At 37.8% G+C, this 72,089-nt stretch overlaps 1 protein-coding gene across 1 annotated transcript; it reads left to right on the top strand.

Moving 5' to 3' along the window:
- Positions 1–2,517: 2,517 nt before the first annotated feature.
- LOC145112712 (putative mitochondrial protein AtMg00860) lies at positions 2,518–55,762 on the top strand. Its single transcript, XM_079048847.1, has 2 exons — positions 2,518–2,934; positions 55,652–55,762. Exons 1-2 carry the CDS (start codon positions 2,518–2,520, stop codon positions 55,760–55,762), a joined length of 528 nt encoding a protein of 175 aa, XP_078904973.1.
- The last annotated feature ends 16,327 nt before the right edge of the window (positions 55,763–72,089 follow it).

Raw genomic sequence — 72,089 nt, forward strand, 5'->3', positions numbered from 1 at the left:
GATCATTATCTTGATGTATTTTCCAAAAGTTATGTACTCTACTTTATCAATAATAAAACAAACATGTGTTTCACCTATGGATGTTGTTATCTGCTATGTCTTGTCTATTCATTTTTATTTGGTAAAACAAGATTTCAATTATATGTACAAAATAACGCTCGATAATCACTATACCTGGCATATCTAAACGTGATGTTTCATTACAATAGTATCCGCATCATAACCCTTATTAAAAACTTATCGAATTCCACTTGTTGTAGTAAAATGCCGCCCCAGAGATACATCCGACGCAAGAACAACGAGATAGCACCACCACCGCCACCGCCTCCACCAAAAATGGATTCGACCGCATTCCAAGCGGTCGTTTCAGCTGCAGTCACTGCGACTCTGGCACACATCAACAACAATGGTGCAAATGGAGGCGGAAGAGGGAATGGAACGGCCAGTTCTAACCACGGGGTTAATCAAGGGCCTCAATGAGTATGCACATACACGGACTTTACAAACGGAAAGCCAAGACCGTTCAACGGAAGCGGAGGAGTTATAGCCCTAACTTGATGGTTCGAAAAATCGGAGTCGGTCTTCGAGATTTGTGGCGGCCTGGAAGAAACGAATATAAAATTTGCAATCTGTACTTTCGCTAATAGAGCCCTAACATGGTGGAATGGCCACGTCAAGGCTCTAACACTCCTTGTGGCGAAATCAATGGCTTGGGAAGACCTCAAAACGATGATGCTTGAAGAATACTGCCCTAGAGGTGAAGTGCAGATACTCAAACATGATTTATGGAATCTCACTGTAAAGGACTCCATCATTGAAGCCTACCTCGCCAGATTCAGCGATATGGCGATCATGTGTCCCGGAATGATCACTTTTGAAAGTAAGAAGGTCGAGCGCTTCATTTGGGGACTAACTCCCCCGATTCAAGGGAATGTGATTGCCGCAAACCCAACAACGTTCGACAGTGCCAAGCGTCTTTCAAAAAAGCTATATGACCATGGGGTACAAAAGGGGATGATGACTTCTGACACAGAACCGAAGAAGGGGAATGATAACAAGAAAATCACGGGAAACAAGAGGAAAGGGCAAGAAACTCTGGAATCCTCCAAAAAGCAACAAATAGTGGCAGTTCACGCTGCTACTACTCCTGCCACATCAACTTCCACAAAGCAATATGTCGGTAATCTGCCAAAGTGCGACAAAAGCCCCTTCCACCACCACAGAGCCTGCAGGGAGATGCAATGCATAACCTGAAACAAGAAAGGCCACACTGCCCAATATTGCAAGACACCAGCACAATAGGACACCCGACCCACAAACATTAGGGTGAGCGAAGCATGTTATGGGTGTGGAGAAGTGGGCCACTACAAAAGAAGTTGTCCAAAGGCCAACAAAAAAAACATCGGAGGAACAGGGAGAGTCCTAACAATAGGACATGAAGAGGCAGGAAAGGATCCCGTAGTAGTCACTGGTACGTTCCTCCTCAACAACATTTATGCATGCATTTTATTTGATAGTGGGGAAGAAATAAGATTTGTGAGTCATAGGTTTAAGCACCTACTCAACCAAAATCCTCAGGTATTAAAGGAAACATTTACCATTGAAATGGCTAACGGAAAAACAGAAACAACAAACGACGTATTCATAGGGTGCACACTAACTTTAAATAAACACTCCTTTCGAATTGACTTAATGCCGGTTACGATTAGGAGTTTTGATGTGATCATCGGCATGGATTGGTTAAGCCCCCACCGTGCTGATATTATGTGCTACGAGAAGGTCGTTCGCCTTCACCTACCCGACAATGAAACCCTGGTAATATATGGCAACAAACCCGATACGAACCTTCGTCTCATCTTATGTATCAAGGCACATAAGTGTTTGCACAAGAAGAACTACGCCTTCTTGGCTAATGTGGTTGATAAAAAGAAAGAAGAAAAGAACATTAAAGATATCCCGGAGGTGTGAGATTTTCCCGACGTGTTTCCCGAGGACCATCCGGGAATACCTCCCGAACGACAAGTCAAATTTTGGATCGACTTGATACCCGGAGCCATGCCAATCGCGAAGTCGCCATATAGATTAGCTCCTGTGGAGATGCAACAGCTTTCCAGCCAATTGAGTGAATTATCGTTTCATATGTACATCGATTACCGCGTTCTCAACAAGCTCACCGTCAAGAATCAATACCCTCTTCCCCGGATCGATGATCTTTATGACTAGCTACAAAGAGAAAGTTACTTCTCAAAGATAGATTTAAGGTCCGGGTATCACCAGCTACGAGTCCGAGAAGAAGACATCCCTAAGACTGCATTCCCAACCCGCTATGGACACTACGGATTCGTAGTGATACCCTTCGGTCTAACAAATGCACCTGCAACATTTATAGACCTGATGAACCAAGTCTGCCGACCCTACCTCGACAACTTCGTGATTGTTTTTATCGATGATATACTCGTCTATTCACGAAGTAAAGAAGAACACAACCAACATCTGCGGCAGGTTTTGGAAACATTAATGGAAGAGAAGTTGTACGCAAAGTTCTCCAAATGCGATTTTTTTATTCGAAGGGTGGGTTTTCTGGGCCATGTGGTCAGTAAGGAGGGAATACATGCGGACCCTTCCAAAATCAAAGCAATTGAAGGTTGGGCAACACCAAGAACCCCAACGGAGATCAGACGATTCTTAGGCCTCATTGGTTACTACAGGAGGTTCATACAGAATTTCTCTAAGATCGTGAAGCCGCTCACCGCTTTAACCCAAAAGGGTGTACCCTTTATCCGGGAGAGGAAACAAGAAGCTGCTTTCCAAACCATGAAACAAGCTCTACGCAGCGCCCCTGTCTTGACTCTCCCAGAAGGGACAGAAGATTTTGTGGTGTATTGTGACGCTTCCAATCAGGGGTTAGGCTGTGTACTTTTGCAGCGCGAGAAGGTTATAGTCTATGCGTCAAGGCAAATAAAGACCCACGAAGTGAACTACACCACTCATGATCTTGAGTTGGGAGCTGTGGTCGTTGGTCTAAAAATTTGGAGGCACTATCTCTACAAGACGAAATGCACAATTTTCATAGACTACCAAAGCTTCCAACATATCTTGAACCAGAAAGAGCTAAACATGAGGCATCGACGTTGGGTTGAGCTGCTGAATGAATATGAATGTGAAATCCGTTACCATCCGGGCAAAGCCAATGTGGTGGCTGATTCCCTGAGCCGGAAAGAGTGCTCGGGTTACCGAGTAAGAACGCTAACAATGACCATCCATTCCTGTGACATCCCCAAATTTCTCGGCCAGAAAAGACCGATTTAGTTTATGCTTTTAAAATAAAATCAGAGTAATCTTCCAAAAGGTGTTGCGGAATTTGTTCCCAAAACAAAATATAATAAAAATTTATCAGACTATTTCTTAAAGAAATGTATTTTCATTATATAACAAAACCTCGGGATGTCATGTTCCGATATAGACCAAAAACATAAACAGTACATCATAAGCCTTAGAACAGTTATTTACAACTACTGGCCTATAATCCAAAAATTCCACTTCATCATCCAAACTATGCTATGGGTCCACTACTTGTAATATAAAAAGCTGAGTGGGTCAGGCTTGGGAGCCTGGTGAGCATATATGGTTTTCAACCCACAAATAATAAATTTATTAATTTCATTAACCAACAATAAATTTATTAATTTCATCAACCAACAATAACCCTGATTAACCGATCCTGTTATCCTCACTTTACATCCGTAAACACCTACCGCAAGGGATCTAGCCTAAGGATCATCATCGGGATGGACACGACTGATAAGGGGATTCCTCAGCCATATATGTCCTTAAGGCAACCATTAGGGGGATGGAGTACACCAATGAACATATAGTTCACCAACACCTACATGTTGCGAACCTGCTAGCGTTCCATTGGACTGTCTAGAAAGGTCCGTGGTCGTCATCTATACTCCGCTAGATGACTACAACAACAACAACAACAACAACATCGAGGCCTCTCATCATTTTAACACACATCAACTATTTCATATGCCCATGTTTTACCTAACATATTTGTAGATAAAAATACATATACAGTTTTAAAACTTGTATAAAACATCTATTCAACACCCATCTCAAATAAACAAACAATATAATTACACATAACACATATTTTATTGAAAATACTTCATATCTATGTGTAAGATGAGAATGACTACACGCTCACTTGAGATAACGATAATCGGGCAGCACTTCGTTTCTTAAAACGATCGTTTCCGATGAAACCGGGAGCTTTAATGAAAACCGGGCCTTGCGAGGGTTGAGGTTCAAACCGAAAAGATAAATTTCTCGGGGTCTTCGGACACTTCGGGACATTCTCGGGTGTTAGGTATGATGCCGGGGTTCGGGGGATGTAAAATAGCTTGAAAGAAGGTTTAAAGTGAAAAAGTGTGCAAAAATCCAACCAAAACCGGGAGGGTTCGCACCTCCCTTTATATAGGGTGCGAAGGCCTCAGACCGATGAGAAGAGGGAGGACACGCGGCTCGCATGCAAGGCCGAGACACGCATCAGCAGCGAAGGCGAGCCACGTGTCAGATGCGCAGGCGAGGTGGCCCGCTCCGGAGATTCAACGCACCAGGAGTCGGAAACGGGGCATGCTTGTGAGGGTGGTATGTGGCTGATTCCGAGCCATGCATGCGAAATTTCTCGGATTTTGTGCCCCAAACTTCAAAAATTCATAACTTTCGCATACGAGCTCCGTTTTTGACATTCTTTATATGCACGCGTAGGCGAGATTATACTCTACAACTTTTGTTTAGACTTCGTTGGCTAATTTTGAATTTATTTTTAATACTATTATTTTTAACAGACCGGGACAGAAAAATCCGTTAAAAATTCATAACTTCTTCATCCGACGTCCGTTTTCGTCTGTCTTTTCACGTTGTACTAGTATTGATGAGACCCTCGATTCTCGTTTAGGTTGTGTCGGCTAAAAATCACTCGATCTAAAATTCGAGTTTTTAGTTGTCTACTGCTAAGCTGAAATTTAGAAAAATCATAACTTTCTCATACGAAGTCAGATTTGGGCATTCTTTTTATGCACGCTCTCGGTTTAAAGAACACTACGAATTTCGTTTAGATCGCTAAGGCTTAAAATCACTTTATCATAAATTCACTTTTTACGTTACACAACGACATGTCGGTTCTGTCGCGAAACTTCGACAGGTCATAACTCCCTTTGTTATAACTCGGATTTCGGTATTCTTTATATCTCTAGAATCCTTATTTCAACCACTACAACTTTATTCGTAGATATCACGTTTGTCTAATATTTATTTTTGTCGCTAATTTTTATCCCTAATTCATTAAATTATAATAATTAAGCATAAAACACATAATAATCAATAATACATCTTATTATTTCGAAACAAGTTACAAAGGTTGGCCTAGACTATTACATCATCATTAGTTCCTAGCCTAGAAACACGAACATTACAATTTGTGACAACCCAGAATTTCTATTATGTACAACCATTTACTTCATTAGAAGTCAGAACAGTTTCTGCTAACTTTCAAGCTTTTTGGAGTAAGTTTGAGTGTTTAGAAGTTAGTACTTCAGGAGATAACAGGAGAGAGGATGCCCTAGGGTTTATTGTGCAACAATAATGTTCCAAAACTCCAAGAGTTTGGAGTTTACGGCCTAAACAAAGGTGTTTACGGCCGTAAACCCTAAAAGGGGGTATAAATATGACACTTAGTCATTATTTACCACTTTTCACATTTTCAAGATCCAAAACCCATTTCTCTCTCAAGTATCATCCGACTTTTCCTCAAGAACTTCAACTTTGTAAGTGTTTCTAGCCCTAAAAAGTTGATATCTTACTTAATCTAGTGATCTTACATGATTCCATCCGTGAAATCATTCCAAAAGTGTAGATCTTCAAGTTTCACCAAGAACACCAAGAACACACACTAGTGTTCTTGGACTTTTAGCACCTTTTCAAGCTTCTACCTAGTAAGTACTCTTACCCTAGTGTATTATAAGACTTGTTACACTTCTAATCATCATGAGAACACCCAAGAAACACAAGATCAAAGGTGTTTATGGTCCAAGATGTTCTTGGACCGTAAACCCTAACAAAGGGGCCAAAGTGGCCCTAGTCCCTTACCAAGCCTTGGAAACTAGCCTAGACCCCTTCCTTGATGTGCTTAGTACTTGAAAACATCAAAAGACCATAAACCATTTGGGTTTACGGCCATAAACCCAAGGAGAAGTGGTCCAAGGAACGTAAACTCCCTAAAGGAGTGAAATGGTGCCCTAATCTCTTCCTAATGCTTAAACATGAAGTAGGAATGTTTCTTATGATCTTTATGGCTTCAAAACACAAAATGGTCAAAGTACCATGAGTTTACGACCGTAAACCCATGGGTTTACGACCGTAAACTCGATAAGAGTTGGTCACAAAACCTTAAACTCCAAAGGAGTTTACCCTTGAACCCTAAACTCAATTACAAGGTCCTACCACCCTTAGATGCAATCCTTAGGACTTATAGCACTTAAATCAAGTGTTTTACATGTCTTAGGATGTCTTAAATTTGGTTAATTAGTTGTTTTATGACTAATTGGACACATATATGTGTTATTATATGTTAACTAGGATCATTGTGTGTGTACAAGTCTTCACTTCACACTTAGCATCCTACGTCATCCGTTCATCCAAACCACTCACTACAGGTGAGTTCATACCCCCTTAATCAATCTTTTAAATGATTTTAAATGCTTTCATGGGGGGGGGAATACAAGTAGAAAACAGGAAGTTATAGAATCAATCATATGTGATTTATAACTGTGTTTTCAAACAACCGATTTCACATACTTCAAAATGTGATAAATACAATGCTTTTAAGTTATTTTTACTTTGTTATCAACAAATTACTTTTGAATTATTTCATAAACTGACATCATGTCATTATTATTTATTGTTCAAAACTCTTAAATGTTTTACAAAAGCTCTTTCAATTTACTGTTAAAAACCATATCTATACACTTATGTTTCATGTATATATGTATTGATATGAGAGATTTCATTCTTTCTTCAGTTCCAACACTCTTAAGTAGCAAGGGTGTATAAACCTACTTGGACATTCAATTTACATTCCAGTAAACTATTATAGGTATAGTTTAGGGGATACAAATTACTATTCCTATTACAAGGATTTACACAAGAGTCAGTTCATTCATGAGTCTATACTACTATATGAAGAGATACTATTACATGTTATCCAAAGAGAAATACTATATCTATACAGAGAGAAATACTATATATATACTATACGGGACTGGCCATCCTACACCTGGCTGCTAGCTATAGCGGGACCTATTCATCAACGGATGTTCTCGGTTGTACTGTTCGGCGAGTTTCCACGCCATGATTATCCTAAGGAAAAAGGATACGATTTCAATGATTATATAATTTTCCCTATTACTTTTATTTTGTGACACATTCACATAAACGATGAGGTAGACTATATATTTATAATAATAGTTGCACATGGGAAAAACCTTCATTGATACAGAAATGCAAACCTTCAAAGCATTCGGGTCTTGGTAGAAGACTACTTTTTTTACTAGTAGGAAATATGGGATTTTCTAGGGCTTTCACACTTATACTAAATGTTTCATTAAACATTTACAAGTCTTTCATAACAGCTTTTCAAATCAATGACACTAAAATACTTATGAATTCACCAGCTTTATGCTGATCTACGCTTTCAAAATAACTTGTATTCTCAGGTCACCAGTAGACAGGTACGATGACCAGGTTTTGAGAAGACGGAGCACAGACAAGACTCGTCTTTTATTTTGATTACATATTTTGGTGTCTTATTACTATAAAAGAACACTCATGTATTAAAACTTTACTTTTAATGCAATGGATGATGTTGTTGCTTGTTTACTACTTTGCACTGTTATGATACTTTACATGACGTCCTCCACCCCTGAACGTTTCCGCCGTTCTTGGTTTTAGGGTGTGGCAGATTGGTATCAGAGCTTTGTTTATAGTGAATTGAGTATATCAACCCATAAAAGATATACTAACTATAAATACAATGGGATTAAAATACTCTGACCAAGAGTTTATACTTTTAAATAATAAAATATTTAATTAACTATACATGCCTGCATTCATACTAAAATCAGTGTCACAACGACAAAAACAAAAGTATTACGATTGTTGAATATCACAGGTAAGCTCGGGGATGTATGGTCAGTCCTGGGAGTGGCATAGCCTGATCAACTATGCTGGTCCGAGGAGTGATTAACATATGCCTAAGAATGGTTGTGATATGGCAACAAGTCTAAAAACTTACCAACATTACCACAATGAAATACCATAGGGGTATTTGGTGTTACTATAATTACTTATCTGAGAACTAAAAGGTCTTTATCAGTAGGTCAATAGTTGCTGAGTGGATACACTAAGGTTATATGCACCTAGGACGTCATAGACTTAGAATCTGTGAATCTTTGCTTTACTTCTTGTTCCTTGTTTGGTTGTGGGCTTAGAGTTAGGGTCACTTATTCGAAGGTCTATCCTGTCCTGAGTACATATAACTGGTATGCACTAAAAAAGTATTGAAGTAACTGATAAAGATCATCTTATAATTATCTTAGTTAGTACGTCTATTAATTTCTTCTTATATCCCTTTTCTCGCATAGATATCATGGCTGGATTCCATCCCCACGGCGACCCGTACTACCCTAACCACGGCAATGCTGGATGTCTCGGAGAAGAGCCAGAGAATGATCACCCAATTCCTTTGGATGATCACGAAGCTGAAGGCTTTTCTGATAGTTATGACTCAGAACCAGAAGTCAACAATCTACCCCCACCTGCTCATGACCCAAACCCTCACCCAACATTTCAAGGACCCACACCTCTGTGGGCCACAAACTTGAATAGATGGAGTCAGGAACAGAGTCAACCCATCCCCTATAATGGAGACAAAAGCTTCTACAACCTCACTGAGGGAGGTTCAGCTGACAGGATCCTACCCATCATGGTTCGTAGGATTTCCCGTAACACCGAACAGGGTCGAGCCGCTATCGACCAAGTCATGGTGATTGACGCCAACTCTGGCGTTAACACAGTCCGTATTCGCCAATTAGAGTCTGCGCATGAAAGGACTCTGGTCCACAATGCAGCTCTACAGAGAGAACTTGCTGGAACCCAAGCTGAAGTCAGGGAAATTCGAGCTCAGCAAGTAAGATCTGACAGGCGTGTGAGGGACATAGAACGCCTTCTGTCAGAATCAAGAACTCACTCTAGTAGTTCTCGTCGCTGATAGAATCTCATCGACTTCTCTTTTGGATATAACCTAGTTATGTAAAACTCTGGTCCAATTTCCTATCTTTGTAAATCTTAGACCTGTTACGTCTTGATTAGGTCGTAGTCCTGTCAAAATTTTCCTATCTTGGTTGATGTAAGGCCTTCTACTAGGCCATTTTTCCCGAACTTGTTACATCTGTAATTCCAGTAATATCGACAGGTACCTAATCTCATGGGTATTATTATCCGAATGCTATCATCTGTTAGTTCTAGATCTACATTCAATCGTGCTGTTGGGCTATGAAGAGTTAGTCCATGAGTCATTTTCATCAACTTTCCTATTAAATTCTTATCAATATCTTCATCTTTCTAAACTTATAGTTAAAAGATGCCTCCTCGCAGAAATCCGAGACGTAACAATAATAACGAAACACCGATACCACCACCTCCTCAGTTTGACGCTGCTATGTTCCAAGCAGCTGTCACGGCGGCCGTAGCGGCTGCCATGTCACACATCAATACTCATATCCCTAGTGGATCGGGAATAGGTGCACCTCCTTCCAACCATGGCGAGAGTCATGGGTACCCCCGGGAATGCACCTACAAGGATTTTACAAATGCCAAACCCAGAAATTTCAATGGAACTGGAGGGGTTATGATCTTAAGGCACTGGATAGAAAAGACAGAAGTAGTCTTTGAAATCTGCGCCTGCCTAGAGAACAATAAGGTCAAGTTTGCTACTTGTACCTTTTCTGACAGGGCTTTAACTTGGTGGAATGGCCACGTTAAGTCACTGACCCTAATAGTGGCAAATTCGATAAGCTGGGAGAACTTAAAGGCCATGCTGATGAGAGAGTACTGTCCACGAGGGGAAATTCAAAAACTCGAGCAGGAACTATGGGGTCTTGTAATGGTTGGTTCTGACATATCAACCTATACTAATAGATTCTGTGATCTGGCAATTCTTTGCCCTGATATGGTTGCTCTAGAGAGCAAGAAAATAGAGAGATATATTTGGGGACTGTCGCCCCAGATCCAGTCAAGTGTGTTAGCATCAAGGCCTGTTACTTTTGACAGCGCTAAAGAGTTGGCACAATCTCTTATAGATCACGAAAACTACCAGAACCCAACAATTTCTACACCCGAGCAACAAAAGGGAAACAACAACAACAACAAGAAAAAGGGGTCTAACAAGAGGAAAAGCGGGACTTCGCAAGAATCCTCAAAGAGACAACAACTAGTTACAATCAATGCTGCCACGGTAACTCCTGTTGTCCTTGCTAATCCCTTACCAGCTAAGCCTTATGCCGATAATCTTCCGAAGTGCAACAAATGCACCTTCCACCACAACGGACCTTGTCGGGAAATGCGGTGCACTAACTGCAACAGAAAGGGGCATACTGCCCGTTTCTGCAAGACTCCAGCAAGGCCGACCGCTGAAGTTCCTAACGCCAGTGTGGGCCAATCTTGCTACGGTTGTGGCGAAGTGGGCCACTACAAGAAGAACTACCCTAAGGCAGGGATAGCTAGCGGAGTAGGAAGAGTTCTGGCGATAGGCCACGAAGAAGCCGTAGCTAATTCTACAATAGTTACTGGTACGTTTCTCCTCGATAACTCATATGCTTGCATACTTTTCGATAGTGGAGCGGAGAAAAGTTTCGTAAACCAGAAATTTGCACACCTGCTTAAACAAAAACCACGTGCACTAGATAAATCATTCACTGTAGAAATGGCAAACGGGAAAACGGAAAGTACTAACTGCACATACGTAGGTTGTACTCTAACTTTAGATGGCCATACTTTCAAGATAGACCTCATGCCGGTCCCAATTAAAAGTTTTGACGTCATTATCGGCATTGATTGGTTGAGTCTTCATCACGCCGACATCTTGTGCTTTGAAAAAGCAGTTCGTCTTAACCTTCCTAACAGCGAAACCCTAGTTATCTACGGCGACAAACCTAGTACAAACCTTCGCATCATTTCGTGTATCCAAGCTCAGAAGTGCTTGCGAAAGGAATATCATGCATTCCTCGCACACATCGTTGATACGAGTCAAGAAGTAAAAGATATTCAGAACATCCCAGAAGTACGCGACTTTCTCGACATCTTTGCAGAAGAACTTCCAGGATTACCACCACAACGCCAAGTCGAGTTTAGAATCGACTTAGTGCCAGGGGCAACTCCAGTAGCCAAATCTCCATATCGTCTGGCACCAGCGGAGATGCAGGAACTTTCCAGTCAGCTTAACGAACTTCTCCAGAAGGGATTCATTAAGCCAAGCTTCTCACCATGGGGAGCACCTGTCTTGTTCGTCAAGAAGAAAGACGGATCGTTTTGTATGTGCATCGACTACAGGGAACTCAACAAGCTTACCATTAAAAATCATTATCCTTTGCCCCGCATTGACGATTTATTTGATCAACTTCAAGGAGCCAACTACTTCTCGAAGATAGATCTACGATCCGGGTACCACCAACTACGAGTGTTATAGGAGGATGTTCCCAAGACAGCCTTCCGAACTCGTTATGGGCACTACGAAATCGTAGTGATGCCATTCGGATTAACTAACGCGCCCGCAGTATTCATGGATTTAATGAATAGGGTGTGCCGTCCTTACTTGGATCAGTTCGTCATCGTCTTCATCGATGACATACTCATCTACTCTCGTAGTAAGGAGGAACATAGTCAATATCTTCGTCAAGTCTTAGAAACATTACGATCGGAGAAACTCTATGCGAAGTTCTCCAAGTGCGAATTTTGGATTCGAAGAGTCAAATTCTTGGGCCACGTAGTTAGTGAAGAGGGAATTCACGTGGACCCTTACAAAATCAAGGCCATTGAGAACTGGTCAGCACCGAAGACACCTACAGAAATTCGTCAATTTCTAGGTCTCGCTGGCTACTATCGCAGGTTCATTCAGAACTTCTCCCGCATTGCGAAACCTCTTACAACACTGACCCAGAAGGGCGTGGCCTTTGACTGGGAAGAGAAGCAAGAGAGAGCGTTCCAAACGCTCAAGCGAGGCTTGTGCACAGCACCAATACTATCCCTCCCCGAAGGGATAGAAGACTTTGTTGTCTATTGTGATGCTTCAAATCAAGGGCTCGGCTGTGTTCTGATGCAACGAGGTAAGGTCATCGCATATGCCTCGAGACAGCTGAAGACACACGAGGTTAACTACACCACCCACTATCTTGAACTAGGAGCAGTTGTGTTTGCTCTGAAGATCTGGAGACACTACCTGTATGGTACAAAAAGTACTATCTTTACAGACCACAAAAGCCTACAACATATATTCGACCAGAAGGAGCTCAACATGAGACAACGACGGTGGGTCGAGCTACTCAGTGATTACGAATGTGAAATTCGTTATCATCCGGGTAAAGCCAACGTAGTAGCCGACGCCCTAAGTCGGAAAGAATACTCTGGTCGTAGAGTCAAATCATTGACTATGACTATCCATTCACACTTGTCCACGCAAATTAAGGAGGCTCAGCTCGACGCTTTGAAACCTGAAAATGTGGCGAGTGAAACCCTAAGAGGGATGGATAAGAATTTGGAAGTCAAGGGTGGCGGAGCCTTATACCTCATGGATTGGATCTGGACACCGAAACACAGTGGCTTCAGAGAATTGGTCATGACCGAGGCACACAACACTCGTTATTCCGTCCACCCAGGTTCAGATAAGATGTATCTGGATCTTAAAAAGCTATACTGGTGGCCTAACATGAAAGCAGAGATTGCTACCTTCGTAAGTAAATGCCTTACTTGCGCCAAGGTCAAGGTCGAATACCAGAAACCCTCCGGTCTTCTACAACAGTCGGAGGTACCTGAATGGAAGTGGGAGCGGATCACTATGGACTTCATAACCAAGTTGCCCAAGACAACAGGTGGACTTGATACCATATGGGTCATCGTCGACAGATTCACCAAGTCTGCACACTTCCTGCCTATCAAAGAAACAGACAAAATGGAGAAACTTACAAGAACCTACATTCGGAAGATTGTACGACTGCACGGTCTTCCCATATCCATTATCTCGGACAGAGATAGTAGATTCACTTCGAGGTTCTGGCAGTCGCTACAAAGTTCCCTAGGAACGAGGTTGGACATCAGTACAGCCTACCATCCACAGACCGACGGACAAAGTGAGAGGACTATCCAAACCTTGGAAGATATGTTGCGAGCCTGTGTGATCGACTTTGGGAAAGCATGGGATAATCATTTACCCATTGTCGAATTTCCCTACAACAACAGTTATCACACGAGCATAAAGGCTGCTCCATTTGAAGCCCTCTATGGCCGAAAGTGCAGAACCCCTCTGTGCTGGGCTGAGGTGGGAGATACCCAGTTAGCTAAAGGACGAGTTCTTGAAAGCACTCTCACATGTCCGGAGATCATTCGGGAAATGACAGAAAAGATCGTTCAGATTCGTGAACGATTGAAAGCCTCTAGAGACCGACAGAAAAGCTACGTTGATAAGCGAAGGAAACCGTTGGAATTCCAGGTGGGCGACCGTGTTCTATTGAAGGTCTCACCCTGGAAGGGCTTGATACGCTTCGGAAAGCGTGGAAAACTAAATCCGAGGTACATAGGGCCTTTCGAGATTCTCGCTAGAATTGGTCCTGTAGCTTACAAACTTAACTTACCACGCGAACTCAATAACGTACATTCTACTTTCCACGTCTCGAACTTGAAAAAGTGTCTGTCCGACGAGACTCTTGTAATCCCACTCGACGAGATCGAGATCAACGAGAGCCTCAACTTTGTGGAAGAACCAGTAGAGATCATGGACCAGGAGGTCAAGCAAATGAAACAAAGCTGTATCCAGATAGTGAAGGTTCGCTGGAACGCCAAGCGAGGACCTGAATTCACTTGGGAACGAGAGGAGCAGATGAAACTGAAATATCCTCGTGTTTTTACTTAGTTATTTGTAACTACTTATTTGATTAAACTCTAATTTCGGGATAAAATTCCTTCTAATGGGGGGATGATGTGACAACCCGAAATTTCTGTTCTGTACAACCATTCACTTCATTAGAAGTCAGAACAGTTTCTGCTAACTTTCAAGCTTTCTGGAGTAAGTTTGAGTGTTTAGAAGTTAGTACTTAAGGAGATAACAGGAGAGAGGATGCCCTAGGGTTTATTGTGCAATAATAATGTCCCAAAACTCCAAGAGTTTGGAGTTTACGGCCTAAAGAAAGGTGTTTACAGCCGCAAACCCTAAAAGGGGGTATAAATATGACACTTAGTCATTATTTACCACTTTTCACATTTTCAAGATCCAAAACCTATTTCTCTCTCAAGTATCATCCGACTTTTCTTTAAGATCTTCAACTTTGTAAATGTTTCTAGCCCTAAAAAGTTGATATCTTACTTAATCTAGTGATCTTACATGATTCCATCCGTGAAATCATTCCAAGAGTGTAGATCTTCAAGTTTCACCAAGAACACCAAGAACACACACTAGTGTTCTTGGACTTTTAGCACATTTTCAAGCTTCTACCTAGTAAGTACTCTTACCCTAGTGTATTATAAGACTTGTTACACTTGTAATCATCAAGAGAACACCCAAGAAACACGAGATCAAAGGTGTTTATGGTCCAAGATGTTCTTGGACCGTAAACCCTAACAAAGGGGCCAAAGTGGCCCTAGTCCCTTACTAAGCCTTGGAAACTAGCCTAGAACCCTTCCTTGATGTGATTAGTACTTGAAAAAATCAAAAGACCATAAACCATTTGGTTTACGGCCGTAAACCCAATGAGAAGTGGCCAGGGACCGTAAACTCCTTAAAGGAGTGAAATGGTGCCCTAATCTCTTCCTAAGGCTTAAACATGAAGTAGGAATGTTTCTTATGATCTTTATGGCTTCAAAACACAAAATGGTCAAAGTACCATGAGTTTACGGCCGTAAACCCATGGGTTTACGACCGTAAACTCGATAAGAGTTGGTCACAAAACCATAAACTCCAAAGGAGTTTACCCTTGAACCCTAAACTCAATTACAAGGTCCTACCACCCTTAGATGCAATCCTTAGGACTTATAGCACTTAAATCAAGTGTTTTACATGTCTTAGGATGTCTTAAATTTGGTTAATTAGTTGTTTTATGACTAATTGGACACATATATGTGTTATTATATGTTAACTAGGATCATTGTGTGTGTACAAGTCTTCACTTCACACTTAGCATCCTACGTCATCCGTTCATCCAAACCACTCACTACAGGTGAGTTCATACCCCCTTAATCAATCTTTTAAATGATTTTAAATGCTTTCATGGGGGGGGGGGATACAAGTAGAAAACAAGAAGTTATAGAATCAATCACATGTGATTTATAACTGTGTTTTCAAACAACCGATTTCACATACTTCAAAATGTGATAAATACAATGCTTTTCAGTTATTTTTACTTTGTTATCAACAAATTACTTTTGAATTATTTTATAAACTGACATCAAGTCATTATTATTTATTGTTCAAAACTCTTAAATGTTTTACAAAACCTCTTTCAATTTACTGTTAAAAACCATATCTATACACTTATGTTTCATGTATATATGTATTGATATGAGAGCTTTCATTCTTTCTTCAGTTCCAACACTCTTGAGTAGCAAGGGTGTATAAACCTACTTGGACATTCAATTTACATTCCAGTAAACTATTATAGATATAGTTTAGGGGATACAAATTACTATTCCTATTACAAGGAATTACACAAGAGTCAGTTCATTCATGAGTCTATACTACTATATGAAGAGATACTATTATATATTATCCAGAGAGAAATACTATATCTATACAGAGAGAAATACTATATATATACTATACGGGACTGGCCATCCTACACCTGGCTGCTAGCTACAACGGGACCTGTTAATCGACAGAGGTTCTCGGTTGTACTGTTCGGCGAGTTTCCACGCCGTGATTATCCTAAGGCAAAAGGATACGATTTCAATGATTATATAATTGTCCCTATTACTTTTATTTTGTGACACATTCACATAAACGATGAGGTAGACTATATATTTATAATAATAGTTGCACATGGGACAAACCTTCATTGATACAGAAATGCAAACCTTCAAAGCATTCGGGTCTTGGTAGAAGACTACTTTTTTTACTAGTAGGAAATATGGGATTTTCTAGGGTTTTCACACTTATACTAAATGTTTCATTAAACATTTACAAGTCTTTCATAACAGCTTTTCAAATCAATGACACTAAAATACTTATGAATTCACCAGCTTTATGCTGATCTACGCTTTTAAAATAACTTGTATTCTCAGGTCACCAGTATACAGGTACGATGAACAGGTTTTGAGAAGACGGAGCACAGACAAGACTCGTCTTTTATTTTGATTACATATTTTGGTGTCTTATTACTATGAAAGAACAATCATGTATTAAAACTTTACTTTTAATGCAATGGATGATGTTGTTGCTTGTTTACTACTTTGCACTGTTATGATACTTTACATGACGTCCTCCACCCCTGAACGTTTCCGCCGTTCTTGGTTTTGGGTGTGACACAATTCTCTCCCCCTTAGGATGATTCCGTCCCCGGAATCATACATCAGCAAACAAATGTGGATAGCGACTCATCATGTGACTCTCCGTTTCCATCGCACAAGCACTAAATCGACCATCTTCGTCGCAACTTCTTAGTCTTATGGTCAACGATTGCTTCTGGTTCTTCGATTAACCTCTTGCTTTCATCCAACCTTAATTCAGAAATTGGAATTATGTTGGGAACATCTCCTGTGAACTTCCTCAAATAACACACTTGGAAAGTGTTATGACTACCATCTAGTTCTTCTGGTAATTCTAGCTTGTAAGCTTGGTTCTCAATCCTCTGAAGAACTTTAAACGATCCAATAAACCTTGGACTCAACTTTCCCCTTTTACCAAATCTTATAAGTCCTTTCCACGGTGAGAATTTAAGTAAAATCGAATCTCCAAATTCGAATGTTATCGGTTGTCTTTTCTTGTCCACATAGCTCTTTTGACGATCCTGAGCTGCTAACATCCTTTCCCTAATCACTTTCAGCTTTTCAACAGTTTGATGAACTATCTCTGGTCCCATGAACTACATTTCCCCAGCTTCAAGCCAACATGACGGCGTTTGACACTTTTGTCCATACAAAGCTTGATAAGGTGCCATCTTGATGCTCGAGTGAAAACTATAATTGTAGGAAAATTCTACTAGAGGTAAATGTTCATCCAGTTACCTTGGAATTTCAGGGTACATGCTCGTAGCATATCCTCCAATGTTTGAATCGTTCGTTCGCTCTGACCATCAGTTTGTGGATGGTAGGCTGTACTTAGACACAATTTCATACCCAATTCCTCTTGTAAACTTCTCCAAAACCTCGACATGAAACGACTATCACGATATGATACTGTCACACCCCAAAACCGAAACGGCGGAAACATTCGGGGGTGGATGACATCATGTGTAGTATCACAACAATTGCATCATAGTAATCAAAGTAAGCACAACCATTAAATTGAATATATTAAAGGTATTTACATCTGTTCGGTTCATATTTATATACATCAAAAGTAGCAAAATATAAAGACGTGACTCTCAATACGCTCTGTATTCTCAAAACTTGCGGGAGTACCTGTCTAATGATTTTTGAAATGAGAACAAGTTAATGAATCAGTGAAAATGTTTGTATGTTTCAAAGAAAATCCAATATTTTCTAACATATGAGTTGTTACATTGTTCCATAAAGTATTAGTCCGTATGCCTGGTTACCAGCATTATATATATCATATAATGTTGATTTGAATGAAAACCCTTTTGTTTGAAAACCCTGGGTATCACCAGTATGTACAGTAGTTTCATTAATTAAAATAAAACCAAGAGTTGAAATCCATGGAATCCTACAGTTATAGTATGGAGTAGTTCTATTAATGAAAATCAAACTAATGAAGAATGAAATCCCATAAACAAAACGATTAGTTTATACTATTGTGAGTAGTATAACCATGCTTGATATGACCGATGACCTCTACGACGTTCTTCAGGCGTCGGACGGTATGATATTTGTCACCCCAGGCATGCCTGCCTAACTGTAGCTAGCAGTTTAGTTGTGGGATTGTCAGTCCCGAATAGATCTATTCACAAATCTCACGCTCTCCCTCCAGGAGACTTTGGTTACACTAAATGATAGCATTTAACCTGTACATCGAAAGGTACAATTGAAGAGTTGTCTCACAATCATGTATTAACTAGTTTACGTGTAGTTCTGTATTGTTCTATTGTATTTTAATCCGTTTGTATACTTTATAGAGTAATAATTATACTTAAATAATAATTTAGTAATGTATTCTTGTTACCCGAGATATATCATTGAATATCATAAACTAAGTCTGTTATAGTCTATATGTCTGTAAATGTAAAACCGTGTATTAAAGTCCCAAACTATACCTATTATAGTTTGTATGTATGTTATGTACTTGGTTTGTGTATTGATATAAAAACTATGACATTATGCTTGTAAGTTGAAAACGTCCCTTATGCTCAGCATGTTACAAAAGGGATAAAATATCTAGATATTTTATAAAAATGTGGAAACCGTATGGTTGTATCAAGTGCATCAGTTTTAAGCGTGTTGAAATCTTTTTGTATAAATTCACAAAACCATTTTTGTTTGGCTTGTATTCCCCCCTGAAAACGTTAAAATAGTAAAAGCATAGGGGTATGAGCTCATTGTTAGTTGCCTGAAAGTGTCGGGTTAATGTACGCGGCACTTAACGGAATCCTAATAACAATTAAATACATATATGTATTTTATTAGCGAAACCATTAATTATAGTGTTGGAAAAACACTTGATTTTGGTTTAGGAATGTTACCAGGACTCGATTGAATTGGGAAAAGCGGGTTTTCGGCCAAATTCACCACATGGGAAGGTTTGCGGCCGTGAACTGTTCTCGGCCGTGAACAACCCTTGAATGGTTTACGGCCATGATCAGTGTTCTTGAAGGAAATATGAAGGTTTGAAGGATTCACGGTCGTGAACAGATTTCGGCCTTTGAAGATTTGAAGATTTGAAGGGTTTGCGGCCGTGAACTCAAGAACAACAATACTGGATTCGATGAAAAACGTGTTTTAGATGCTCCACGACAACACCCAAAGGTGATTCTTGATGATTTTCAGAAGGAAAGAGAGTATTTTCATGTTTGCGGTTGAGAGGTTAGAGAGAGAATGGGGGATTTTTTGGCCTGAAAAGTGTAAATGAGGGTAGCACACACACACACACATATATAAGGGGTTCATTGTCATTGGTGGGGGCCACCAGCCGTGAACGGGTTTACGGTCGATTTTGGTTCCGACTCATATATAAAATTCAATTATATAACTTATATGATTTCTCAAACCATAAGAATTTGACAAAACTAAATAAAAACTCAAAAACGGAATCGGCTAACGTTAACGGAAAAAGGTTCGGGTTGTCACATCATCCCCCCGATAGAGGGAATTTCGTCCCGAAATTCAAACGTAGAATACAATCATGGACTCGGAAAAAGATGCGGGTACTTCTGTTTGATCTGATCTTCGCGCTCCCAAGTGAATTTACGTCCCTGCTTGGCATTCCAGCGGACCTTTACTATCAGTATGCGACTTTGCTTTGTTCGTTTGACTTCCCGATCCATGATTACGACTAGTTCTTCCACGAAATTTAGGTTCTTGTTGATCCTAATCTCATCTAGACGGATCACAGGGTATTCGTTGGATAGACACTTTTTAAGGCTCGACACGTGGAAGACATGATGAATGTTACTAAGCTCTTTGGGTAAACGAAGTCAGTATGCTACGGGACCGATCCTAGCGAGGACCTCGAATGGTCCTATGAATCTCGGATTCAACTTCCCACTCTTTCTAAAGCGTATCATGCCTTTCTAGGGTGAGACCTTCAATACAACACGGTCACCAACCTGGAATTCCAAAGGTTTTCGTCTCTTATCGGCGTAGCTGTTTTGTATATCTCTTGAAGCTTTTATTCGTTCTCGAATTTTTACGATGTTTTCAATGGTTTCAAGGATGATTTTTGGGCCAGTGAGAGAGATATCAGGGACTTGACTTCTAGCTAGATGTGTGTCAGCCACCTCAACCCAACACAGAGGGGATCTGCACTTACGGTGTGACAACCCGAAATTTCTAACTTGTACGTTTTTCATTTTATCAAAGTTAGCCTTCATTTTGCTATATTATAACGAAATTATAGGTCAATATGAGTGTTCTAGGCTTGGTACGACCTAGATATGGGTCTTAGGAAGGGTTAGAAAGTGCGTAGCATCGCAAAATCGGGCCAAGCACACCAAAGAAGGTGTGTGCGGCTGCACACTCGCGTGTGCGGCCACCCTGCCGCACACCCACCCTCCAGCCGCACTCACCCTTATATATATATAAGGGGACCCCTTCACTCATTCCTTTCCTTTGGCTGCAATCTACTACTTTCTCTCTCTAAGAACTTCATCCAAGAACACTCTAAAGGCCTCAAAAACGTGAACCACTTCATCATTCAGCTTGTTATATTGGTAAGACACCTGAATCCAAGCCAAAAACTCATAATGTTCTTCGTGTTCTTCATCCTTTGAAGCTGTACGGCCACACACCTTCATGAGGTGGCCGCACACACCTTAAACCTCTCCAAAGTGAAGAGTTTGGCCTCCATTTACCAGTTCGACTTGGTTTTAGCACTAGAACACCTCAAAATCGACATTTTGGGCACAAATGAGGAGTGTACGGCCGCACACTCCTGTGTACGGCCGCACACACCCTCTGTACGGCCGCACACTCCTGTGTGCAACCGCACACACCTACTGACCGCACACCCTGGCCGCACACTCACTCAAATGGCCGTACACCTCCCTTATTTGATCATATAGGGTCCCGACAAGCATTTCCAAGTCTTTAGGGTGGTTTCCCATCATGTTTATTACTTGTAAATTCCTTATTTTAAGTTGGAGACACGTCCTTGGTAACACTCCACCGGATTCGTGAGTGTAGGACTAACCCTTGTAACCAGAATCTCTTGGAGGGAGAGCGTGACTGTTGTGTATAGATCTATACGTGACTGACTACCCCACACCTCGCTGCTAGCTACAGTGGGACCGTCAGGTCTACGGGTGACAAAGTCATAAAAAGATACTGGCCCCGTTACGTGCCATATCCAGTCTAATGTATGATTATAAAACTCGCAACCTAGATAACGGAGATTTACTTTTGTAATAATGAATCTAGTGAACTAACTTCAAAGTGATAACCAATCTGATTACTAGAGGGTAATAATAATGCCCTTAGAATCTAGTTCACTACCTACTTATTAGTTTTGTTTATGTAATAAAGCTAATACATCTCACTGAGAGTAACAGGGTTCTTCAAGGAAACTACACCTAACGATACAAGTATGGTAGATAATTGTACACCTCATTTCAGAATCGAAAACCAACTATCAACTTTTAAGGAAAATATAGGATTTTCCTGGGATAACTCAACTTTTCATAAATAGGCTGTTTAACCTGTAACTAATGGTTAATCAATATCTTTCATAAGGAAATTTAGGATTTTCTTGGGAAACACTTTTCAAAGGGTCAAAGAAAACATTCTTTCACCAGAACTAAATGCTTATGGACTCACCGGCTTTATGCTGATATTTTAAAACTGTTTGTATTCTCAGGGCAACAATAGGCAGGTATTTTGCCAACTTTTGGAGAAGACGGAGCATCATGGAGTCACGTCTTTTACTTTTGCTATATATATACACTGTTATGTATAAATCCTGTTTTCAAACAATGTAAATATTCTTACTATAATGTAATGGTTGTGACTACTTCGCTTACTATGATACAACTGTTGTGATACTACGCATGACGTCCTCCGCCCCGGAACGTTTCCGCCATCGGTTTCGGGGTGTGACAGATTGGTATCAGAGCTATTTTTTATAGTGAACTAAGTATACCGAACCTTAGATGGTATACGACTATAAACACTAAGGGGCTGAAGTGCTCTGAACTAAAAGTATACTTTTAAAATCCAAGTATTTTCTCAAAAGTATACAAGTATACCTACGTACTAGAAACACTATCATGAGTAGAACAAAACAAAAGTATTTTGGATGTTGAACATTACGGTTAAACCTGGGCAGTTATGTAAACATGTCTAGGGTCAATATAGCTTGATCAACTATATTCATTCGAGACATGACCAACATGTGCTTGGGAGTGACCTTGGTGTTGCAACAGGCCTAAAACTTACCTAGTAACCATCCAACTTAAAATACTATAGGAGTATTTTAGTCAGAGCCGAATACATTGCAGGAATTCATTCCTAGTGTTGCTACTTATTCCTTTTAACGATAACTTAATCGCATTGATAGCCCTTCCTTGTTTATCGCTTAGTAGAACACTCTAACTATCATAGTGAGATATATCTATTGCTTCATATCTCTTGATTCGATTCCAGAGGACTTACCATCCTCTTCTTCCTGGTTGTTTCTAGAACAAAGATGCCTCCCCGAAAAAGACCTATCAGAAGGAACGACGACACTCCACCACCACCACCGCCCCCTCAGTTCGATCCTGTTATGTTCCAAGCAGCTGTTACTGCTGCTGTGGCCGCTACGATGTCACAGATCAATCCTGGCGGGTCTGGTGGGCAAGAAGGTAGTACTCATCCCCAAAATCATGAAGGTGGTTAGGGACACCAGAAGGAGTGCTCCTATAAAGACTTCATGAACGCAAAACCCACATCCTTCGACGGCACTGGAGGTGTTATTGCCTTGACTCAATGGTTCGAGAAGATTGAGTCCATTTTCGAAATTTGTTCATGTTCTGAAGCCAGCAAAGTGAAGTTCGCCGCTTGCACTTTCGCCAACAGGGCACTGACCTGGTGGAATGGTCGGGTCAAGTCCCTAACCCTGCCAATAGCAAATGTTATGTGTTGGGAGAGCTTGAAAGAGCTTATGCTTGCTGAGTACTGCCCTCGGGGCGAAATGCAAAAACTGGAGCACGAACTCTGGAACCTAAAGATTAAGGGTTCCGACATTGCTGCCTACACTTCTAGGTTTGAAGACCTAGTACTTCTCTATCCGGAGATGGTCACCCCGGAAAGCAAGAAGGTTGAAAGATACATTTGGGGACTGACCCAGCCGACCAAAGGAAATGTTTTGGCTGCCCGGCCAACTACATTTGATAGCGCCAAGTGCCTGGCGTAGACTCTGATCGATCATGGAGTCGACCTCGATGAAGTGACAGCCACTCCCAAACCGGCTAAAGGAAGTGGAGAGAAAAGAAAATTCTGGAAACAGAAAAAGGGTCAGTCTTCGCACGAGCCCTCAAAGAAACAGCAAACGGTGGCAGTCCACGCTGCTACTACTCCTGCTACTGCTTCTGACACTCAAGCACCTACCAGTAAATATGTTAGTACCCTCCCTCGGTGCGACAAGTGTAACTACCACCATAATCCCGGCCCATGTCGTGAAATGTCATGCTCTAACTATGGCAAAAAGGGGCACACAGTTCGATTTTGCAAAGCACCAGCCCAACCAACCAATCAAACATCTGGAGCAGGCGTCGGTCAAGCCTGTTATAATTGTGGAGAAGTCAGGCACTATAAGAGAAACTGCCCCAAGGCAACGACAGCTGGTGGCACAGGGAGAGTACTGATGATGGTACGCGAGGAGGCAGTCGCTGATCCCACAGTTGTTTCGGGTACGTTCCTCCTCGACAACTCTTATGCATGCATTCTTTTCGATTCTGGTGCGGAGAGAAGTTTTATTAGCCATGCATTCAAACATCTCCTTAAACATAAACCACAACCACTAATCGAAACATTTACCGTCGAGATGGCTAACGGTGAGAAAGAGAGCACTAATGAGACATACATAGGCTGTACCCTTACCTTAAACGATCATTCTTTTCCTATCGACCTTATGCCAGTCGCCATAAAAAGCTTTGATGTCATCATCGGCATGGATTGGTTGAGCCCCAATCGTGCTGATATCCTCTGTTTTGAAAAAGCAGTTCGTCTCAACCTTCCCTCTGGTGAAGCTCTCCTAATCTACGGCGATAAACTCAGTTCAAACCTTTGTATCATTTCATGTATCAAGGCCCAGAAACTCCTGCGAAAGGAGTGTTGTGCGTTTCTAGCCCACGTCATTAACGAGAAGCAGGAAGTTAAAGACCTCGAGAGCATCCCCGAAGTCTGCAACTTTCCCGATGTTTTTCCCGAAGATCTCCCGGGAATCCCTCCCGAACGCCAAGTCGAGTTTCGTATCGACTTAGTCCCCGGAGCTACTCCCGTAGCTAAATCTCCGTATCGCCTAGCACCAGCAGAAATGCAGGAGCTATCTAGTCAGCTCAATGAGCTACTCAGCAAAGGATTCATCAGACTGAGTTCCTCACCCTAGGGAGCCCCGATCTTGTTCGTGGAAAAGAAGGATGGATCCTTTTGGATGTGTATCGATTATCGGGAGCTGAACAAGCTCACAGTAAAAAACCGTTACCCTCTTCCTCGAATCGACGACCTCTTCGATCAACTTCAGGGAGCCAGCTACTTCTCGAAAATAGATTTAAGATCAGGGTACCATCAGCTACGAGTCCATGAGGGTGATTTTCCTAAACCAGCATTGCAGACTCGATATGGTCACTACGAGTTCGTAGTTATGCCCTTCGGTCTAACCAACGCACCGGCTGTGTTCATGGACCTGATGAACCGGGTGTGCTGTCCTTTCCTGGACAAGTTCGTCATCGTGTTCATCGATGGTGTACTTGTCTACTCCAGAAGCGAGGAATATCACAAACAGCACTTGAGATTGGTGCTGAAAACTCTAAGGGCGGAGAAGCTTTACGCGAAATTCTCCAAGTGCGAATTCTGGATTCGAAAAGTAACCTTTTTAGGTCACGTGGTAAGCGAGGAAGGCATACACATGGACCCCTTAAAAATCAAAGCAATAGAGAACTGGTCAGCACCGAAGACACCCACAGAAATCCGTCAATTCTTGGGTCTCGCTGGCTACTATCGCAGGTTTATCCAGAATTTCTCCAGAATTGCCAAACCCTTAACCACTCTAACTCAGAAAGGCGTACCCTTTTGTTGGAATGAAAAACAAGACACTGCGTTCCAAATGTTGAAGCGGGCCCTATGCAGTGCACCTATCTTGTCTCTGCCCGAAGGGACGGAGGACTTCGTTGTCTACTATGATGCATCCAGTCAGGACCTAGGGTGTGTGCTCATGCAACGGGGAAAAGTCATTGCTTATGCCTCAAGACAGCTGAAAGTACACGAAGTCAACTACACAACGCACAACCTAGAATTGGGAGCAGTGGTCTTCGCATTGAAGATATGGAGACATTATCTCTACGGAACCAAGTGCACTATCTTCACTGGCCATAAAAGTCTGCAGCATATCTTCGACCAGAAGGAGCTGAACATGAGACAACGGCGATGGGTCGAGCTACTCAGCGATTACCAGTGTGAAATCCACTACCATCCCGACAAGGCCAATGTGGTAGCAGACGCCCTCAACCGAAAGGAGTACTCAGGTCGTAAGGTGAAGGCACTGACCATGACTATCCATTCCCATTTATCCGCGCAAATCAAGGAGGCTCAGTTGGAAGCCCCAAGACCAGAGAACATGCCAGGTGAAGCCTTGAGAGGAATGGAAAAGAACCTAGAGATCAAGGGAGACGGAGTCTATTATTTCATGGACCAGATCTGGACCCCAAAGTTCGGTGGTTACAGAGAGGTTGTAATGAACGAAGCTCACAAGACCAGATACTCCGTTCACCCAGGTTCGGACAAGATGTACCTCGATCTCAAGAGACTGTATTGGTGGCCGAACATGAAAGCAGAGATCGCTACCTTCGTGGGCAAGTGCCTGACTTGCGCCAAGGTGATGGTCGAATATCAGAAACCCTCAGGTCTACTCTAACAACCAGAGATTCCTGAATGGAAGTGGGAGAGGATTACTATGGATTTCATCACCAAATTACCCAAATCTCCGAGTGGGTACGACGCCATCTGGGTAATAGTCGATCGACTGACTAAATCCGCTCACTTCCTACCGATCAAGGAAACCTTCAAAATAGAAAGACTTACACGAATCTACATCCAAGAGATAATCCGACTGCACGGTGTACCTGTATCCATTATCTCCGATCGAGATAGCAGGTTCACCTCGAGATTTTGGCAGTCCCTGCAGAAGGCTCTTGGAACTAAGCTGGATATGAGCACAGCTTACCATCCTCACACAAATGGACAGAGTGAGAGAACCATCCAAACCTTGGAAGACATGTTGAGAGCCTGCGTCATCGATTTCGGCGCGTCATGGGACACTCATCTTCCCTTGGTTGAATTTTCCTACAACAACAGTTACCATACCAGCATCAAGGCTGCCCCTTTCGAAGCTCTCTATGGCCGCAAGTGCAGATCCCCTCTATACTGGGCCGAGGTGGGCGACACGCATCTAGCCAAGGGGCAAGCCCCCGATAGCACTCTCACTGGTCCAGAAATCATCCGCGAAACCACAGAAAAGATTGTACAAATCTGAGAATGACTTAAGGCCTCTCGCGATAGACAAAAGAGCTACGCCGATAAACGACGAAAACCCTTGGAATTTCAGGTTGAAGACCGTGTCCTGCTAAAAGTCTCACCCTGTAAAGTCATGATACGCTTCGGAAAGCGTGGAAAGCTAAACCCGAGGTACATAGGACCGTTCGAAATCCTCACTAGGATCGGTCTCGTAGCCTACAAACTCCGTTTACCACAAGAGCTTAGTAACATTCATCCCGTCTTCCACGTCTCGAACCTTAAGAAGTACTTATCCGACAATACTCTTACTATCCCTCTCGATGAGATTGAAATCAACGAGAATCTAAACTTTGCGGAAGAACCAATCGAAATCATGGATAGGGAGATCAAACGGACAAAACAAAGTCGCATCCAGATAGTGAAGCTTCGCTGGAATGCCAAGCGGGGACCTGAATTCACTTGGGAGCACGAAGACCAGATGAAAAAGAAGTATATGCATCTCTTTCCCTAGGTCATGATTTGTATTCTATATTCGAATTTCGGGACGAAATTCCCTTTAATGGGGGGATAATGTGACAACCCGAAATTTCTAACTTATACGTTTTTCATTTTATCAAAGTTAGCCTTCATTTCCCTATATTATAACGAAATTGTAGGTCTATATGAGTGTTCTAGGCTTGGTACGACCTAGATATGGGTCTTAGGAAGGGTTAGAAAGTGCGTAGCATCGCAAAATCGGGCCAAGCACACCAAAGAAGGTGTGTGAGGCCGCACACCCGCGTGTGCGGCCACCCAGCCGCACACCCACCCTCCAGCCGCACTCACCCTTATATATATATATATATATATAAGGGGACCCCTTCACTCATTCCTTTCCTTTGGCTGCACTCTACTACTTTCTCTCTCTAAGAACTTCATCCAAGAACACTCTAAAGGCCTCAAAAACGTGAACCACTTCATCATTCAGCTTGTTATATTGGTAAGACACCTGAATCCAAGCCAAAAACTCATAATGTTCTTCGTGTTCTTCATCCTTTGAAGGTGTATGGCTGCACACCTTCATGAGGTGGCCGCACACACCTTAAAACTCTCCAAAGTGAAGAGTTTGGCCTCCATTTACCAGTTGGACTTGGTTTTAGCACTAGAACACCTCAAAATCGACATTTTGGGCACAAATGAGGAGTGTACGGCCGCACACTCCTATGTACGGCCGCACACACCCTCTGTATGGCCGCACGCTCCTGTGTGCAACCGCACACACCTGCTGACTGCACACCCTGGCCGCACACTCACTCAAATGGCCGTACACCTCCCTTATTTTATCATATAGGGTCCCGACAAGCATTTCCAAGTCTTTAGGGTGGTTTCCCGTCATGTTTAGTCATGAAACACCCAAATTGTAACACACATATGGTGTTATCACATGTTAATAGGATCCACTTGCGTACGAAACACCGGTTGACACTCAGCATTCGTAACCGATCATATACCCAGATCCTACGTCAAACAGTGAGTTCATACCCCTACACCTTTTACCGATCTTTTCATGTTTTCAGGGGGAGAATACAAGCAAAAGTACAAGGAAACTTATACTCAAAATATATTATTTCGTATGAAATACTTACGTGTTCAGCATGTTTTTAACACATAAATCCGTTTTACCAACCGATTAAGAAATCAACTCGAAGGAACAGTTTTCAAAACTAAAGCAAGGAAACTTGTGAATCTTGTCATAAAATGTTATATTTTTACAAGGGATTCATACCACCCATATACAGGATTTTCTATATTATTACTTGTAAATTCGTTATTTTAAGTTGGAGACACGTCCTTGGTTACACTCCACCGGATTCGTGAGTGTAGGACTAACCCTTGTAACCAGAAGCTCTTGGAGGGAGAGCGTGACTGTTGTGTATAGATCTATACGGGACTGACTACCCCGCACCTTGCTGCTAGCTACAGTGGGACCGTCAGGTCTACGGGTGACAAAGTCATAAAAAGATACTAGCCCCGTTACGTGTAATATCCAGTCTAATGTATGGTTATAAAACTCGCAACCTAGATAACGGAGATTTACTTTTGTAATAATGAATCTAGTGAACTAACCTAAAAGTGATAACCGATCTGATTACTAGAGGGTAATAATAATGCCCTTAGGATCTAGTTCACTACCTACTTATTAGTTTTGTTTATGTAATAAAGCTAATACATCTCACTGAGAGTAACAGGGTTCTTCAAGGAAACTACACCTAACGATACAAGTATGGTAGATACTTGTACACCTCATTTCAGAATCGAAAACCAACTATCAACTTTTAAGGAAAATATAGGATTTTCCTGGGATAACTCAACTTTTCATAAACAGGCTGTTTAACCTGTAACTAATGGTTAATCAATATCTTTCATAAGAAAATTTAGGATTTTCTTGGGAAACACTTTTCAAAGGGTCAAAGAAAACATTCTTTCACCAGAACTAAATGCTTATGGACTCACCAGCTTTATGCTGATATTTTAAAACTGCTTGTATTCTCAGGGCAACAATAGGCAGGTATTTTACCAACTTTTGGAGAAGACGGAGCATCATGGAGTCACGTCTTTTACTTTTGCTATATATATACACTGTTATGTATAAATCCTGTTTTCAAACAATGTAAATATTCTGACTATAATGTAATGGTTGTGACTACTTTGCTTACTATTATACAACTGTTGTGATACTACGCATGAAGTCCTCTGCCCCGGAACGTTTCCGCCATCGGTTTCGGGGTGTGACATACGGCCATAGGGAGCTTCAAACGGAGAAACCTTGATACTGGTGTGATAGCTGTTGTTGTAGGAGAACTCGACCAATGGCAAATGGGTGTCCCACGACTTGCCAAAGTCTATAACGCATGCTCTCAAAATGTATTACAAGGTCTCAATGGTCCTCTCACTCTGCCCATCGGTTTGTAGATGGTAAGCTATGCTCACATCCAACTTAGTTCCAAGAGCCTTCTGCAGTGACTGCCAAAATCTCGAGGTGAATCTGCTATCCCGATCGAAGATAATGGACACAGGCACACCATACAGACGGACTACCTCTTGAATGTAGATTCGTGTTAGTCTCTCCATCTTGAATGTTTTTGTGATTGGATGGAAGTGGGCAGACTTAGTCAATCTATCGATGATTACCCAGATAGTGTCATGGCCACTCGGAGTCTTGGGTAATTTGGCGATGAAATCCATTGTGATCCGTTCCCACTTCCACTCAGGTATTTCTGGCTGCTTAAGTAGACCTGAGGGCATTTGATATTCCACCTTCACCCTGGCACAAGTCAGGCACTTGCTCACGAAGGTAGCAATTTCTACTTTCATGTTTGGCCACCAATATAGCTTTTTGAGATCCAAATACATCTTATCCAAACCTGGCTGAACGGAGTATCTAGTCAGGTGAGCTTCGTTCATGACAACCTCCCTATAATCGCCGAACTTTGGGATCCAGATCTGTTTCATGAAATAGTAAACTCTGTCTCCCTTGATCTTTAGGTTCTTTTCCATTCCCCTCAAGGCTTCTTCCACCACGTTCTCTGGTTTTAAGGCTTCCAGCTGAGCCTCTCTGATTTGAGCGGACAGATGGGAATGGATGATCATTGTCAGTGCCTTCACTCTACGACCCAGTTACTCTTTCCGGCTGAGGGCATCTGCTACCACATTGGCCTTGCCAGGATGATAGCATATTTCGCACTCATAATCACTGAGTAGCTCTACCCACCTCCGTTGTCTCATGTCCAACTCTTTCTAATCGAAAATGTGATGTAGGCTCTTACGGTCGGTGAAGACAGTACACTTGTATCTGTAGAGATAATGTCTCTAAATCTTTAGTGCGAAGACCACTGCTCCCAACTCTAGATCGTGAGTTGTATAATTGACTTCGTGTGCTTTCAGTTGTCTCGAGGCATATGCAATGACCTTTCCCCGCTGTATGAGCACACATCCTAGACCCTGATTGGATGCATCACAGTAGACAACGAAGTCCTTCGTACCTTCTAGAAGAGACAAGATAGGTGCGCTGCATAGGGCTGCTTCAATGTTTGGTACGCAGTTTCTTGACTTTCTCCCCAAGTAAAGATTACACCTTTCTGAGTCAGGGTGGTTAGAGGCTTAGCAATTCTGGATAAATCTACGATAGTATCCAGCAAGACGAAAGAATTGACGGATTTCTGTAGGTGTCTTCGGCGCTAACCAATTCTCAATCGATTTAATTTTGGAAGGGTCCACATGTATGCCTTCTTCGCTAACCACGTGACGGAGGAAAGTTACTTTTCTGATCCAGAATTTGCACTTTGAGAAGTTTGCATATAGTTTCTCCGCCCTTAGATTTTATAGCACTAGCCACAAGTGCTGTCTGTGATCTTCCTCACTCCGAGAGTAGACAAGTATATCATCAATGAATACTATTACGAACTTGTATAGGAAGGGGCGGCACACCCGATTCATCAGATCCATGAATACCGCAGGTGCGTTGGTTAGACCAAAGGGCATAACTACAAAATCGTAGTTACCATATCATGTCTGGAGTGCTGTCTTAGGAACATCACTCTCATGGAATCGCAACTGATGGTACCCTAATCTCAGGTCTATCTTTGAGAAGTGGCCGGCTCCTTGGAGTTGATCGAAGAGGTCGTCGATTCTGGGTAGGGGATAACGGTTTTTAATAGTAAGCTTGTTCAGTTCGCAATAATCCATGCACATCCGAAAGGACCCATCCTTCTTTTTCACAATAAAGACCGGGGCTCCCTAAGGTGAGGAACTTGGTCTAATGAATCCCTTGTTGAGTAGTTCATTGAGTTCGCTGGATAACTCTTGCATTTCTGCCGGTGCAAGACGGTAAAGGGATTTAGCTACAGGGGTAGTCCCTCAAAATATGCCCCTCTTCATTGCACCCATAACAAACTTTCTTATTGAAGGTGCATTCATTGGCATAATGCCCATGCTTTCCACATTTGTAGCAAGTGACTTCCTCGCTACATTTCCCAACATGTTTCTTCTTACACTAGTCACACCACTTCTCTTCGGCTCCTCCTCCGAATGTCCTCGAACCAGACTTCGAGAACCTGCTCTTCTTATTGGAACGTAAAGTTCCTTCAAACTTCTCTTTTCGCCAACTTAAACCTTGCTGGCGGCTCTCCCCTTAATCATATCTTCAACAGACTTGGCAGCCCAGATAGCTGCCTCCAAAGTAAGTGCCTAACGCACTGGCACCACATACTCCCATGGAAGTCCCTTTACGTACCTGTCAATTTTTGTCAGCTCGTGTGGGAGTATAAGCAAATCAAACTCCATTTTGTATGTGAAGTTATTGGTGTATTCATCAATGGTCATACTTCCCTTCTTCAGTGTCAAAAATTGGTTCTCTAGTTCAAGCACATTTTGAGCCGAGCAGTACTTGCGCTTGTATTGCACCAAGAACTCTGCCCAAGTCAGTTGTAGTGGCTCATTAGGGCTTAGGGTCTTCCCCAGAGTGTTCCACCATCGAACAACGACACCTCTGAACTGATGCACTGCAAATATGGTTTGTAACTTGCCTTGACTACCACATGTCATGAAGGCCAATTCCATTTCCGAGATCCAATCCATTACTCCGACGGGATCTTCTTATCCAGTGCAAGTTGATGGCTTGCAAGTCATAAAGTCTTTATACTTGCATCCATTTCTCTCCACTCCATCCTCGTGGTTATTCCTCCTAACCACAAGCGGTTCAGTTTGACCAACAGATCTATTGTAATTTCCTTCCTCTGATTGATCGTAATTTAATTCAGGTTGTTCAACAGGTATTGATAGTTCACTCATGTTGTTCAACAATATTTGCCTCATTTCTTCCCTTTGTTCAGCCATCATTGTCTGAATCATGGCTTATACTCAATCCATTGAGATCGGTTCTGGTGCAGCTTCTGATATAGGCACCTGTTCCATCACTTGGGGTTAAGGTTGCTGATTTTTGTTTGCATTTCCAGCTCCACTTCAAGTTCTTGCCATTATAATCTATACATCAAATAAGGCGAATTTTGTTCTTTATTCACGATATATATTTAAATTCTCCTTATCACTCTGAAACGTTACATGCTAGTTCTAATATCGTAGTCCTACGCTTAGAATCCTAAACACATAAGGTTTCCAGATCCGGCCGATAACAAACCATAGATCCGCACAAATAACATCATATATGGCAAACATATAGTACTTAGCACATAAACGTATTTTAGGTATATTTCCTAAAATATACTAGTGCTCTTGTCTAAAATATGGTAGACACTCATCTCACGATCATCGCTTAACATTCTAAGTTTAAGTCTAGAAAACCTACAAATTCCTAGTTCGTTTAAACTAATGCTCTGATACCAACTGTGACATCCCCAAATTTTTCGGCCAGAAAATACCGATTTAGTGTATATTTTTAGAATAAAATCAGAGTAATCTTCCAAAAGGTGTTGCGGTATTTGTTCGCAAAACAAAATATAATAAAAATTTATCAAAGCATTTGTTAAAGAGACATAATTTCATTATATAACAAAACCTCGGGATGTCATGTTCCGATACAAACCAAAAGCATAAACAGTACATCATAAGCCTTACAACAATTATTTACAACTACTGACCTATAATCCAAAAATCCCTCTTCATCATCCAAACTATGCTCAAGGTCCACTACCTATAATATAAAAAGCTGAGTGGGTCAGGCTTGGGAGCCTGGTGAGCATATAGGATTTTCAACCCACAAATAATAACAATAAATTTATTAATTTCATCAACCAACAATAACCCTGATTACCCGTTCCCGTTATCCTCACTTTACGTCCCTAAACACCTATCACAAGGGACCTAGCCTAATGATCATCATCGGGATGGACACTACTGCTAAGGGGATTCCTCAGCCATACATGTCCTTAAGGCAACCATGAGGGAGATGGAGTACACCAATGAACATATAGTTCACCAACACCTACAGGTTGTGAACCTGCCAGCGTTCCACTAGACTGTCTAGAAAGGTTTGTGGTCGTCATCTATACTCCACTAGATGACTACAACAACAACAGCAACAACACCGAGGCCTCTCACCATTTTAACACACATCAATTATTTCATCTACCCATGTTTTACCCACCATATTTATAGATAAAAATACATATACATTTTAAAACTTGTATAAAACATCTATTCAACACCCATCTCAAATAAACAAACAATATAATTACACATAGCACGTATTTTATAGAAAATACTTCATATCTATGTGTAAGATGAAAATGACTACACACTCACTTGATATAACCATAATCAGACAACACTTCGTTTCTTAAAACGATCGTTTCCGATGACACCGGGAGCTTTAATGAAAACCGGGCCTTGCGAAGGTTGAGATTCAAACCGAAAAGATAAATTTCTCGGGGTCTTCGAACACTTCGGGACGTTCTTCGGGTGTTAGGTATGATCCCGGGGCTTCGGGGGATGTAAAATAGCTTGAAAGAAGGTTTAAAGTGAAAAAGTGTGCAAAAATCCAACCAAAACCAGGAGAGTTCGCAACTCCCTTTATATAGGGTGCGAAGGCCTCGGACCGAAGAGAATAGGGAGGACACGCGGCTCGCATGCGAGGCCTAGACACGCATCAGCAGCGAAAGCGAGGCACGTGTCAGATGCGCAGGCGAGGTGGCTCGCTCGGAAGCTTCGGACGCGCCACGAGTCGGACACGGGGCAGGCTTGAGAGGGTGGTACGTGGCTGATTCCGAGCCATGAATGCGAAATTTCTCGGATTTTGTGCCCCAAACTTCAAAAATTCATAACTTTCGCATACAATATCCGTTTTCGACATTATTTATATGCATGCGTAGACGAGATTATACTCTACAACTTTCGTTTCGACTTCGTTGGGTAATTTTGATATTATTTTTAATATTATTATTTTTAACAGACCGGGACAGGAAAATCCGTTAAAAATTCATAACTTCTTCATTCGACGTCCGTTTTCGTCTGTTTTTTTACCGTTGTACTACTATTGACGAGACATTCGATTCTTGTTTAGGTTGTGTCGGCTAAATATCACTCGATCTAAAATTTCGAGTTTTTAGCTGTTTACTACTAAGCTGAAACTTAGAAAAATCATAACTTCGTCATACGAAGTCAGATTTGGGCATTCTTGTTATGCACGCTCTCGGTTTAACGAACACTACGACTTTCATTTATATCGATAAGGCTAAAAAGCACTTTATTGTAAATTTACTTTTTACGTTACACGACGTCATGTTGGTTCTGTCGCGAAACTTCGACATTGCATAACTTCTTCGTTATAACTCGGATTTCGGTATTCTTTATATCTCCAAAATCCTTATTTCAACAACTAAAACTTTCTTCATAGATATCAGGTTTGTCTAACATTTATTTTTGATGCTTATTTTCATCCCTAATTCATTGAATTATAATAATTAAGCATAAAGCACATAATAGTGAATCATACATCTTATTATTTCAAAACAAGTTACAAAGGTTGTCCTAGACTATTACATCATTATTAGTGCCTAGCCTAGAAAAACGGGCGTTACAATTCCCACTTGTCTTCGCAAATCAAAGAGGATAAACTGGAAGCCTTGAAGCCGAAAAATGTTGCAAATGAATCCTTACGTGGGATGGGCAAGAATCTTACGATCAAATAGGACAGAGCCTACTACCTCATGGACCGAATCTGGACCCCAAGATTTGGTGGGTTCAGAGACGCGGTTATGAATGAAGCCCACAAGACAAAGTACTCCGTCCACCCTGGTTCGGATAAAATGTACCTGGATCTCAAACAACATTATTGGTGGCCGAATATGAAAGCCGAAATTGCTACCTATTTGGGAAAGTGCCTGTCTTGCGCTAAAGTTAAGGTAGAGTCATAATCCCTCGGGTCCACTACATCAACCGGAGATACTCGAGTCGAAATGGGAACGAATAACAACGGATTTTATAACCAAATTTCCCAAGATGGTAGGCGGACTGGATGCTATATGGGTGATTGTCGATCGATTGACCAAATCCGCCCATTTCCTGGCAATAAAGGAAATGTATAAAATGGAAAAGCTAAACTGGATTTACATAAAGGAGGTTGTGAGATTACATGGCGTGCCGATATCTATTATCTCTGATAGAGATAGTAGATTTACATCACGATTTTGGCAGTCACTCCAGAGATCGTTGGGAACTCAGCTCGATATGAGCACTGCCTACCATCCCCAAACAGATGGTCAGAGTGAGAGAACCATCCAAACATTGGAAGATATGCTCCGAGCATGTGTGATAGACTTCGCCAAGGCATGGGATTCCCATTTGTCACTTATTGAATTCTCGTACAATAATAACTATCACACAAGCATCAAGTTCGCCCCCTTTCAGGCTCTATACAGACGAAAATGTTGGCCACCTCTCTGTTGGGGTGAGGTGGGGGACAAACAACTGGTGAAAGGGCAAGTACCATACAACACAATCACCGGGCCCGAGATTATCACGGAAACAACTGAGAAGATCGTTCAGATTAGGGAACGACTCAAGGCATCCAGAGACCGATAGAAGAGCTATGCTGACAGACGACGGAAGCCCCTATAATTTCAAGTCGATGATCGCGTACTGCTAAAGGTCTCTCCCTAGAAAGGGATTATACGCTTTGGAAGGCGGGGAAAATTGAATCCAAGGTACATCAGACCATTCGAGATCCTTGCCAGGATCGGTCCGGTGGCTTTCAAACTGCAGTTACCACCAGAGCTCAACAATGTACACCCTGTCTTTCATGTGTCAAAGCTGAAGAAATGCCTATTTGATGAAACTCTTGTTGTCCCGCTTGATGAGGTTGAGGTAAATGAAAACCTTCATTTCATTGAGGAACCCGTAGAAATAATGGATAGGGATGTAAAACGAACGAAACAAAGTCGCATCCTCATTGCGAAGGTCCGATGGAGCACCAAAAGAGGACCTGAGTTCACATGGGAGCGCGAAGACCAGATGAAGCAGAAGTATCCACACCTCTTTCCTACTTCTTGAGGGCCCGCTCTAGAACTAATTTCGAGACGAAATTCCTTCTAACGGGGGGATGATGTCACAACTAGAAAAATTAGGGTCAAACCAAGTCTAAGGAGTCTTGTAAACAAGTGTATCCATAATATAAGATGTACCCATATTGCAATAAGACATTTGAGAGCCATATGATCATTGTTTTTATAAGCTATCATATATATAAATAAGTATATATAAGCCTTGAAGAACCATGTTGTAATTAGCCTTGACAAGCCAACAAGAAAGCACACATTAAACAATTTCCTAGGATTTATAACAAGCACCTCACTAAGGCCGAAAACCCTTTCCATGGGGGACCTTAAGACCAAAATCAACACAAAACCAAATACTATGGCCGAAAAATACCTTAGTAGATCATGTTTCAGCTGAAAACTCTAAGAGAAAAGACGTAGAACCGAAAACACCCTTAGTGGACCACACTTTGGCCGAAAACCACCCTACTAAATCAATGTTTGGCCGAAATCACAATGAGAAAGAACTTGGGACCAAAAACCAAAAAGGAAATCCATTATAGGACCGCAATCACATGTGATTTCGGTCATGCCAGGATACTTTAATGTGATTGCGGTCTAGAGTAAAGAAAAATCAAGTATAGTTGACTTTAAGGTGTGACATCTCACCCATTTCCCATTCAATTCACAGTAACCCATGTATTACCCACCAAACACCCACACATTAACCTCCAGTAATCCAAGTAAATATCTAATCACCCTCCTTCCTTTTATTAAGGACAAGATTATCCCCCCATACCACTAAATCCCACTTCATCTACTATGAAGTTTCACTTTCACTCAAGTGTTGAAAATTCAAACTCTAAAGATGCTTATTTCTTCAAGTGTCACCCCTAAGTCTTGGTAAGTATATTCGATATTTCTAGTGATTTGTCACACCCCGAAACCGATGGCGGAAGCGTTCTGGGGCGGAGGACGTCATGTATAGCATCACAACCAATGAATAACAGCAATCATAGCAACACAACCATTACAGTGAATACTTAAGTAAAAATGTTTACATCAGTTTAAAACGTTGTTTGAATTACATTCAATAGATTTGTATAGTATAAACTTAAAACTCTTATTGCTCCCGTTCTTTGAAAATCCAGCAAGTACCTGTCTACTGATTTCCTGAGAATACAAGCAGTTTAAAAGAGTATCAGCATAAAGCTGGTGAGTTCATAAGCGAAGGTTTGCAGTGAAAATCGTTGATGAGTTCGGAAAATATTTGTATAGTTACAAGAAAATCCGATATTTTCTTTAGTGAAAATGTAGTGTTATCAGTTCTGTAATAAACCATGAATATCTGTATGTTTCCAAGAAAATCCGATATTTTCTTTAGTGAAAAGGGTAGCGTTATCGATTTCGTATAAAACCATGAATGTTCGTTACTGAAAATTGTAGTGATATTCACAAATCTCACGCTCTCCCTCTAGGAGACTCTGGTTATACAGTGGTAGGATTTATCCCTGTACACCTAAGGGTACAGTAGTGAAGTAGCACCTCACAGTATCGTACAATCTAGTTTACATGTAGTGTAGTAGCGTTCTATCGTAGTGAAAATCCGTATATATACCGTATATAGTGATAATTTCAGTTATGAATACCATGATAAAGTAGTGATGTAAACTGTAAACGGTTTCTGTTTCAGCACATATGTTTAGTAGTGAAAGTTTCTATACTTGATATGTTTTTAGAAAAATCCCAAACTATACCGATTATAGTTTGCATGTATAATGTAGTGAATAGCGAATCCGGAAAACTATGCAATTTTAGTGAAAACGTCCCTTATGCTCAACACAGTACAAAAGGGTTAAAGTATGAGAATTGCATGAGTTTTGAAAACATTTATGTTTAGCTTGTATTCCCCCCTGAAAACATTAAAAATACGAAAAATGTAGGGGTATGAACTCACAGTTCTTGTTGGGAGATCGTTGACTGAAACGAGGATCCTCGAGTTGTTGCACGTGACACTTAACGGAAGCCTATTATCATATAAATACATATATGTATCTAAATTAGCAATTTCGTTAGGTAACGTGTTAGAGGAACACTTGAATTTGGTTGTGGAATGTTACCGGGACTTGATCGAATCGAAGAAAATGAGTTTTCAGCCAAAAGCACCACCAAAAAGGTGTTTACGGTCGAAGAGGGGTTTACGGTTCCTAAAGGCTCGGTGAGTTTACGGCCGTAAACTCAAGAACAGAGTTTACGGTTCTTGAAGGCTTGGACCATAAACTCAAGAACAGAGTTTACGGTTCTTGAAGGCTCGGTGAGTTTACGGCCGTAAACTCAAGAACAGAGTTTACGGTTCTTGAAGGCCTGGACCGTAAACTCAAGAACAGAGTTTACGGTTTCTGAAGGCTGACCGTAAACTCAAGAACACTAGAGCTGGATGCTAATTTCGAAGAGATGAGTGCCCTGAGACGTTCCAAAGCGACCCAAACGTGGTTTTCTCGATGATTTCCGAAAGTTGAAGGCGTTTTGAGTGTTTACGGTTTAGGTTCTTAGAGAGAGAAGGAGAGAGTTTTTGGCCAGAAATGTTCAAATGAAGGTGGAGGCATCGTATTTATAGGGGTAAGGTGGGGGGTACACTCCTTACTGACCGTAAACAGGTTTACGGTCGTAAACGAGTTTACGGTCATAAACGAGTTTACGGCCGTAAACACGTTTACGGTCGTAATCTCATCTAGACCGAAAATGCTTGATTTTTCGAAATAATCGGGTTTCCGTGCGATTTTGGTTCCGACTCGTAAATAATTTAATTAAATATAACTAGATTATTTTCTAAACCAAAAAGTTTGACGGAAAAGTTAACGAATCTGAAATTTTATTAACGGAAATCACGAAACGGAAACGAGAAAAGTTTCGGGTTGTCACACTATATATTATTATGTTGACTTCATTCTATTTACACATAATATTATGTGTTAACATCCTTAGGGTGTCATAAGCTTCAAGGAGTTTATCAAACTCTTCAATTAATTTAGGCTCAAAATCTACACTCCAACAATTTGAATCTACCTCCACAAAATCACTCAAGGTGAGCTTCATACCCCCATTTTTTGAGATTTCATGCTTTTAGGGGGTGGGGGGTTGGGAGGACAAGTCAAACATGTTTATCTTGTGAATACTTGCTAGTCGCATCTTTATTATTTGAATATGAAATAATATTTGCCTAAGATATGCTTAACTCTATTTTATCTACATAAAAATCGTGTATATAAGTTGATGTATAAAAATAAAACTTATTTTGTGATACTAGTACCAACAAGAAAATATGAGTTGTAAAACTTCAAGTTTTGGTAACACTCTTTGCTAAAAATAGTTTTTTTTTCTAGTAAAAGTGGTCATATTCTTAGTCATCACTTTTTGGTGTGTCAAAACCCAAGAATATTATGTTTTAACAACATATATTACTACTAGACAAGATTTCAACTTGATATTTATATAAAGTTTATATAAATAGTTTTACACGAAAACATACAAGACAAATTATTGATAGTAAAATTTGTGTGTCATAAAACTCATGTCATAAGTTTTTCAAATAGTACAAGTACTTTGTTACACAAGAAAAAGGGAGTTGTAGTTCGTGTAAATCCGTTAATGCTCTAGTGAGACGTACTCTTCACCGTACCTACCTAGTGTACACCTGAAGTCCGAGATTATAACCAGAGTCTCCTAGAGGGAGAGCGAGATAGTTGTGTGTAGATCTATACGGGATTGACAACCCCACACCTAAGCTGTTCGCTACATATAGAGGGGCCAGTCTAGGGTGAGAAATATCTACCAATTCCGACGCCTGAAGAACGTCGTATAGGAATAACAGTCACACCAAGCATTGTTGTAATAACTCACATAGCGATTAACAAAACTATCTTGGTTTACGGGAAGCTTACACTTCACTGGTTTTATAAAATATATATAACTACATATTACTTTTCAATATACTATTCCGGTCTTAGGATTTAAGACTACAGCTTTTTACAGATCAAAAAATATTGGATTTTCTGGGAACTTGCAACTATAAAATACAAAGTACATGCATTCACACATTCTAGTCTTTGGTACAAGGCATACAACCATTTTTGTAGAAAATATCAGATTTTCTGGAACATGCAAAACCTTTCAAAGAAAGTAGTTACAAACCGTTTCATACAAAAATACTTATGAACTCACCAACTTTATAGTTGACGCTTTTCAAAATGACTTGTATTCTCAGGGAACCAGTAAGAAGGTACTTAAGTCATTGGGAACTGGATTTTGCTGCATTATGGAAATTTTACTTTTATGTTTCGGTTATGTACTTTTGAACAAATACATTATGTAAACCATGTAAGTTCGTATTCTTAATGTATGTTGCGTGGATTGTTATGCTTCATTTATATCCAATTGTTATGATACTACATAATGACGTCATCCGCCCCTAGATGTTTCCGCCGTCCTGGTTCGGGGGTGTGACATTTTATCCCTCTTCATAGTTTATATTCATAGTTTTGAAAGTAGGTTGCCATAACAGTAAAACCTAGATCGAGGGTGCAGGTGCACTTAGGTTTATTATTCAATGCATTTATTTCATAAAATTTGTGTATAGATGAATAGAAAACCCAACATATCTTAATTGAAGAATTGCCTAATATCAGTGGATATATCGTTGATAGTTTGGTCGTCAGGTTTGATGTGACAACCGTCAAAATTCGAGTCGGTTCTAGATTTGAATAAACTTACTTGCACATATACGCACGATACATACTGGACTTAGTGACTAGAAGCTCAGTTATAACCTACTAGAAACTTGGAAGCAACTAGAAACAATGGATAATGTACTTAGATTTCACATTGATATGTGAATTCTACAACTACTTAACTGTAGAGGCTATCCATATTCGGGTCACTCTTTGACTCGAACACCTTTTCATGAATCATATACACACATCATGCACTTGACCTAGAAGTAGAAATTAGGTCAAAGTCTCATAGAAACTTAAGTCAAAGTTGAAGACTAGGACTAGTATACTTGATTCCTCAATTTCGCTTGAATCTCGGAATCACTACATAGAATGTCAATAAACCGATAAAAATAAATTACAAACATTATTTATAACTATAAAAGAGTTATAATACCATAAGATAATTTAAAGTCTCAAATATTCTATTTATTTTGATATCCAAATTTTTACAAACTCTCAAAAACCCTAAAAACCCTAAAACTTAAATTTTATAAAGTTTAACATCAAGAATTCTATAAAAATAGTTATGAAACTTATAATATTATCTTAAAACAATTAAATTCAGGGAAATATAATCAAGGAAAATAAAATTTTAAGTCATTAACATTCATCCTTAATTTATAAGTCAAAAATCAAGGTTTCATGAATAAAAACTTGATTTTAGTGCACATTTTATATAAAATTTAGATATTTTATAAAATAACTTAAATTTTATAAAACAAAATGAATGAGAAAGGGTTATTATACTCAAAATTTCGGACCCCTCTCTTCCCATATCTCTCTCTCACACTCTCATTCTCCAACACACACACATCTCTCTTCTTTCTCTCTCTAGAAAACTCTCTCTACCTTCTCTCTAATTTTTTTTCTCCAAACACCACAACCACAGCCTCTTAACCACGAAATTATGGAGATTCATAAGGGTTTTTCAAGCCACAAATAAATTTAAGGTAAAGAACATACATCTCTTGAAGATCCACAACAATGATTTAAGCCATGCATGTGCATTTTACTTCAAAAACCGACTTCTACTTCTTCATCTTCTTCAAACTTGTTTTCTTTTTGTTAAAATGGTTTTTAGAACATCATGGATGTGTTTTAACACCATGCATGTATGATAAACAAGGTTGTATGTTCATGATCTTAGTGCAAAAATCAATTTTAAGGATTAAAACATCAAACTCAAGTTAAGAGTTTTTGAGAAACAAAATTTTGTTCATAAATGAATGTATACATTTTTATAAGTTTTAATCTTTTTATCTCTAGACACATGACTAGAATATAAGTTTATCATGATATCTTTTAAAATATTTCAAAAGATTTACTCAAAGAAATGATGAAAACTCATTTTTCTAACCAATCACCATGCATGCAATCTGCCAGATTTCTTTACCTGACTTTAAACTGTCATATCTCACTCATTTCTTAACCAAAATTCGGGATTCTTTTTCTGAAATATAATATTTTGAGTTAGCTTTCAAACCCATCTGACCTCACTGGAAAATTCAAATATTTTGAGTTTTAGCAATTTTTACAAAATTGTTGCTCAATCAGCACCTTTTTGTGAATACTAGTTTTGTATTGCATATTCAAAGATCTTATTCATCACTAAAAATCAAGGAAAAATTAACTTGAGCACTTAACATCATGTATTAAGAGGTATAAAAATATCTTCATTCAAAAGCCTTTGGAACATGTTGCAAAAATTCTCAAAGTAACATCAATAATTTTTACCAAAATCACAAGAATCAAGTTTTCTCTATAATTGTTTGAGCCTTTAGGCATGTTTTTCGACATCAAAAATAAGAAAACAATTTTTCATTGTTATTAAATTGTTTGAAGTTGCATTCTGGAAATTTTCAGCTCAATATATATTTTCTTTATTTTTACATGAAAATAATAATAAAATAGAGTGTTAAAGCATATAAAATACTTAAACTTGTAAATAAATTCTGGAAATATTTGTGGATGACCCTTTACGTTACTAAACATCTCTCATGAAGTTTCATCGATTTTTGTTACTGTTTAGTATGGTTTTTAATTTTCTTTTTATTTAGCTCTAATAAATCATAAAACCACTTTAAGGAATGTGAAAATATTATTTCTTATTTTTCGCAGCTTGTACCTTATATTTAAGACTCCGAAAAATATTTTGGCAATTTTTGAAAATGTATATCTATTTTTTCTTGAATTTTTGTGTTTATAATGGACTAAAAACAGGAAAAATAGTTTTACTCATCCAAAATTCATGAAAATTTACCAGAAACTCTTATAATATGTTTGGATGATACATAAAAATTTTGATGATTTTTATCTTCTGTATGCTATTTTTCTTCTATTTTTCCAAGATTTAATACACTTAAATGTACAAAAATCAGAAAAATTGTGTTAAACTTTTTGAAAACACATATTAATATCTTTCCTAGATTATGTACACTGTAAAATAGTTACACAAAAATTACAAGAATTTTTCATGATAATTTACTATTTTTCCATGATTTTATGATTATTCATGGAATTAAATGGTGAAAAATAGTTAGACGAATCAAAAATTCAAGAAAATTTATCTTAAGGTGTTTGACTTCAATTAAAAATGAAATACAAAGTTTGGGAAAGTTTAGAACTAAATTGATTTCGTTTTGAATATTTAATCATTAGAACACCTCTAAAATGTTAAATATTAACATTTCTATAATGGAAATTTTCCACTTAAATTGTTATATAACAATTGATTCTTTGAAACTTAATTTCCACAGAAAAATGTTTGTAACTTATCAATATTAAATTTTGACACATTATTGGCATAATTCTATTGTAGTAGTAAGTATACTAGTATTAGATTTCAATTAGAGACTCATTAGTGTGTAACATCGTTGTAGGAAAACGATAGTGGTACGAGTGGAGCGTAGATCAAGGCATCATTTGCATCATCTCAATGCATTGTGAGTATTCACCACTCCCCTATTTTCGGTTTTTACGTTTTGGGGTGGAAAAGCATGTCCTAAACTATTTATGTTCGTTGTATTTATTTGACTCGTATAAACTTGGTTGCTATATTTTGCATATTGTGAGCATTCACGCACTCTCCTATTTTCAGTTTTTATGTTTTGGGGTGGAAAAGCATGTCCCGAAAAACTATTATTTGTTCGTTGTATTTAAATTGATTTATATCAAACATGATTGCTATTTTATTGCTATATCTCTCTATGTATGTCTATGCAACACGAAACATGAGAACTTATCGTATTAAGGCCCTTCCCTTATCTCTAACCATTAACTCTTTGAGCCAATGGTCATTATGGATAGCGCTATTAGGAATTGACAACTCCTCACTCGCCCTATTGCTGGAGTGCATGATACCATATTCATCTATGGAACGATAAGCATAGATCTTGATAGGGCTTCAGTCATAGGTTTGGTTGAGACTCATTGTTTGCTCATACACATACAAACTTGTTGTTTATTATGGCAATAAACTCGTTTATCAATTATAGCAATCAACTTTGTTTCATATTATAGCAATAAACTTTGTATCTCATTATAACAACGAACTTTTGTTACTAAATACTTATTTACTTGTTTTAGCAACAAAATTGGTTGCTTCTTATAGTAACAAATTTGTTTGCTCCTTGTAGCAATGAAACTTGATTACTCATTTTAGTAACAAACTTTATTTCCCATGAGGATATGAACGTTGCATCTCTTTTGGGCAACATACTTTATTTCTCATGATGACAACGAACTTTGTTTACACAAACTTATTTACTCATTTTAGCAATATATTTTTATCTATGGAAACTTATATCAAAATTTGATTTCGATTCATGAAACCAATATTATTTTTAAACTTGTGAGTACTCACCAACTATTTTTATAGTTGACGCTCGTTTTACATGCTTTTTCAGGAATCATCGAGTAAGTGGCACTTAGGGACACTTCACTTTTAGGAGCATTCGCATGTGTTGTATTTCAATTTACATTGTAATTTCTTTTAAAAGTTGTTCAAACCCATTGTGAATTTGTAATGATTTTTAATACTATGGTTGGTGTTGTCTTTTAACTTTTGCGATGAAACCCTTTGTACTGCCACGCCCTGTGTTTCCGCTTTAGCGGGGTGTGACAGGAAATGGTATCAGAGCTGAAGGTTATAGAGAATACCGGTTTTCCTTTGGAGAACCACAACTATAGCCAAAAAAAATTTCAAAATGTTTTTAAAATACCGAACATACTACTAGTATAACTAATTCGAGTACGCATTATTGGACTTTAACTAAGTATAGCCTGGCCAACTATGCTTAATTAAGGAAACTTAATGCGAGGCTTGAAACGGTTATAGTAGAATTATGTTCAAAACAATTTTCAACTTAAACTTTTGAAAAACAAAATTTTTGGTGTGCGTACGGGCATTACATATTATAGGCATTCATCTATATACACTTAGAAACTAAGTTCACTATTATATCAATGCCCTTATTTAGAAATATTCTTATCCCTTATCAAGTGCTAGGTTATATCACTAGCCACTCTAGGAGCAATGCACATAGTACTAAGAACGGGTATTCCTCGGTAGCTATTGACTTTAGATGTAAGATTAGTAGCTAGATATACACAAGTAATAATCTTAAGTCGAAACCTATACCAATTATTCCTCAATACCTCTTCATCGTCTTCGTACTGTAGTTACAACTAGGAAAGCGTTCCGATACCGACACGGATGAAAATTGGAGCATCGCGTAAGGAGGTAGATGAGTCGTTTCTAAGTAGCCACTTGGATACCATTGGCGGGCATTACGGATTCGACTCACAAGGAGACACAAAGGTTTAACCTATTGCTACTAATACGTGAGACCTTATTACTACGCTACGATTTAGCTTTAGGTTGTTTCCACCTTCAGGTTAAAACTTAACATATGATATCCCTTTGACCTCTATAAAAGGCCACGAAATTACATTGACACCATAAAACGTTTTTCAAACAATTTTTCTTGCCCTTTATCTTAGGGAAAAAGACATCGGTACTCGTCTTATACTCGCCTTGTACTCGCCTTAGTATTTAGGTACGATCAGCTACACTAATATACTTATTCCTTACTTCTTAATCTTCCATCGAAAAATTATTTCGTTTCATCGGTTTTATTTATCATCGATAAAATACTTTATAACCACTTCATACAACTTACTAGACATTTCCTAACAATGTAAGCCATATTCTCGCTAAAAATCTTTTGACAACTTGCTTTAACTTAACACTTTTCTTCAAAACTCAATTTAACCAATATTGGTTTTAACCTTGCTATTTCAAATTCATTTCAAATTCATTTCAATGGATTGATGTGCTTTTAAGGGCATATAAACCATTTTAAACATTGCTTACCATTTTGACACATCTTCGAAAAACTAGAAACATTTTCTTTTATAATCGTGTTTAAACTCTTTACTATAAAACTTAAACATATGACGTTAAAGTTCATATTATGTGTAAAAGCTTCATCGGATCTTCAAACCACTTTTGTTTTAAGACTTTTGACTACTTCCCCATTTAGGTATCGTACTTTACTTAAATGTGTTTTCTTGAAACCCAACATGGTATTTTTACAACTTTCTAATCCAAATGTGTTTACAAGACATCACTGATGCCTACATTTCAAAACACACCTTATTTGTTTATTTTATTTCAAATTAGTTTTATAATCTGTGTTTATAAAACTTACAACATTGCAAAACTTAGTGTTCACTTTTAAATTTCCAGTGACACCTTCAACAATGTATAATTACTCTTCTAAATCTATTGAGTCTTTACCTTATATATTTTAACTATTATTGAATTCCATTCTAAAAAGTCAAATTGTCAGCTTTTCAACTACCGTTTGTAGTGCTTCTTCTTTTTCACAAATGGAGTTTAACTTAATAAGGTAACTCGTGATTATTAGCAAACATTCTAAGACTCTCACATGTCTATTTAATCATCAATATACATCAAATATTAAAGTTTGAAATATATCTCAACCTGGTTTTAATCTACCTATAGGTATTATTCTTATAATTTTAACAATAACAATCATTGTCGCCGCTACCTTCCTTTTTCTTTCCCCCGCACTTGATTTCTTGCTCTCCTTATGATTTTAGATCTCGCACACCCATAATAGTAACATAATACATTGTCTAACTTTGTTTCTGTCTATTTTGCTTCTCCTAGTATCATGTTTGTACACATACATACTAGAAGTCTATCCTTTCGTTTTGAGCGATTAATACATGTATAGCCGTGAGGAATAATTTTTATTTAGTCAACTTTGATATATTCAATTACGCCTTTTTATCATATACATCTTGTTTTTATTTTGAAATCTCTATAAACAAGTGATCCTTATTTACATTTGCTCTTTCGTTCTAAATTCAGAAACTTGATATAAAATGCAATTTTCATTGTATTTTTCCTTATAATTAATACACAAGATGAATACTCTTATGCTTATAATTTTTCTATATCCGGAAAATATATGTGAAGGATATGTATCCTTATGTTTCTTCTTTTCTTTAAATACATCAAGAATTTTGAATTTTACGATTATCTATTCTCTAAATGATTGTTTTTGTAGAAACACTAAACTATGAATGCCCTATTTTGAAGATTGACATTTTTACACCTTTCTTAAAATAGTAATTTACTTTGCAATTTTCAGTGAGTTCCTAAACTCTCAAGCTTGTTTTCATAAGTATTTTGACTCCTCGTAAACATAGATTTGTCCTGACTTAGACAATTAGTCAATTTTTCAAATAGCGTAATATCAATAATTTCAATAAAAAAAAAATTTCCCTTAATGACGACTTAAACCTTTAACTTTAATTAATCTTTATATTATTTTACTACTTTGTTGGATCGCCACACATGTATCTTCATTATCTTGGAATTATTACACATTTTGATAATAGTGAGATTAATTATCATTTCTAAACAGACATTTTGATAACAATGAGATTTTTAATCACTTCTAAACACTTAAAATGCTATATACACAATGTGATTTAATTTATCATAAATTTTCATCGCCTCCATTTGCACCAATGACTCTCTAAATATATTTATTCTTCGAATAAGGTTTTATTATTGTAAGAGTAACCGTAGTAGTAATTATAGCCTCGGAGATGCTCAATCATTCGTAATTTATTTTGTCGACGACACTTAATTAGCCTTTACATTTGAGATGTACCAAAACGTCGTTGCCTACCCTTAGTACGTATTTTTAGGAACTTACCCTCAATCGCTTCTCTTTCATTCGTGCTACCCCTTCTTATTTCAAAATACATCCTTTCCAGATGTAGTAGCCAACCCGGAAGTGAACAAATTGTTCCTAATCTCTTCTTTATTAGGCGGCGAATTTACACTTAGTGCTAATTTAGAACGCGACTTAAGGATCAATGCGGATTTAACGCTCAGTGCAGTTAGTGCTTCAGCAAAACTTATAGCTCTCTTAATTCAGATAATATCTAACTAGATGATATTTTTCGACTAGGTCGCCATGTTTGGATCATGATTTCCATGATCCTAATTTCTCGCAATCTAAATTGTAGAACTCGAATTAAGGAAACATTAATTTGACTATAGCTAAAGAATTGGGCTTTTCCCTTGAGGAAATAAACCCGAAATAATCAAAGAACATTGCAAGTCACCACCTCTCCAACTATATAATTGTATTCGACTGAGTTCTAATAGAATACGTGACGAATTGAATTTCGGGGCGAAATTCTTTCAACCGGGGGAGAATGTGACAACCGTCAAAATTCGAGTCGGTTCTAGATTTGAATAAACTTAGTTGCACATATACGAACGACACATACTCGACTTAGTGACTAGAAGCTCAGTTATAACCTACTAGAAACTTGGAAGCAACTAGAAAAAATGGATAATGTACTTAGATTTCACATTGATATGTGAATTCTACAACTATTTAACTGTAGAGGCTATCCATATTCGGGTCACTCTTTGACTCGAACACCTTTTCATGAATCATATACACACATCATGCACTTGACCTAGAAGTAGAAATTAGGTCAAAGTCTCATAGAAACTTAAGTCAAAGTTGAAGACTAGGACTACTATACTTGATTCCTCAATTTCGCTTGAATCTCGGAATCACTACATAGAATGTCAATAAACCGATAAAAATAAATTATAAACATTATTTATAACTATAAAAGAGTTATAATACCATAAGATAATTTAAAGTCTCAAATATTATATTTATTTTGATATCCAAATGTTTACAAACTCTCAAAAACCCTAAAAACCCTAAAACTTAAATTTTATAAAGTTTAACATCAAGAATTCTATAAAAATAGTTATGAAACTTATAATATTATCTTAAAACAATTAAATTCAGGGAAATATAATCAAGGAAAATAAAAATTTAAGTCATTAACATTCATCCTTAATTTATAAGTCAAAAATCAAGGTTTCATGAATAAAAACTTGATTTTAGTGCACATTTTATATAAAATTTAGATATTTTATAAAATAACTTAAATTTTATAAAACAAAATGAATGAGAAAGGGTTATTATACTCAAAATTTCGGACCCCTTTCTTCCCATATCTCTCTCTCACACTCTCAGTCTCCAACACACACACATCTCTCTTCTTTCTCTCTCTAGAAAACTCTCTCTACCTTCTCTCTAATTTATTTTTCTCCAAACACCACAACCACAGCCTCTTAACCACGAAATTATGGAGATTCATAAGGGTTTTTCAAGCCACAAATAAATTTAAGGTAAAGAACATACATCTCTTGAAGATCCACAACAATGATTTAAGCCATGCATGTGCATTTTACTTCAAAAACCGACTTCTACTTCTTCATCTTCTTCAAACTTGTTTTCTTTTTGTTAAAATGGTTTTTAGAACATCATGGGTGTGTTTTAACACCATGCATGTATGATAAACAAGGTTGCATGTTCATGATCTTAGTGCAAAAATCGATTTTAAGGATTAAAACATCAAACTCAAGTTAAGAGTTTTTTAGAAACCAAATTTTGTTCATAAATGAATGTATACATTTTGATAAGTTTTAATCTTTTGATCTCTGGAAACATGACTAGAATATAAGTTTATCATGATATCTTTTAAAATATTTCAAAAGATTTACTCAAAGAAATGATGAAAACTCATTTAACTTGAGCACTTAACATCATTTATTAAGAGGTATAAAAATATCTTCATTCAAAAGCCTTTAGAACATGTTGCAAAAACTCTCAAAGTAACATCAATAATTTTTACCAAAATCATAAGAATCAAGTTTTCTCTATAATTGTTTGAGCCTTTAGGCATGTTTTTCGACATCAAAAATAAGAAAACAATTTTTCATTGTTATTAAATTGTTTGAAGTTGCATTCTGGAAATTTTCAGCTCAATATATATTTTCTTTATTTTTACATGAAAATAATAATAAAATAGAGTGTTAAAGCATATAAAATACTTAAACTTGTAAATAAATTCTGGAAATATTTGTGGATGACCCTTTAAGTTACTAAACATCTCTCATGAAGTTTCATCGATTTTTGTTACTGTTTAGTATGGTTTTTAATTTTCTTTTTATTTAGCTCTAATAAATCATAAAACCACTTTAAGGAATGTCAAAATATTATTTCTTATTTTTCGCAGCTTGTACCTTATATTTAAGACTCCGAAAAATATTTTGGCAATTTTTGAAAATGTAAATCTATTTTTCTTGAATTTTTGTGTTTATAATGGACTAAAAACAGGAAAAATAGTTTTACTCATCTAAAATTTAATACACTTAAATGTACAAAAATCAGAAAAATTGTGTTAAACTTTTTGAAAACACATATTAATATTTTTCCTAGATTATGTACACTGTAAAATAGTTACACAAAAATTACAATAATTTTTCATGATAATTTACTATTTTTCCATGATTTTATGATTATTCATGGAATTAAATGGTGAAAAATAGTTAGACGAATCAAAAATTCAAGAACATTTATCTTAAGGTGTTTGACTTCAATTAAAAATGAAATACAAAGTTTGGGAAAGTTTAGAACTAAATTTATTTCGTTTTGAATATTTAATCATTGGAACACCTCTAAAATGTTAAATATTAACATTTCAATAATGGAAATTTTCCACTTAAATTGTTATATAACAATTGATTATTTGAAACTTAATTTCCACAGAAAAATGTTTGTAACTTATCAATATTAAATTTTGACACATTATTGGCATAATTCTATTGTAGTAGTAAGTATACTAGTATTAGATTTCAATTAGAGACTCATTAGTGTGTAACATCGTTGTAGGAAAACGATAGTGGTACGAGTGGAGCGTAGATCAAGGCATCATTTGCATCATCTCAATGCATTGTGAGTATTCACCACTCCCCTATTTTCGGTTTTTACGTTTTGGGGTGGAAAAGCATGTCCTAAACTATTTATGTTCATTGTATTTATTTGACTCGTATAAACTTGGTTGCTATATTTTGCATATTGTGAGCATTCACGCACTCTCCTATTTTCAGTTTTTATGTTTTGGGGTGGAAAAGCATGTCCCGAAAAACTATTATTTGTTCGTTGTATTTAAATTGATTTATATCAAACATGATTGCTATTTTATTGCTATATCTCTCTATGTTTGTCTATGCAACACGAAACATGAGAACTTATCGTATTAAGGCCCTTCCCTTATCTCTAACCATTAACTCTTTGAGCCAATGGTCATTATGGATAGCGCTATTAGGAATTGACAACTCCTCACTCGCCCTATTGCTGGAGTGCATGATACCATATTCATCTATGGAACGATAAGCATAGATCTTGATAGGGCTTCAGTCATAGGTTTGGTTGAGACTCATTGTTTGCTCATACACATACAAACTTGTTGTTTATTATGGCAATAAACTCGTTTATCAATTATAGCAATCAACTTTGTTTCATATTATAGCAATAAACTTTGTATCTCATTATAACAACGAACTTTTGTTACTAAATACTTATTTACTTGTTTTAGCAACAAAATTGGTTGCTTCTTATAGTAACAAATTTGTTTGCTCCTTGTAGCAATGAAACTTGATTACTCATTTTAGTAACAAACTTTATTTCCCATGAGGATATGAACGTTGCATCTCTTTTGGGCAACATACTTTATTTCTCATGATGACAACGAACTTTGTTTACACAAACTTATTTACTCATTTTAGCAATATATTTTTATCTATGGAAACTTATATCAAAATTTGATTTCGATTCATGAAACCAATATTATTTTTAAACTTGTGAGTACTCACCAACTATTTTTATAGTTGACGCTCGTTTTACATGCTTTTTCAGGAATCATCGAGTAAGTGGCACTTAGGGACACTTCACTTTTAGGAGCATTCGCATGTGTTGTATTTCAATTTACATTGTAATTTCTTTTAAAAGTTGTTCAAACCCATTGTGAATTTGTAATGATTTTTAATACTATGGTTGGTGTTGTCTTTTAACTTTTGCGATGAAACCCTTTGTACTGCCACGCCCTGTGTTTCCGCTTTAGCGGGGTGTGACATTTGAGGAGCGGATTATAACTGTTCAAAAATTTTATGGGATTATTGAGGCGTCTTAGGAGATAGAGCTTAGTTTGGAGAGATAGTTGGGAAAGAGGAAGCGGGTGCAGTACTTGAATATGCTAAAAACTACTAATAAGCTTGATTTTCTTATGCCAATCACTAAGGTTCAGCAGGACCACAACATTTGTGGTAAAGGGTGGAAGGACTCATGAGTCTGTATGCCACATGTCTAAATACGACAGGTACATATAGAAAGGACATCTTCGTCCAGATTGCATAATGGAGGTGGATTTATGTCACTATTGTCATCATCATGGTAATATTAGGGCCAAATGAATGTATTTAGTGGTAGGGCGACACATGCCTCAACACTTGTTGGTTTGTAGGAAGTGGAGCCAAAGCTTATATATATATATATATATATATATATATATATATATATATATATATATATATATATATATATATAATTCTTTGTGTTTTATTATGTTTTTATTATATTCTTGTTAAATATGTTTGAGAAGTTGCATGAATAGGTCTACATAGCCTAAGAATTAGTTACAGGACTGCATATACGATTCTATATTATATACATATGTTAAAACTGATCCAGACTACGATAGCAATGTGGTAGTGGTTTGTTATTATGGGGAGGGGTTGGATGGATACGTTTGAGACGGAGATTGTTTACTATTACAAACATGTATGAGTTCAGATTCCAAGTGGGGAAGAGCGACCCATTAAGGGCAAGGGTCTAAGGACTGTGATATTTGCATATTTAATCATATAATTCATGCATTATCTTACTATTTTGCGTTGTATTTGTTTCAAATAATGAACAAAAGATACTTAATTTGTTTAAAATTTTATTTACAGCAACAAAGACATGCTCGAAAGGGAAAGGAAGCGGAATCGACAATTGGAAGCTTGGATATTGGATTTTGAAGAAAAAGAAGAAATTTAATAAGAACACGACCTGTTATCTACGAACACGGCGTGTTGAGATGAAAAATCTCTATGGAATCATGCCTTGACGTACACACGTTTTTAATGAAGAACACGGCGTGTTGGGTCCTTGAAAATGTTGTGCTCCACCATTTTTCAGATTCTATTTAAGAATCGTTTATATTCGAAACCCTAACTTATGTTGGAGGTTTTTATTGATTTTTTGAGGCAATAGACATCCCCAAGGAGATGTGGATTACAGAATCCAACTAGAAGCTTTTGGTTGAAGAGATCTAAGGAAAAAGCACATCCTCTTTACTTAATTCTCTTGTCTACATCATGTTTTCAATGTGTAATTTCACTTTTATGATTGTTTCTGCTAAAGTCATGGGCTAAACACCCTACTTTCTTTTATAGTAGAGGATCATTATGAATATGGTTTGATTTAGTGGCTTTGGATTATGTTTAATTGATTATTTAACATGTTAAACTTGTTAAAAGAAACTTATATGTTAATAACAATTATTTTCTGTTGATTAATAATTTTATTGAGATTGCATGAACATCTTTCTTGATTGCTTGCCTCTTATGATTTTGGTGACCATCAAGATTGTAAGCCTAGTGTTGTGAACATAACCTAGGGTTAACTAGAAAATAAGTAAATTAATATGTGAGCTATATATGATGACCAACCATATATAAGTTAATTGAAGCAACCAATTTAATTAATTATTATTACAAGTCTTTCATGATGCGAACTTAACACTAGGAAACTTGTTAGTTTAATCAACTGATCACTGCTTGAATTGACTTGTTTGCTAAAGGATTAGTAATAGTGAACATGAACCTAATCACATTAGAAATCGGTAATTGATGATACATTAATCCATTACCCTTGCCACGAAATCAACCATAGGAATAAGTGAATCGAATCTAAACGGAAGTCTCTTTATACTTGAATCAAGTCGTCTTTTGTCCTTTAATTAGTTGTTAATTGTTTCTTTGTTAAGTGCTTAATTGATTGTTTAAGTTTCTAGTGTTGCAAAACTAGAGAAAAACCCCTTTTTAATAACTGTTTTAATTAGTTGACATTGGTAATAGCTTTAACTGTTTACCGTTCTCCGTGTTTGATACACTACTTACCAGCACTAAACTACTATTCGATTAGGTACACTGCCTATTGTGTGTTGGTTTTTGTTTAAGTTAGTTAGGATTAAAACTACTATATATTTCATACGTCTCAAGTTTTTGGCGCCGTTGCCGGGGAGCGCTTCTAAATGGTTTTTTTGCTAATTGTTATCGATCCTTTGTGTGAGATTTATCTCACATAAAGTTACAAGTTTTTCTGTTTTAAATTTCTTTTCTGTTTCTTCTATTTTCGCATTCAACACGCCGTGGTCAATTTTGAACACATCGTGTTTATCGTGTTTCCAGTTTTTCTTTTTCTTCGTTTTTGTTTGTTTTACACGTAATTTTCTATTTTGTTTCAGTTAGTCTATGAACCGGAGCTCGAATTCTACAGTAGTACCACCATTGGAAGATTTGGAATCAATTTTACGCAAAAAGAAGGGCAAAGCAATTGGGGAATCAAGCGGTTTTGAAAGCTTCGAGAAACTCTAGAAGACAAGGCAGCGGATCACGAGCCCGTAACACCCAAGTCACCCAAACCAGAAGTAGATATGGAAGATATTGCAAATATAGCCATGGAGAAATACAAGAAGAGGATGCGTGATGATACTGGACCAGGTCTTGTGCAACCAACCATTCCGGCATCATCAAACTTTGAGCTGAAGGGTCACATACTGGCAAATTTGCCTCGCGATACCATGCTACTAAGGATGCTACCGATTACACTCAAGGGTGCCGCAAAGGATTGGTTGAAAGAACTCCCTCCAGGATTAATAACTACATGGCCAAAGATGCGTGAAGATTTCATTCAGCAGTTCTGCCCTCCCTCCATCCCCCCCCCCCCCCCCCCCGAAGGTGTCAAGGTTAAAGAAAGAAATCTCTAATTTTGAACAACAAGGAGGCGAGTCTCTGTAACACTAGTCAATATAGGTCAATAATAATCACATGTGATTATGCCAATCATGTAATGTGATGTCGTTAAATTAATAATCTGATAAACTTACTATGTAGTTCATGATAAATTCTAATACAAATATGAACTTTGTTTATGATACAACTCAAAGTATATGTCCATACGATTCCAAAAATATAGAGAACGTCTGAATCTGACTTCTCGTGAAGAAGTTATGATAAACCGAACACTATAAATCTCTATAGTAAGAGGAATTTAAAATAGACTTAGAATTAGCTATTGAAGTCAAAAACGGAGTTCGTATGCGAAAGTTACAACCTTCCGAAGATACAGCTGTCAGAAACCGTAATCCGACTGAACTCACGACGTGAGCATAGAAACTCACGACGTGAGGAGTCAAATTGCCACATTTCGGACCTAGAAGATGTGTGACGAGGCTACGAAGGGATAAGCTCTAAACTCACGACGTGAACAATGATATTTCACGACGTGAGGAGTCATATGGCCACCTTCGGAAGCTAGAAGACAGATGGCAAGTCCACGAAGAGATAAGTTCCAAACTCACGACGTGAACAATGAGTTTCTCACGTCGTGAGGGCCAAAATCTTCCTATAAATAGCAAGTCCGGCCTTCTCTTTCCATACGCCTGAATTTCTTCTCTCTCTCACTCTCTCATTTGCTGAAGCCCTCTTGCATCTCGAGCCCGACGACCTCGTACCGCTGACCATTTCTGCTTAGATTACATAAAATCACGCTACTGAGGTGAGTTTCACGGCCCCACTTTCTAATATTTTCAGGGGAAAATGCATGCTAAATGTGACAACTGTCAATTCAGGTCATTCTCGGACTCATGCATCTTTATAATAACCATTGATGCACATCATGCCATGGCCTAGTAGTATAAATTAGGTCAAAATCTTGCATAAACTAGGATCCATCTAAGACCTAGGGCTAATATACTTGACACTTACGATTCTAGTAAGTTGCTTAACTACAATAGGAAATGCCATTGCTATAATTTGAATGAAACTTTCAAGCTTTGTTATAATTGAAAAAGGGTATAAAACCCTAAAAATAAATTAAAATATTCTAATTATACTTCATTATGATGATGAATATCAAACAATATTCCAAAAACCCTAAGAGAGCTAAAAATCCAAATTTATAAATCATAAAGCTTAAAAACTTTATAAAATTTGGCTATAAACTTTCTAATATCAAATTTTTATTAATCAAATTATGGATTATAATCATTGAAATAGAAATTAAATTATCATGCAATAATCATAATTTATTAGTTAAAAACAAGATTTTTTACAAATAAATCAAGAATTGCTTAATAAATATTTTTATAAAAATTAGGGTTTTTATAAAAATATTGAAGGGAATTTTATAAAATTTGAAATTAGGAGAGAGGAGGCCTAATGCATGATAGAGCCAGCCATTCTCCCCTCCCCATGCACTCTCTCTTCCCAAAACTCAATCATTAGACTTAAACCCTCACTCTACCTCTTCTCTCTTCACTCTCTCACACTCCACCCTCCTAACCCACAAACTCTCTTCCTCTCTCTCTCTAACCCACGAAATTTCTCTCATTCCTCTGCCAAATTTCGAGATTTTGAAGACCTTGAAGTGTTCTTGCTTCCCTCAAGATCAAAACCAAGGTAAACAACAAAATCTTCTTCCATAGTTTCATGATTCTACTTCCTTTTCTTCTTAGTTTTCTCTTCTTTTCGGATTCTATGCCTTTCCATGGCTAGAAATCTTTATTTTTCCCTTGTGGTTTGTAGATTCTCACCATAACACAATGCATGTGTTTGAAATGGTGAAAATCCGGGATCAAACCCATGCAAGGAGTGAAAATGATGCACATATGTTCATGTGACTTCAAAAACAAGTATTACATCTTCTTCTCCATTTCTTTTGTGTTCTTGCATGATCAAAAGCATTTAAACTATTTCTATTACATCTTAGATGCTCATTCACTCCATGCATGTGCTAGAAATCGGACCTTATCAGAGGCATGCATGATGTTCTTGTCAAAATGTCCTAAGGATGCACTCAAAGCAAACATGCAATCTGCAAGATTACTTTATTCAGCTTTGAACGACCATATATCGGTCATTACTTAACCAAATCATGATATTCTTTTTGTATTGGATAGTTCCATGAGTTAACTTTCAAACCCAACTGGTCTCACTGTAAAATATTAAATATCCGATTTTTGGCAATTTTTACAAAATGGTTGCGCAAACAGCTCTTTTTCTATGATCACCATTTTTGCCTTGCATGATCAATGGCCTTAAACCCAACCATAAATCTGGGGAAAAATACTTTAGAAACTTAACATATCCAGTGAATGATGGTTGAAATTTCGTGGCTTAAAACCCCACAGAATGTGCTTCATAAATTCATGAACTTCAGCCACATTTACATCTCATGCACCATTGCATGCAACATTTCTTATCTTGTTTGGGTTCAATACCCCTATTTCCCTTCTGAATAAATTTCGAACATTTTTCCTTTTGAAAGCCCTCACATGCATGTGATAATCTTTAAAATACCAAAAGCTTTTATTATTTCTTTGATTTATTAAAATTATTGCTAGAAACCAAGGGCATAAATCACATAAAATACTTCCAGAGGTCAATAAATCCGGAACAAATTCATGAATGACCCTTATGAAGGATAATGACCCCTCACTAAATTTCATCAATTTTTGTTGCTGTTTGGTATGCTTTCCGATTTTCTTTTTGTTAGGATATAATAAATCGGAAAACCACTTTGGAGAGTGTGAAAATTTTATCTAACAATTTTCGCATACCTTACCTGTGATGGATGACTAAGAAAAATAATTTCAACATTTTTCATCATGCCTTGCTATTTTTCCCAATTTTTGGTAATTATAATGGTTTAAAAATAGGAAAAATAGTTCTGATTATCTAAAATTCATGAAAATTTACCAGAACATCATGTTGTACAGTAGGAGGTTACATAAAAATTTTAAGGATTTTTCTCCACTTTAAACTATTTTTCTCTTAATTTCTAAAGTTAATTACACTTAAATTCACATAAATACCCAAAACCGGATTATACAATATGAAGACCACTTTTGGTATTTTTCCCAGGTTATTTATACTGTAAATGATGTTACAAAAAATTTTGGTAAATTATTTTAACTGTTTAATATTATTTCTTCAATTAATGATTATTTAAAGGAATAAAACAAGGAAAAATAGAAAATACCCACTGAAAAATATCTTTTATATTTTTCCCAGCCTATTTATGTACAATAACAGTTAATTAAAAAGTTTGGGTAATTTTGGAAACTGTTTTCTATTTATTTCAATTTTTATTGGAATAAATGCTCAAAAAAAATCATAAAATATAATTAAACAGCTTGGAAATCCATTTTTATAATTTTCCCAGCTTAGTATTGTGTAATAACAGTTAAATAAAAAGTTTGGGAATTTTTATCCTTTGAATGCTATTTTCGTAAATTTATGTTGTAATAAGGACTTAAAAATTTGGAAAATTTATATTCCAATGTGGTAATTAATCGCACGATTTGTAGAATTTCATTATTTCAGAAAAAGTGTAACCAATTAATATAAAATCAAATACTAAAACATAAATTGGCATTTCACTATATGTAGAATTTAGTATATTAGCATTAGATTTCGACATGGAAACTCACTAGTGTGTGTTTGATGTCGTAAGATCCCGGTAGTAAGACGTTGGTGCATTCCGAAGTACCCCTTGTACCTACTCGAAACGTTGTGAGTATTCACCACTCCCCTATTTTCGTTTTTTTTTTACGTTTTGGGGTGGAAAAGCATGTCCTAAACTATTTATGTTCGTTATATTTAGTTGACTCGTATAAACTTGACTACTATATTTTGCATATTGTGAGTATTCACGCACTCCCCTATTTTCAGTTTTTATGTTTTAGGGTGGAAAAGCATGTCCAGAAAAACTATTATTTGCATGTTGTATTTAAATTGAATTGTATCAAACACGATTGCTATTGTATTGCTATGTTTCTCTATGTATGTCTATGCAACACGGAACATGAGAACTTATCGTACTAAGGCCCTTCCCTTATCTCTAACCATTAACTCTTTGAGACAATGGTCATTATGGATAGCGTTATTAGGAATTGACAACTCCTCACTCGCCCGAATCGCTGGAGTGCATGATACCATATTCATCTATGGAACGATAAGCATAGATCTCGATAGGGCTTCAGTCATAGGTTTGGTTGAGACTCATTGTTTGCTCATACACATACAAACTCGTTTCTCGTTATAGCAATAATCTTGTATTCATTAATAGCAATCAACTTTGTTTATCATCAAAGCAATGTACTTGTATTTACGAAAAGCCTTATTCCAAGCTCGATTTTATAAACTTGTGAACTCACCAACTATTTTCATAGTTGACGCTCGTTTTACATGCTTTTTCAGGAAATAATTAGTAAGTGGATATAAAGATTCATCATCATAGAGCATGCTGCATCGTGTTGAAGTTAATTGTGGAGTTTTCTTTGAACAATGTTATTTTGGAAAAACTTGTATTTTGTTTCTTTGAAGCTATGGGTTGTAAACTTTTAAATACTACTATGGTGATGTATCATTATCTTTTGCAATGAAACCGTTATCGCTGTCATACCTTGCGTTTCCGCTTTAGCGGGGTGTGACAGAAGTGGTATCAGAGCTAAAGTTATAGAGAACATCAGTTTTCCTTTAAGAAAACACAACCTATAACTAAAACTTATAAAAATTCTTTTTACATCAAACATATTACTAATATAATTAGGTCGGGAATTGTATCGTTGGACCTCAATTAAACATAGCCTGATCACCTATGTTTAATTAAGGAAAGATTTATACAAAGCTTGAGCTAATTATAATGGGAATATGTTCAACAAAAATTTTTGAGAAAACTTTATTTCAAAAAAAAAATTCAAAAAGGTTAATTTTGGTGTGTGTAAGCATTGCATATTATAGGCATGCATTGTCATTTATTTCATATCTCATTGAATCTATGTCTCAGTCCACTATGTCGACATTGTCATCTTCCCACGCTGCCGCCTCAGCCGATGAGTCCGGCTACGTCACTATTATCCCTCGACGTAATCCCCCCGCCTCGGTAGAAGAAGACCCATCAGAGGATACGGAAGATACAAGGAACTCGGTGGAGATCAGCGATGACAACGCCCCGAGTCAACGACACGAGGCATCACCTACATCAGTGTTGCCACAACCACCACTTTATGGACTTCGCATTCGGAGGACGGCGAGGAAGAGTGTTCCCATTCCAGGAAGGATACCCACCAGCACAGCAGGACATGGCACGACAGGACCTAGCGGGGTAGGACCCAGCGATGCAGGACCGAGAGCACCCTCACCACAGCAAGTCATAGGGATACCTGTCAGACAGCCAGGTATGACCCCGGAGGAGTCCCGGAGATTGCAGCCAATAGCAGCGGGCCTACGTCACAGTCTCGCTGTGATAGCTAGACATCGGGAAGTTTTGGATGAAGTCGTGACAGGAATGGAAATCCTGTTTCAGCATTCGATGGAGACTGCTGACACTGCTAGTACTGCTAGACGAGTGGCATGTCGTGCGATGACCGCATATTATGTGCTTGTTGGGCTATTACTGATTGTGGTGTTGATGTTTCTTGTTGGGATAGCGATTAGTGTTTGGTTCTGATTTCAGTATTTTATTCTATTTTGTCATAAAATGAAAACCCATGTTGGGTGTCTTTTGGGAAAAACATTTGAAACTTTATTTTGGATTTGATGTATTGGTTTGGTTTCTAAGACAATGTCAAATGGTAATGAAGAATTTTATTTTATGTTTGAAAACTTTTACTATGAGGTCAAACCCTAGAATTTATTTGGTAAATGGACGAATAAATATATTTTTCTTTTCTTTTCTTTCTAAAATATATATGTCTAGTATTAATGCAAACCAATGATTTGACAACACTTACGGTTTTCAAAATAGTAGTGAACTAAATATTATACATTATTTTATGTATTTATACGTATTTCTTCTCCTGTGTAATAGAACCATGTCAGGAAGGCCTAATCGCGGGCGCTCACAGAACGAAACACCCGATGTTGCTCAAGTGGTAGCACAACAACTCATGGCAGCAATCCCAAACATTGTCACTCAAGTAACTGCGGGACTTAATGCTAACCAAGGAAGTAGTGGAGGAAACCGGGGAAACAATGAAAGAGAATGCAACTACAAGTCCTTTATGGCCTGTAAACCTAAGGAATTCCATGGAAAGGAAGGTACGGTTGGGTTGCTGAAATGGATTGACAGTATGGAGTCGGTCCTTCACATTAGCAAATGTGTCGAATGCAACAAAGTGGAGTATGCAACTTGTCTACTTCAGGATAGGGCATTGACCTGGTGGAATACTTTAGTGCAAACCCGAGGTCATGCAACGGCATATCAGCTAACTTGGGAAGACCTAAAGAAGCTGCTGATAGAGGAGTATTGTCCCAAGGATGAAATTCAGAAGCTTGAATCTGAGTTCTGGAACCATTCTATGGTTAGAACACAAATAGAGAAGTACACAGTCCGATTTCATGAACTAGCAAAACTGGTACCTCACATGGTTACTCCTGAGGAGAAACGGATAGATCGTTACATCTGGGGTCTGGCACCAGAGATTCGGGGAATGGTTACTTCAGCAAATCCAACCACTATTCAGAGTGCAGTAAGTCTAGCAAATCGACTAACCAATGATGTGATAAGGATGGGAGCATCGACAAAGGAAAACTCTAGTAGCAAGAGGAAGCCAGCAGATCAGGGAGAGAAGAAGTATGGAGGCAAGTCAGGGAGGAAGCAGAAAGTCTCAAGAAACTTTATGGTAAGAGCCCAGGAGCAAGAATCAGTGAAAACTCAAGAACGGGAAGTGCAGGAACGAAAGCAGTAATCAGGGCCGCTTCCGAAGTGCAATAAGTGTAACTTCCATCACAAGGGAGCTTGCCCAGTGTGCCAAAACTGTAAGCAAACATGCCATTACTCGAAGTATTGTAAGGTGAATAAGGAGGGAAAAAGGACATGTTACGAGTGCGGGAGTACTGATCATCTCCGTAGAGCATGTCCCAAACTGAACAATGGACCTGGTAACAATGGACAAGGCCAAGCCAGGCAAAACTTTCAACGAAATCAAGTTGGACGGCCAAGAGGTGTAGCCTTTGTGATTGGTGCAGAAGAAGCTCGTCAGAACCCTGAAGTGATAACAGGTACGTTTCTCCTGAACAACCATTTTGCATCAGTAATATTCGATGCGGGAGCAGATAGGAGTTTTGTTTCTTTAGCATTTAGACCGTTAATTGGCTTGAAATCGAGAAAGATGAGGAATGCTTATGCTATTGAACTTGCTGATGGGTATGAAATTAGGGCTAATGATATAATTCCTGGTTGTACTCTGAATTTAGCTGATAAACTCTTTAGCATTGACCTAATTCCTATAGAGCTAGGTAGTTTTGATGTGATAGTAGGGATGGATTGGTTATCCAAAAATAAAGCAGATATTGGTTGTTTCGAGAAAGTCATTAGAGTGCCTCTCCCTAATGGAGAAACCTTTATCATACACGGTGAGAAGCCAGGAAGAAGTTTAAACATAGTATCAAGCGTGAAGGTTCACAAGTACCTGAAATTCCCCAATGGAAATGGGAGCAAATATCTATGGATTTCGTTACCAAACTTCCTAGAACTTCTAAAGGTCACGACTCAATTTGGGTCATAGTGGATCGACTGACGAAATCTGCTCACTTTCTCCCCATTCGGGAAGATTTCAAGATGGAAAAAATTGGCCCAAATCTACATCGACAAAATTGTTTCTCTGCATGGTGTACCCCTGTCTATCATTTCTGATAGAGATAGTCGCTTTACATCTCGATTTTGGTGGATGTTACAGAAGGCACTAGGAACCAAGATAGATTTAAGCACAGCTTACCACCCTCAGACAGATGGGCAAACAGAGAGAACAATACAAACATTGGAAGACATGCTACGAGCGTGTATCATTGAGTTCAAAGGAAATTGGGATACTCATTTGCCTCTAATTGAGTTTTCCTACAATAACAGTTACCACACGAGTATCCAATGTGCTCCATATGAAGCATTGTATGGACGTAAGTGTCGTTCTCCCTTATGCTGGACAGAAATCGGAGACAGACAGTTGGCTAGACTCGAACTTATCCAGGAAACATCTGACAAGATTGCTATCATCAAGGATAGGCTTAAAGCTGCTAGAGATCGTCAGAAAAGTTATGCGGATAATCGTCGTAAACCATTAGAATTCCAAGTAGGAGACAAGGTACTTTTAAAAGTGTCGCCTTGGAAAGGGCTTGTGCGTTTTGGTAAGAAAGGAAAACTAAGCCCGAGATATGTTGGACCCTTTGAAGTCATTGAAAGGATTGGTCCGGTAGCTTATAAACTCCAGTTGCCCCAAGAGTTAAGCGTCATTCACGACACATTCCACGTCTCCAATCTTAAGAAATGTCTAGCCGACGAAACATTGATAGTACCCCTGGAGGAAATTAAGATCAATGATAAGCTAAACTTCGTTGAGGAACCGATAGAAATCCTTGGCAGGGAGGTAAAACAACTTAAGCGGAGTAAGATTCCAATTGTGAAAGTTCGATGGAACTCAAAACGCGGGCCGGAGTACACCTGGGAGCGTGAGGACTTCATGAAGGAAAAGTATCCACAACTTTTCCCATGCGATGCAAGCAATGACATAGAATGAATTTCGGGACGAAATTCTTTTTAAGTGGGGGATACTGTGACAACTGTCAATTCAGGTCATTCTCGGACTCATGCATCTTTATAATAACCATTCATGCACATCATGCCATGGCCTAGTAGTATAAATTAGGTCAAAATCTTGCATAAACTAGGATCCATCTAAGACCTAGGGCTAATATACTTGACACTTACGATTCTAGTAAGTTGCTTAACTACAATAGGAAATGCCATTGCTATAATTTGAATGAAACTTTCAAGCTTTGTTATAATTGAAAAAGGGTATAAAACCCTAAAAATAAATTAAAATATTCTAATTATACTTCATTATGATGATGAATATCAAACAATATTCCAAAAACCCTAAGAGAGCTAAAAATCCAAATTTATAAATCATAAAGCTTAAAAACTTTATAAAATTTGGCTATAAACTTTCTAATATCAAATTTTTATTAATCAAATTATGGATTATAATCATTGAAATAGAAATTAAATTATCATGCAATAATCATAATTTATTAGTTAAAAACAAGATTTTTTACAAATAAATCAAGAATTGCTTAATAAATATTTTTATAAAAATTAGGGTTTTTATAAAAATATTGGAGGGAATTTTATAAAATTTGAAATTAGGAGAGAGGAGGCCTAATGCATGATAGAGCCAGCCATTCTCCCCTCCCCATGCACTCTCTCTTCCCAAAACTCAATCATTAGACTTAAACCCTCACTCTACCTCTTCTCTCTTCACTCTCTCACACTCCACCCTCCTAGCCCACAAACTCTCTTCCTCTCTCTCTCTAACCCACGAAATTTCTCTCATTCCTCTGCCAAATTTCGAGATTTTGAAGACCTTGAAGTGTTCTTACTTCCCTCAAGATCAAAACCAAGGTAAACAACAACATCTTCTTCCATAGTTTCATGATTCTACTTCCTTTTCTTCTTAGTTTTCTCTTCTTTTCGGATTCTATGCCTTTCCATGGCTAGAAATCTTTATTTTTCCCTTGTGGTTTGTAGATTCTCACCATAACACAATGCATGTGTTTGAAATGGTGAAAATTCGGGATCAAACCCATGCAAGGAGTGAAAATGATGCACATATGTTCATGTGACTTCAAAAACAAGTATTACATCTTCTTCTCCATTTCTTTTGTGTTCTTGCATGATCAAAAGCATTTAAACCATTTCTAGTACATCTTAGATGCTCATTCACTCCATGCATGTGCTAGAAATCGGACCTTATCAAAGGCATGCATGATGTTCTTGTCAAAATGTCCTAAGGATGCACTCAAAGCAAACATGCAATCTGCCAGATTACTTTATTCAGCTTTGAACGACCATATCTCGGTCATTACTTAACCAAATCATGATATTCTTTTTGTATTGGATAGTTCCATGAGTTAACTTTCAAACCCAACTGGTCTCACTGTAAAATATTAAATATCCGATTTTTGGCAATTTTTACAAAATAGTTGCGCAAACAGATCTTTTTCTATGATCACCATTTTTGCCTTGCATGATCAATGGCCTTAAACCCAACCATAAATCTGGGGAAAAATACTTTAGAAACTTAACATATCCAGTGAATGATGGTTGAAATTTCGTGGCTTAAAACCCCCACAGAATGTGCTTCATAAATTCATGAACTTCAGCCACATTTACATCTCATGCACCATTGCATGCAACATTTCTTATCTTGTTTGGGTTCAATACCCCTATTTCCCTTCTGAATAAATTTCGAACATTTTTCCTTTTGAAAGCCCTCACATGCATGTGATAATCTTTAAAATACCAAAAGCTTTTATTATTTCTTTGATTTATTAAAATTATTGCTAGAAACCGAGGGCATAAATCACATAAAATACTTCCAGAGGTCAATAAATCCGGAACAAATTCATGAATGACCCTTATGAAAGATAATGACCCCTCACTAAATTTCATCAATTTTTGTTGCTGTTTGGTATACTTTCCGATTTTCTTTTTGTTAGGATATAATAAATCGGAAAACCACTTTGGAGAGTGTGAAAATTTTATCTAACAATTTTCGCATACCTTACCTGTGATGGATGACTAAGAAAAATAATTTCAACATTTTTCATCATGCCTTGCTATTTTTCCCAATTTTTGGTAATTATAATGGTTTAAAAATAGGAAAAATAGTTCTGATTATCCAAAATTCATGAAAATTTACCAGAACATCATGTTGTACAGTAGGAGGTTACATAAAAATTTTAAGGATTTTTCTCCACTGTAAACTATTTTTCTCTTAATTTCTAAAGTTAATTACACTTAAATTCACATAAATACCCAAAACCGGATTATACAATATGAAGACCACTTTTGGTATTTTTCCCAGGTTATTTATACTGTAAATGATGTTACAAAAAATTTTGGTAAATTATTTTAACTGTTTAATATTATTTCTTCAATTAATGATTATTTAAAGGAATAAAACAAGGAAAAATAGAAATACCCACTGAAAAATATCTTTTATATTTTTCGCAGCCTATTTATGTACAATAACAGTTAATTAAAAAGTTTGGGTAATTTTGGAAACTGTTTTCTATTTATTTCAATTTTTATTGGAATAAATGCTCAAAAAAAATCATAAAATATAATTAAACAGCTTGGAAATCCATTTTTATAATTTTCCCAGCTTAGTATTGTGTAATAACAGTTAAATAAAAAGTTTGGGAATTTTTATCCTTTGAATGCTATTTTCGTAAATTTATGTTGTAATAAAGACTTAAAAATTTGGAAAATTTATATTCCAATGTGGTAATTAATCGCACGATTTGTAGAATTTCATTATTTCAGAAAAAGTGTAACCAATTAATATAAAATCAAATACTAAAACATAAATTGGCATTTCACTATATGTAGAATTTAGTATATTAGCATTAGATTTCGACATGGAAACTCACTAGTGTGTGTTTGATGTCGTAGGATCCCGGTAGTAAGACGTTGGTGCATTCCGAAGTACCCCTTGTACCTACTCGAAACGTTGTGAGTATTCACCACTCCCCTATTTTCGTTTTTTTTACGTTTTGGGGTGGAAAAGCATGTCCTAAACTATTTATGTTCGTTATATTTAGTTGACTCGTATAAACTTGACTACTATATTTTGCATATTGTGAGTATTCACGCACTCCCCTATTTTCAGTTTTTATGTTTTGGGGTGGAAAAGCATGTCCAGAAAAACTATTATTTGCATGTTGTATTTAAATTGAATTGTATCAAACACGATTGCTATTGTATTGCTATGTTTCTCTATGTATGTCTATGCAACACGGAACATGAGAACTTATCGTACTAAGGCCCTTCCCTTATCTCTAACCATTAACTCTTTGAGCCAATGGTCATTATGAATAGCGCTATTAGGAATTGACAACTCCTCACTCGCCCGAATCGCTGGAGTGCATGATACCATATTCATCTATGGAACGATAAGCATAGATCTCGATAGGGCTTCAGTCATAGGTTTGGTTGAGACTCATTGTTTGCTCATACACATACAAACTCGTTTCTCGTTATAGCAATAATCTTGTATTCATTAATAGCATCAACTTTGTTTATCATCAAAGCAATGTACTTGTATTTACGAAAAGCCTTATTCCAAGCTCGATTTTATAAACTTGTGAACTCACCAACTATTTTCATAGTTGACGCTCGTTTTACATGCTTTTTCAGGAAATAATTAGTAAGTGGATATAAAGATTCATCATCATAGAGCATGCTGCATCGTGTTGAAGTTAATTGTGGAGTTTTCTTTAAACAATGTTATTTTGGAAAAACTTGTATTTTGTTTCTTTGAAGCTATGGGTTGTAAACTTTTAAATACTGCTATGGTGATGTATCATTATCTTTTGCAATGAAACCGTTATCGTTGTCATACCTTGCGTTTCCGCTTTAGCGGGGTGTGACACTAAATATTGTATATATGTTACTATTATGTCTATATGATAGTATATTAGTATCAACGTAGATAGTTATATTAACCGGGATATAGTTATTCTAAATATAATATTTCAATATATACAACTATTATCAACTTGTTAGCATGTTATTGTTATAGTAGTATACTAATGTAGATCTTGAGTTATACTTAGGATTCTATAAATATTTTGTGTGCGATATAGTCCGAGAGTTATACTCATACGTTCTATATGTTAATTGATAGGTACGTTGTTATTGTTGGTTTTATGTCAAGATAAAACTAGGAACGTTATATCTTGTTATTGTTGGTTTTATGTTATGATAAAACCTGGTTTTAACTCAAAGTTATAGCTATTATACTGCCTAAGTATTATAAATATTAGGAGTAATGTTTAAAGCATAGTCTAATAACTTAGGGTTTTAGACACGAATATGTTTTTACTACTAGAACTAACGAACCTCGACAAGTCTACTTGAGTTATTGTATTCCTCAACTAAGATTGGAAAACTTAGGGAAAATCCTCTGACCTGTAACCGTTAATCCCGTGTGAGCGAGGAAGTCGTATATGAATAAGATACGAGATGACAACCCCCCTCGTAGTTGCTAGCTACAACCCAACGGTCTGCGAGTGACGAACTTTCCTTTTATTTGTTTATTGTTCTGACGTTGATGAAGCGTGTAGAACTTATCTTAAGATGCGAAACTTGTAGCATCAAGCAGAGGTCTGAAACTAGTCATATAGCCGCGGTTACGGACTCATGGTAGCAAATTGTTAGAAGCATTATACTTTGTCGTTATACAAGTATTAATGTTAAGTATAAATTTCCCAAACACTTATACTCTAAGTACAAGAAACTAGTAGGTATACTACTTCTATATTAAGTAGATAATTATGCCTAGCACACATACTCATATATAATTGAAATAGATTTATACGTAGCGGTTTTACTCGTATAGAATTGAAACAGATTTATATGTAGCGGCTTTTACTCGTATAGAATTGAAATAGATTTATACGTAGCGGTTTTTACTCGTATAGAATTGAAATAAGATTTATACGTAGCAACCTTCGTTTGTATGGAATTACAAACACTTATATTCATAGTATATGAGACTTATAGGTATACTACTTCTTTGCTAAGTATACTATTGTACCTAATATATACATTAAATGTTGGAGCGTCAAAATGATACTTTCAAAAACTAAACTTTTGAACTTAGGAAAAGTATTATTTTCATATGGAGTCAAAACCTGTGGACTCACCAACTTTATGTTGATGTATTTTAAAATGCATGTGTTTTCAGGAAGTTGATAACTATGATACAAGAAATGACGTTACACTGCCCGGTGTTTCCGCCGACGGCCGGGGTGTGAAAGATTGGTATCAGAGCTATTAACTATAGTGAATTAGTACTTTCTTAGGAAAGCACGACTATAGTTTAGGGCTTACTCTGTTAGGTTTAGGTATATCCCTTAGCCTACAAATATAAAGTATTATTAATTATACTACTAAAGGACTACTTACGGGAGCGGTGACAGGATAGACATGTCGCATGGGTTGGTGGATTTCAGAACGGCTATATGCTAAAATGATCCTGCCCTCCGACTGTCCTGACTAGCCGGTGCCTTATCAGCTAGACCTGAAGTAACAAACAATAATTAAAAGTGCATGAATACAACAAATAACAAATTTAGAGTCATATATGAAGACTCAGACCCACGATGATAATACATCTAAATACCCTGAATGCTTTTGATCTCAAGTATTTAGATCAAATATTCCAACTAAAGTTTATATGTGCATAGATCCTATCACAACTAGGTGTAGGTGTACACCTATATTTTATTATGATCAGATCACATGAACTATTTAAATTGGGTGTAATATTTGATAGACTAAACACTTGGTGATCCAAAATGTATAGGAACTAAACAAAATGCCTAGAAGAAGTAGCGCTCGTCTAAACCTTAACCAACGACCAAAACTACAACAACAACAACCGCAACCACCACCACCAGAAACAAACCCTCCAATAAGTTCTGCAGAACTTGAAGAAATCATAGCTCAGAGAATCGTTGCAGCTCTTGCTAATGTCACAAGAGGAGGAATTAGAAATGAAGGCAATGTAGGGACCACCAGAATGTGTACGCACAAGGATTTTATGAATTGCAAACCTAAGAGCTTCCATGGAACAGAAGGGGTTGTTAACTTAACCCGGTGGATTGAAAAGGCAGAATCAGTATTTCAAATAAGCTTCTTTCCGGACGACTGTAAGGTCCGATTTGCTGCGTGTACCTTCGCTGATGCGGCGTTACCATGGTGGAACAATCATGTTAATACAATGGGAATTGATGTTGCAAACTCCATGAAATGGGAAGAGCTGAAGAGGATGCTAGTAGAGGAGTTTTGTCCTAGAGAGGAAATACATAAGCTGGAACAAGAATTGTGGACCCTAACCATGAAGGGTTCAGAGATAAATGCTTACACCGCTAGATTCAATGATCTTGCGGTGATGTGGCCGACACTTGTAACCCCAGAGTACAAGAAGATCAAGCGATATATCTAGGGTCTAGCATCACAAATCAAAGTAATGGTGATCGCATTGAAGCCGACAACATATGATAGTGCAAAGCGTATAACTCATCAGCTAACTAGCACAGAAATCCAAGTGGGATTTATAGCTGAGTCTCCTGAATCTGGAACGAACAAGTGCAAATTTAATGGGAAAATTCCCAGACAATCATCTGAGAAGAGACAAGATGTGGAAACTAATTATGCAGCCACAACAGTAATATCCACACAACAACGACAGCATGAAGGAAAACTCCCAAAATGCACTCAGTGTAACCGTCACCATCTTGGTAACTGCTTTATATGCACTCAATGCAAGAAAAACGGACACACCGCCAATTTCTGCAGGAGCACAACACCTACAACCGAATATTAAGGAACAAACACTGGAACATGATATGATAGAGGAAGAGTGTGTTTTGAGTGTGGTGAAATTCGACATATCAAGAAGGAATGTCCAAAGTTAAGGAGTCAAGGAAGTTAGGCCGTGGTAGGGCATTCGTAACAGGAAGCATGGAAGCTACCCAGGACCCTTCGGTGGTATCTGGTACAAGATAAATTTTTGGAGAAAATTATTCTAACGGTGGGAGAATGTAACACTA

Source organism: Lactuca virosa, chromosome 5 (genome assembly GCF_052849685.1).
Source record: "Lactuca virosa cultivar CGN04683 chromosome 5, Lactuca_virosa_CGN04683_v6, whole genome shotgun sequence".
NCBI classification, from domain to species: domain Eukaryota; kingdom Viridiplantae; phylum Streptophyta; class Magnoliopsida; order Asterales; family Asteraceae; genus Lactuca; species Lactuca virosa.

What these genes read in the sequence shown, in the direction of transcription:
- LOC145112712 (XM_079048847.1), top strand. Translation starts at nt 2,518, where the DNA reads ATGGAAGAGAAGTTGTACGCAAAGTTCTCCAAATGCGATTTTTTTATT. An exon ending in TACTTTTGCAGCGCGAGAAG is followed by an intron (nt 2,935 to 55,651) that starts GTTATAGTCTAT and finishes ATTTTGTTTCAG; the next exon opens with TTAGTCTATGAACCGGAGCT.